General features: G+C 47.5%; 2 protein-coding genes across 23 annotated transcripts; one reads left to right on the top strand and one right to left on the bottom strand.

Moving 5' to 3' along the window:
- The first annotated feature begins 6,734 nt into the window (after positions 1 to 6,734).
- Positions 6,735 to 45,093, top strand: TEDC1 (tubulin epsilon and delta complex 1). Of its 20 annotated transcripts, none has more exons than XM_078595070.1 (12): positions 6,735 to 6,889; positions 12,008 to 12,172; positions 12,466 to 12,598; positions 13,334 to 13,536; positions 14,950 to 15,216; positions 15,662 to 15,748; positions 16,710 to 16,913; positions 18,637 to 23,203; positions 24,038 to 24,096; positions 32,492 to 33,740; positions 35,697 to 35,813; positions 36,241 to 45,093. In XM_078595070.1, exons 2-8 carry the CDS (start codon positions 12,047 to 12,049, stop codon positions 19,033 to 19,035), a joined length of 1,419 nt encoding a protein of 472 aa, XP_078451196.1. In that variant the 5' UTR covers positions 6,735 to 6,889; positions 12,008 to 12,046; the 3' UTR covers positions 19,036 to 23,203; positions 24,038 to 24,096; positions 32,492 to 33,740; positions 35,697 to 35,813; positions 36,241 to 45,093. The 20 variants fall into 20 exon arrangements, with proteins under 20 accessions (XP_078451196.1, XP_078451197.1, XP_078451199.1 ...); XM_078595071.1 differs by having other exon boundaries at positions 33,612 to 33,740; XM_078595073.1 differs by having other exon boundaries at positions 18,637 to 20,151.
- Positions 36,803 to 54,523, bottom strand: LOC144719186 (sorbitol dehydrogenase-like). 3 transcript variants are annotated; one of them, XM_078595083.1, is made up of 10 exons: positions 54,045 to 54,523; positions 50,615 to 50,648; positions 50,071 to 50,235; positions 48,436 to 48,595; positions 44,205 to 44,323; positions 43,813 to 43,878; positions 43,291 to 43,487; positions 41,298 to 41,419; positions 40,491 to 40,662; positions 36,803 to 38,022 (listed from the first exon to the last, which is right to left on the bottom strand). In XM_078595083.1, exons 1-9 carry the CDS (start codon positions 54,264 to 54,266, stop codon positions 40,497 to 40,499), a joined length of 1,251 nt encoding a protein of 416 aa, XP_078451209.1. In that variant the 5' UTR covers positions 54,267 to 54,523; the 3' UTR covers positions 36,803 to 38,022; positions 40,491 to 40,496. The 3 variants fall into 3 exon arrangements, with proteins under 3 accessions (XP_078451209.1, XP_078451208.1, XP_078451211.1); XM_078595082.1 differs by having other exon boundaries at positions 36,803 to 38,959; positions 54,045 to 54,518; XM_078595085.1 differs by lacking the exon at positions 54,045 to 54,523 and adding an exon at positions 53,812 to 54,003 and having other exon boundaries at positions 36,803 to 38,959.
- Between the last annotated feature and the right edge of the window lie 17,566 nt (positions 54,524 to 72,089).

Raw genomic sequence — 72,089 nt, forward strand, 5'->3', positions numbered from 1 at the left:
TCCCATGGGCGTCGAGGATCCATACCCTGGCTTGCCTGGAGAATGTAGTCCAGCAAAATGTTAACCTCGTTTGTTCCCTTTATGGGATAGTGTTGTCCCCTCACGCACGTGAGTTTCTCCAGGTGCTCGGAGAAACAGCGGTGGCGGCGAGCGAGGAGGGCAGCGCCCGCAGTGACCTGGACGCCATCAGACGCGGCATCCAGCTGAAGAAGGGTCAGGACAAGGCCGACCAGGACGCCAAGCGGCAGGCCGCAGGGAACGACGTCGCCGCCATCCTGTCGCGCCACGTCGCCGTCGAGTACAGAGACTCGGACTCGGACACGTCCAAGTTCGGCGACGGAGACTGGTCCTACTGAGACGCGCGGCACACACACGGGGGGGGGGGGCACGCGTGGGGCAGTCGTCGAGGGTGGTCGAGATTGAACCCACGACCTCCTGTACACCAGGCGAGGCAGTTGACATTTCCCCAGCCGCCGTGGCTCCCTGAGTCGGGAGTCGAACCCAGGCCCCCTTGTTGCCGTGGAGGTGCGAGCGTGCTCATTGCGCTCGTATCGTGTTGTACGTGTGTGTGTGTGTCTGGATGTTGAAATTGTTTCGCACGATACATCGCCAGCCGTGTCTAATCGGAGGTATGGTGGGGACGGAAAACAAACTATACACAACTACACTAAACTATATACGCTACACTACACTATATACACTGTACGCTACACTCTACACTACACTATATGCACACTATACGCTACACTATGCTATATACACTATACATTACACTATATACACTATACACTACACTATACATTACACTATACACTACACTATATACACTATACGTTACACTATACACAGCACTATGTATGTTGAACTTATTTTCTTTGGTCTTTCGGTAAAGTCACGTAGATAGGTTCAAAGAAAGTAACAAAAAACTAAGACGTTTCGATCACAACACAAGCGATCGTATTTTTTCAACAGTTTTAATTAACTTGACTCTTGTGTCGTGGTCAAATCTTGTAATCAAAATTGAGTCTACTTCCTGTTGTCCAATCAACCTCGCCTGGAAGCCACCCAACCTTTATTGAGCACATCAAATTTCAATCATTCTGAGGGTTTCAATTAATACATGTTCTCCTTTTTGAGTGCAAATAAAAGTGTGAGCATTGAAAAACTCATTGAAATTCTTAACTGTTTGCCAGTGTTACGATTTGTTGCCCTTGCGCTAAGGGAGAAAAGGGCAGCACAGCGGCCGCTCCGGCGCCATGATGCGCGGCAATTGAAGCGCACCTCTGGGACGTCGTCTCTTCTGGCGACGTGATTCTACCCATACCCCGCATACCTTTCTTAACGGTATATATATATACAGGGACTCATCTACTTACGAAGCTTCTATTTACGAACTTTCAGAGATACGAACAAACCTGTCCGCACGTCATGTAGACCGTTGTGGCGTGGAGGAGGCCGTGATGGCATGGAGGAGGCCCGTGATGGCGTGGAGGAAGCCGTGATGGTGTGGAGGAGGCCGTGATGGTGGGAAGGAGGCCGTGATGGCGTGGAGGAGGCCGTGATGGCGTGGAGGAGGCCGTGATGGCGTGGGGAAGGCCGTGATGGCGGGGAGGAGGCCGTGATGGCGGGGAGGAGGCCGTGAAGGTGTGGAGGAGGCCGTGAAGGTGTGGAGGAGGCCGTGATGGCAAGGAGGAGGCCGTGATGGCGTGGAGAAGGCCGTGAAGGTGTGGAGGAGGCCGTGATGGCGTGGAGGAGGCTGTGATGGCGGGGAGGAGGCTATGATGGCGGGGAGGAGGCCGTGATGGCGTGGAGGAGGCCGTGATGGCGGGGAGGAGGCCGTGATGGTGTGGAGGAGGCCGTGATGGCGTGGAGGAGGCCGTGATGGCATGGCTGAGGCCGTGATACACTCACTCATCTTACACTCACTCACACAACCACTGACCCATTCACTCATCATACACTGATTCACTCATCATACACTAACTCACACTACCACTGACTCACTCACACATCATACACTGGGAGTGTCATGCTGCCAGCTATGGCTGCAAGTTTGGTCGTACGTGCTATGTATATCGTTTATTGTTAAATTTGAATCACGGTTCCTATGATTACTGTTGTTACATTGTTTTTATAGCTTTATTTTGGTGATTTCGAAAACATATGGTTAAGCCATGTTTCTTGCGGAAGTGCGAAGTTGGCCTGATAACTTAAATCTAAATTGTCTTATGGTTATTGTTTGACTTGCATCACACTGGGATTTTTGCACACAGCGTTGTAATACGGTTTCTGGAAGATTTGCTGGTTTATCTAGGATGTTTCTGTTGCGTGTCGCTTTAAGTTGTTTGTGGGGGTCGCTGGCCCCCGAGATCCCTCCCTCACTACCCCTAACGGCCGGGTTAACCTCATTACTCGCCCCCTCGCTGCTAGGCGAACCGCTGCTGGGTTCTTCACCCATGGGGTGAGAGCCGTCGCTCGAGGATTCCCCTCCCCCGCGGGTCCGCGTAGTAGGCATGGTTAATTACGTACGCGCACACCCACACCCAGCTCTGCGCGGCACTCATTCAACACTGACCACTCACGTTAGGATCGCGCACCTGTATTATACACGTCGTGAACGTGCGCGCACACACACATACAGCTCCACACGCGATACCCACTCTTGCGCCGCTCTGCGCCGCGCTGGCCGCTCACGTTATGATCGCGCACCTGGGGTACGCCGATTACGCACGCCGCGAGCTCACGCATACACAGTACCACACGCGTTCGCACTTATAACACGAGATCACACGAGGCCACGATCAGCTATTAATGATTTATTATCCGCTACCTGGAACTAGATGTTAAATCAGTGAGTCGACGAGGCTGGCCTACGCTGATACCTCTGAATCTATTCTCTATTTATTGGCTATGATCCTACTTTTACCTCCTTACTCACCGTTAAGTGTCCACGGCGGTCCGCTGATCCTTGTGCTAACAGCGTACCTCGGCGCGTCGCACGGACGTCCGGGTAGCTGGCTGGAGCTGCGTCTGGTCGCCTGGCGCTGGAGTAAGAGAGCCCGATTTCCCCTTTGCGCCCACTATTTATCCTCTCTACCTCAAAGGGATGCGGCTCTGAACAATGGGCTCGCGCCCCTCTGGCACGCGCACCGCAGTTCCGGGCGCCTGTGATATGCTAATCAGTGTGCGGCGTTGCGCGGCGTAAATTCTAATTAATCCCTTTCCCTCCCTAACAATGGTGCCTGCGCGCTCAAGCGTAATTATCCCAACCACCCGTGACTATGCGCAAGAGCCCCTGCGGTCCCGCTACTCATGCTGTCCCGTCCCTCCCCTGCTTGCCCCGTCGACACGTGGGTGGTGTGTGTGGGGAATGCGCTTCAACCGCGGTGGCCGAATGCCCCTCGCCGCGGCCATACCATCTTAAGGCAGGTCGCAGCGCCGCGGTGCAACGTAGCGTCGGGGGAGGCCGTCCAATTCCCTGATCGCCGGAACCCGTGAGAGTTAATCCCGATAAGGGTTTCTCGGATAAAAACCGGTCGATCAGGTGACCTTCCCTTCCAGCTCTATGGGGGGGGGGAAATGCGTGCGGGTGTGTTCATGTGAGGTGAGGTGAGGGGGACGAGGGGTTGGTTCCGTTGCTTGGTGGTGGCGAGGTCGGGGATGGGGCGCCTGCCGAACGGCTTCGTGGCGGCGGCATCACATGTTCTCTCTTCTTATTGTTTGTTGCGGTTGCACCCGACTCAAGAGCTGCATGGCTCACAGGGCTATACCTAATAAATGAAACTTGAAACATGTAAACACCTCATTATTTGGCCGATAACACCTTGAGTCATGGTGTGTCCAGAAGCTGGATGAATAGCCTGAAGCTGTGTTAAAGATATGGTCATAACTGTGTTAGAGTGCACGCTTTCAAACTTGCAGGCATCATTGCCAAGTGCTAGATATGTGACATTTTGAAGAAAATCCGAGGTCACATCATCTGAGCAAAGATCAAGGAAGAAGAATGTAAACATTTGCCCTCAATTTGTCTCAGTCTTTTCAGCATGAAAAACACAGATCTGTTCAAGAAGTATAAATTACACGGTCTCCCCTTTCTACGTCAACCATGAGAGAAGTTACGATTCCTGGAAAGTCTACCTTTAATGATCTATATAGTTGGGGGGAATGGAAGATTAGATTAACCTATTCTCTTTGGTTCTTTCGGTAAAGTCCCGTAGGTAGAAAAATAAAACCAAAAACAATTCTATTTTTCTACCTACGTGACTTCACCGAAAGAACCAAAGAGTATGGATTCCTGCAGTCACGAAAGCTTCAAATCAAGATAGATTATGTGATGCCGCCGCCACGAAGCTGCTCGACGGGCGCCCCATCCCCGACCTCGCCACCACCAAATGACGGAGCCGACCCCCGCGTCCCCCCACCTCACCTCACATGACCACACCCGCACGCATTTCCCCCCCCCATAGAGCTCCGAGGGGAGGTCACCTCGCCGACCGGTTTTTATCCGAGAAGCCCTTATCGGGATTAACTTTCACGGTTTCCGGCGACCAGGGAATTGGACGACCTCCCCCGACGCTACTTCGCACCGCGGCGCTGCGACCGGCCTTAAGATTGTATGGTCGCGGCGAAGGGCATTCGGCCACCGCGGTTGAAACGCATCTCCCACACACACCCCCACGGGTCGACGAGACAGGCAGAGGAGGGACGGGGCGGCATAGTTTAGCATGCCAAAGCGGGCTCGAGTGCGTAGGTGCCATTGTTGGGGAAATTAAAGGATAAAGCTAGAATTGCAAATAATCAAAGAGGCGACTAGGGCGCATAGTGCGCAATTGATGAGGAAAGTGGTGGAGACATGCGGAGGTTCCGCGCTTAACTTCCACAGCAGGCCGTTGTGATGGACGCCGCTGCATAATGTGCATAACCAAGGCACCATGCATGAGAAAGGGATTAATTCGAATAAATTCCGCAACACGCAGCGCATCTGATTAGCATAGCAAAGGCGCCCGGAACCGCAGCACGCGCCCTGACGGGCGCGCGCGCCCATTGTTAAAGAAAAACTGGGAGGGGGCCACCACCACCACAGGCGGAGCAGCATCCCTTTGACAGAGGTGGGACAAAGTCATTGTTATGCAAGTCCAAGTCGAGTCGCAAGTCATCAAATTCATGACTCGAGTCTGACTCGAGTCCAAGTCACATGACTCGAGTCCACATCTCATAGGTGGGACAAAGTCATTGTTATGCAAGTCCAAGTCGAGTCGCAAGTCATCAAATTCATGACTCGAGTCTGACTCGAGTCCAAGTCACATGACTCGAGTCCACACCTCTGCCCTTTGATGTAGGGACGATAAAAAGAGGGCGAAAAGGAGAGATCTCTCTCTTACTCCAGCATCAGGCCACGAGACGCTCTCCAGCCCAGCGACCCGGACGTCCATGTGACGCATCGAAGTACGCTGCGAGCACGGGATCAACGGACCGCCGTGGGCACCTAACCGTGAGTAAGAAGGTGAATTCGTATTATAAGCAGATAAATCGGGAATAGGCATAAAGGTATCAGCGTAGGCCAGCCTCGTCGATTCATACTGACTCAACAACAAGTCCCAGGTAGCAGACAATAAATCATTAATAGCTGATCGTGGCCTCGTGTGATCTCGCTGAGAAGTGTGAACGCGTGTGGTACTGTGTACACAGTGGTTCGCCACGTGGGAGCGCTGCGCGGAGCTGCACGTGTGGGTGCGCATGTGTTCACTACGTGTATGATGCAGGTGCGCGATCATAACGTGAGTATTCAGTGTTGAGACGAGTCGCGTGTGGGGCTGTGTGTGGGTGGGGGCGTACGTTCGCTACGTGTCGGATACAGGTGCGCATTGGTAACGTGGTTATTCGACATGGAGGCGAGTGCTGCATAGGGTTGTAGACGGGCACACGCTCGCAGCGTGCGAGAGCTGTACGTAGCGGTGTAGAAAGGGGGAGTATGGCGTTTGATTGATGATGCTGTGCGTACGTATCCTCGCAGTATGGGAGCGCTGCGCGAGGCTGTAGGAGTATGGGCGTCGCGTTCGAATGCCGGCAAAACCCTAGCGGGTATTAGGGCGGTGCGGTAACCCAAACGGAATAGGGGATGCAGGCAGGGGTGACCCCGGGGGCCAACGGCCCCCACAATTAACCTTATACTACATTTGAACGTATTGGCGGTACACGGTATACAAAAAGCACTTTATCCGCAATTTTTTTTTATTTTCTTCCTACAATTCACAACCACCGGTCAGAAAAATATTGCGGTGTCAACATGAGTTATCGTGATGTCCAAGCAGTTGAAATGCGAACGTTATTGAGCAGCTGAACACGAAGCTTCACCGCGTGTCGCTGTTTCGCAACCCCCAACCTGATCACGATTGACGCTGTTTTGACTCGCAGCCCGAGACTTGGTCGCACGGTCAGCGTTTAGGTTTAGAGAAATACGAGCAAATGACCTTTCATGAAAAATACTGCCTACATTTGGAAAATAAACACCTTGTCCTTAAATAGCATTTGCTCGTTCCCGAAAGACTTTTATTTTTGACCTAATGTATTGTTGCCATCGCAATAACCCCATCCCTAGCGATGTCAGCGCTCTACCTTGGCCTTAAAAAGACACAATATGTATAGCAGACGATGTTTTGTGCAATAGTAGCGGAGAAGGGCCACTGGCCGAAAGGAGGTCGCCCTACACCGCCCTACGGGATCCGTTCTCTTTAGAGACCGCGGCGTCGTTGGCGACTGAGTTCAGATGGCGGCGAACTGCGCGCGACGGTAATCGGCTGGCGCTGTAAATCGCCGCGGTCCCTGCGCTGCCCCCGGCAAACTCGACTGATTGCGCGGCCTCCACGCGGCCTCGCAGGAGACCTCACAGGTATAGCGTGGCGTTCGTGGGGGGTTTAGCGCGGTGGACAGCTTCTTAGCGATCTCAGAACGTCCTCACGGCGTTCCGCCACTCGACGGTGGCGTCTCTTAAACAGTTCTCCAGCGTTATCGTGTGCGCTACAATCCTTCTAGTGCTGCCGCTGTGCTAGCTCAGCGCTGTAGCTGTGTTCTAGCGCTCACTCTTCAAGCTCCCAGTGCTGTAGCTGTGTTCTAGGGCTCACTGTTCAAGCTCAGTGCTGTAACTGAGTTCTAGCGCTGACTGTTCAAGCGCTCAGCGCTGTAGCTGTGTTCTAGCGCTCAGGTGGCCGACTCAGATGGCTTGGTTTGTCCGGTAAGCACGCGCTGGGCCGGCTTCACTGCCGCAGCTGCGTGGGCCTCACTGACACCGCGGCCTTGCGGCGCTGACGCAGAGAAACCGCCGCGCTGCTGGAGTCTGGTGACAAGTTTTGGGTTTATTTTGTTCAACCCGTTGAAAACTACAACATGGGACCTTTTTTGCCAGTGTTATTGTATTAAAAAATAAGAATAGGTTTCGACCCGTTCTAGAAATAAAACAGGTGTTAAGATGTCCAAACGCCAAATAGAAACATTTTGGAAGGAATCATGGCTACATTAACCACACGTACTTGTGGCGAACAAAAAAAAACGTGCTCTGAAGGCGACCAGTACAAAGACAATGCACTATCAGAGCACTTATAGGGTGAGCAGTGACAAAATATTGTCTTATTAAATAACTAAGAATACCAGTTTTTATTGATTACGAATGCACATTTTTTTAAACATAAGAATAGGTTTTATTCTTTCTGGCAATAAAACAGGTGTTAAGATATTCAAACATATAGCTGCTCACCCCGAGAAATAAATGCTCTGATACGTGCATTGCCTTCGGCAATCGCTGGTTTGACACTGGTGAGACAAGGCCATCAAGAAGGATGTCTGGTGTAGGCCGATCACTTCCAAAGACAATGCATATATCATCAGAGCATGTTTTGTTTGCATGTTCACCACAAGTACGTGGTTAATGCAACATGATTCCTCGCTTAAGGTTTATATTTGGTGTTTGCACATCTTAACGCCTGTTTTATTGCCATAAAGGGTAAAACCCATTATTTTTTCATACCGGTGAATACTCAAGAGACAAGGATGAGTTTAATTTTCAAGGGTGACATGCGTTGACAGAATTACAAAGCTATAGCATAAAAACTAAGACCAACAATGAAGCAAAAATAAATCGACAAAAAAAACAACGAAATACAAATTATAGTAAAAAACGGCGTTACTTGATGAGTCAAAAGTAGTGTTCATACATAATTAATGCTGAAGAATATATATTTCCAGCAACAGAAACTGGATTGTATAACACACTTAAAAACAACATGAATAGTAAAGTTAAGGCTAAAGAAACATCAAAATACATTTTGGCTGATTATTGCACGACTATGGAAACAGACAAAAATATACGATATGTTAATTATGTCAAACATAAGCGACAGTCAAGTGACATCTTCGGGGAACAATCCCAGCGGGGGAAGACATAGAACACTGTGGACGCAAGGGCATCGTTTGGCCGGAATACGTCGGTGAGACAGAATGGCAGTTTCTGTCTTGGCCTGCGGGATACAAACGTGGCACTGTATTTGTCCCCGAGTGCTCAATTGGCTAAAGAACCTGGGATACACGGCACAATTTTAACAACTCAAGAATGGTTAGACTAGAGCACACAACCAATAGACATTGCTGAGGGTGTATGGAATAACGTATTTGAAGACAATGACCGATTAACTAAATATACATGTGAGATTCCTTATCACTACCTGACTACCATGCACACACTTTGGGAAAACAATCTGCAGTGATCCAGATAACCACAACAGCTTCAATTTTGTAACAATACTGCCCATTAATGTCCATGATTTCCATCCTACAGCAACTGAATACACATCTAGGACTACACCATCATCCATAAACCCTCGATGCTGATTTGCATAGCTATCTGCTATATATTGTTTTTTACAAAACTGCTGGAATAATATCTTGGTTGTTTACACACCTTTTCTTTCAGCGTTAAACCCATTCTGACTGGGATATTTTGGACAGATGAAGACTACAATCCCCTCACTGCAGTCGAAATGTCTCATTAAAATATCGGCTGGTGGTGCCCAAATATATTGTCAAAAGTATAACGCACAAATGTAAAAAAAAATATTAATTGCACAAACAAAACAAAGACCCGGTAAAGCCTGTATTCACCTCACTGTAATGATACAATCGTTTTATTGGCTCAGTAGTGATGGATAAAACAAATAATGGCTTGCCTTGTTTTACAAGTTGGAAATTTGGGTTGTGGCTTGCAGCACCCACTCACATGATGATGTGAGTGCTGACCGGGAGAGCCCAGACTCATTCTATAAACTATGTTAAGCTAAACTTTTAAATTTTACCAGGTTAGGCCCACTGAGCTATATCGCTCTTTTTCAGAAGTGACCTGGCCATAAATGATAGCTCAACGAAGTGGCTTATCAAGTGGAAATGTATCAGCCAAATACTCTAGGCACATGTTTCTAAATGTGGAGGGAAAAACCAGAGGACCCGGAGTAAAATCTACACGACCATGGGGAAAACATGCAAACTCAAAATATATAGACATCGATTCCACGACCTCATGTATAGCAGGCGAGGCAGTTATCTCGCCACCGCGGTGCCCATTCACCACATAGTGGGTGAGGAGAGGTAAATAAGGGGTCACCGTGCTATATTTTTCCTGGGCTCAGCCGAGTAAAGTACAATTTATACACTATATTCAGAAACACCACAATGATTAAAAAAAAATCCAAATATTAATTACTCCCAAACACAAATGTCGGTAGTGGCAGAATACGTGTGCCAACAAGGACTCTCAATTTATTTTGATAATGTTGAAGTTTTGTGCAAAACTAGTTACTACTCGGCAAGACTAATTTGATAATCTATTATTAACCTTTCTGAAAGATACAGGCTCAGTGCTGCTTGGAAGAATATTATCAAGTAATACACTGTTTAACTGCATGCCTATGCAGGTCACCATACGCCTAAAAAATTAACCTGTAAAAACAAAGTTTTTCACTATAAATCCTTTATATGCGTGGCATCGGTTTTATTTTATTATTCATTTCTGTTTTTCTTGAGTAAGAGTTTTATTTTTATCACATTGGTATTTTAAATTAAATATGAATTGTTTTTTTTTCTAAAAAGTGGAAAATTATGGGAAAAAAATTTCACGAAAAGAAATTGTCACGCACAACGAGTCTGTGCAAAATGTCAGCTCGATTGGATCACGGGAAGTGGGTTAAACAACGACCGAAAGATTTGCACGGTCGTAAGCGCGCAAGCAAGCAAGTGAACTTAATATAAAAGATTTAAAAAGGAGACTTGGGCTGGTGTACTTCAACTTCTCAATTCCGTTGTCACTGCTCATACACCGCAGCAACGCTCATCGCCAAACCCACCCTGTTCATTCGTTTTCCAGTCCCTTTTAAACCTCTCCGCCCTCCAACAATCAACTTTTTCAAATTTCCCGCTCTTCCACGATTTGCTCTCTGCACCAATCCGATCCGTGTCATCCACTCACCCATCGGATTGCGTGTCTTGCATGTCAGTGCTCACACCCCCAATGTCTATTCCCTGCCCGAGCGTGCTGTGTGTGCATGACGTGAGTGGCCCCTGACCCCTGACCTCCAACCCTTCTCTGGTGCATCCCCCGTGTGCATGATTGATGTGTGTGGCGTGTGTGATATCGAGTGTGGATGGTATACATGTTTGTGTGGTGCGGCTGTGTGAAGATGGGTGGGTTATCCTCGACACGTCCATGGTGATTAACTGTGAGCAGCTAATAACAAGTATTGCGATTTCTTGCACCCACCAAAACGGCTGGATGTGCAAGCATGGTGTACATACATAACGTGCATGCATAATGCACGTTGTTGCATGCACATTTTGTATGTTGATTACCCTATGAATAACCCAACCAGAAATGGATATCCATTGTAAATTATATTCATACATTAACCCTCCTTCCTCTGGCCTTCGCACCTGATTTTCTCACAAGTGACAACATCACATTTATCCCTCTATTTTAAACCAAAACAGGATTTTTCCACAACTGGTTGTCGCCTGATGATGCTGGTTGTAATTACCAGTGAAACGTCAAACTCGAATTGTTGTGGTTTTACTCTCCAACACACCGGGTGTGCCGAACTAGTAACGAATTGGAATGCTTTGTTTACGTGCCAAACCTAATTGGCTGTGTTGGCTGGTGGCGGGTTTAACGACACATTTATATTTATGTAGTGGTAATAACTACTCGCTGTTCAGCGATCTGCGAGAGAGCGGATCGAAAACACAATTGTCCCGCTCGGTAAACGGTCAGGGTCAATTGAGGTAATGTAGGATCCAAACGCCAGATTGGGAAGGACCAATCAGAAGGTTCCACAAAATGGCCTGGGATTGGACGAGCCCAGCCACGAACCAGTATAAAGGCCAGAGCGCTGAGAGCTCTGGGCAGTTCTGCCTACACGAAGACTCAAGCTGGCTGAAGACAGCTAGAACCCTGGACCAAGCCTTCCAGCCCTTGTAAGGGCTGAGGCTCTGTGTAACCAGTGGTCAAGGGAGAATAGGTCTTGGATAGGCAGGACCCTGGCTCCCAGCCTTCCCGCCCTTGTAAGGGCGAAGGTCCTGAGCGACCAGAGGTCGGGGACCCACCGGGCTAGCGGTGGGTCAGTGAGCCTCCCCTAGGTCCCAGTCGGAGGAAGCTAGGTTAGCAGGGAGATTGAGATAGCTCCTGCCAAAGTCCGGAGGCTGTACCTCCTTGGGATAGGAGATAGACTTGAGTGTTAAGCTTTGCTAAGTCCGGAGGCTGTACCTCCTCAGGGTAACGGGTAAGGGATTATGTTAAGGAAACAATAAGCAGTGTGTGCCTTAAGGAAGGAGTTTATTTGTCCATCATTTACAACACTACATTTACGTAATCTAACCCAAAAACTTCAATTATGGTTAATATTTTTGTGTAGAATGAAAAATTCTGATTTGAGAACAGCAGCTAATCTGAATGCGACTGCGTGGTTCTGGGTAGGTGTCACAGGGCTGTGTCTCGCTTCCTGTGGAGGACATTATGAGCCGTGCAGCACCGAGGCCAAAGGATGCAATTCAGGCCCTGTGCCGGCTGCTCTCCAGCCTCGGGCTTGGCACGGTCAGCCCAGAACAATTTCGGCAAGCCAAGTACGACCGACCAGAGAGTGTACGTCCCTCTCCTCACTTTGTTTTTACAATAACCATCACCTATTTTACAATGATAACTTTTTTTGTAATAATCATCTCTTGGACATTAACCACCATTTTCTAGTTTTTGTTGTTGCAAAATAACACTCACCAGTTTTAACAATAATCCTTATTCCCTGTTTTACAACAACAATCTTCGTCTATTTTACAGTAACCATCATGGCCATTTTTACAATAACCATCATAGTCTGTTTTACAATAACTGTGGTGGTGTTCACTATAGTCATGTGTCACTACTCGTGCTGGGAGCAGGTACCTGTATTCTGGTTTCTCCTGTCCCGGGTGCTTGTGTGCACCACGGGAGATGCTGCTGCTGCTGCTGCTCCGGTGGTGGAGGAGAAGGGGAATGTGGAAGTGACAGCTCTGGACCGAAAGACACCTGATGGTACGGGGACACGGGCATGGGGACATAGGAGACTTGAGAGACTTGGGTCATGTGGGGATGCAGGGAGTTTAGATTTGAAGCCAAGTCGAGAGCAGAGGACAGACTGGAATGAGTGAAATTATGTATAAATTTACTTAATGGAACTAAATACAATAAATTCCAGTTTTTTAAAATATAGAAATGCATCACATAGTCATATGACTGGGGTTTCCTGCAAAAGGATGTGAGGCAAACACATTTTTTGTGAAAAAATAGACATGTAATTCCAGATAAATGTGTCCCAATGGCATACATTTAAAAAGGAATCCTTGGTGTGATGCACAATGTCTATAATACAACAAATTAAAATTACTCCCTACAAAAGCACCATGCCGATGGATTCTAGAATCCATTGTACTCACATCTTGCCGCATTGCAGCCCATACGAACTACACTTGGTGTTCCCAGACAGTCTCTCCAATAGGAACCAAGTATTACCCTGATTATATTTTTTAAGTGGATGAGGCCGGGTGCATTCAGGGTGATCCATACCGCGAAAGGGCATTTGGGCAATGAGGCTCAGTAAAGTTAAAACTCAAAGTATTTCTTGTTTAAACCAATCCTACTGGGAAATGTTTGTCAGGAATGATATGTTAATACGATCTGGTCTGTCTGCATAATAGACTGACAGACCAGCCTCTGATGGGGCCTCTAGACAACAGACTGGTGCCTGGCGTGGTTTCCCTCTATGCGTAGATGTCATCTCCACTGTGAAGGCTGGGCTGCTGCATCATGGTTACGTGGCCCCTGAGATCTTCCAGCCGGGGGGAGCCCAGCAGCTGGGTTCTCTGGAGCTGCTCCTCGCATTCTCATGGCTTCTTCACACCACCCACTTCCCGGTTCGCCACCTGACCCAGGGTGCTCTGCAACTTGACGATGGTGCCATGAAATTGTTTCCTGTGAGTGCATAACATACCTTTATTTCTCATCATTAGATACATCCTCTAAGTGTGAAAATGTCACTTAGGCCATACAAATAATTCATAATCATACATTTCCTCATTGTTGTGTTATATTCTAGGTCTAGAGTTGTCAGCAAATATTGCACAGCACCATTGCTTTCTTCTGCTATCTCACTCGGCTATTACAGTAAATACATGACGTCAAAGGTTTATTCGAACCATCTCCATAATAGAGGTTTTTGGGTTAGATCGCGTAAATATATAAATGTGTCATTAAAACCCGTCACCACCCGACACAGCCAACTGGTAAGGTTTGTCACGTAAACAGAACATGCCAACTCGTCACTAGTACAGCACACCTGTGTGTTGGAGAGCCAAGCCACAGCATTTACAATCTGAGTACGACGTTTCATCAGTAATTACAACTAGCTTCACAATGAGACCTTTACCAGTGGCAATATATAGTAATAGGTTTTTACCCTTTTAACTGGTACAAAAACTGACACCTTTATACAAGGCATCATGTTTGCAATTGTACCAGTTGAAAGGCTAAAAACCAATTACTATATTTTGCCACTGGTAAAGGAGGTTTTATAGTGTAAATGCTTACCCCGAGCTCTCAATACTCTGATAGTGCGCTGTCTTTGAGTTGTACGCCTTTTGGCGTCATCTGGTCCAACACCAATGGAGACTAGGCTCTAAGAAAAGCTGTCTTCGGGTGTGGACCAATCAACTTCAAGGACAGTGCATATCATTATCATCTTCAGAGTTGTTTCTTTTTGTTTGCATTTTGACTGCTTGTGTTGTGGTTATTGCAAACATGATGCCTTGTATAAAGGTGTCAGTTTTTGTACCAGTTGAAAGGGTAAAAACCTATTACTACAACTATCTTCATCAGGCGACAGCCAAATTTGTGGAGAAGTCTAACTGTTTATTGGTGTGGTTACATGTCGTTGCATCATTACGTTGCCTCAGTAATCCCTCCCCCCCACATTGTGCAAGAGCGCAGAAGCGTGGTCAATACATCTACGCCTCTATATAAGGAACGCAGTGTGAGGTTGAGCACAGTGTGGATGAGATGAAAGAGTCTAATAGACCGAGTTATTAACTTTGGTGGAGGAATCAAGGATTGACGTCCACAGAAAAACAGTAATCATGATAGTAGTTTGCGCTCCATCAACGTAGGAATAGCAAAATGGACAAACTCTCAAAGTCCCGTCGTGGCTAGCAGACGTCGGCATTTAGCTGCTGAAAATTTTGCCGAATGCAAGAATAAAATCATACTGACTGCTGTCCAGTGAATTTTCGAGCTTTCTTAACGTGTTCTGCTTTAACTACTTTCACGTTAACTAGAGCGGTGCTTTCTTGAGGCTCTGACTGGGGGAATGCTTCTCACTGCCTCTCAAACAGGAGCTCGCAAACAGTGAGCTGCCCGGTGAGGAGCAGTGGCACCTGCGCCCCGTTGATGGCGCCCCCTTGCCCAAGGATGGCGTGCACTACGCACTGTGGCTCATGGGGAAGCTGCGTATGCGAGTGCGGGCACTGCACAGTGCGCGCCAGCAGCTCTGCACCCTGCTGCACCATGTACACTCGACATGCAGGCAGCCACACCAACCTGGCAAACACCTCTCCGGCACCGAGGCATACCTGCTGAGACACCCGAATAGACTGACGCAGGTGAGACCAGTCACGTGGACTCACACAGGTTTACAAGCACACAGATTTACACAGGTATGGCCTGTCTTGCATGGATTCACACAGGCTCATACTGGCTCTCACAGATTTACACAGACTGATACAGGCCCACACAATCTCACACAGGCTGACAGACTTGCATAAGTCTGACATTGACTCATATGGGTACGATCAAGCCTGGAACCAGGGCTTTGCAACCAGGGACCCATAACTAGGAATCTAACACAGGGAAATGAATCGCAGACACAGGACAATAAATATGAGATGTAAAAAACTTACCATTGAACTTTGTTTAAAGAAACAATTGTAACTCATCACCTTATCACCACTAACTCCCTGACCTTGCCTGGTTTCTGCTATGTGCAGGTGTAATCTCTATGGTCATTGACGGAGGGAGTGGTTTATGGGACAGTGTCTCATTTCCCAGGTCCTACAGCAGCTTGGAGAGGAAAATGCCAGACTGGAGGCCTTCATTGAGTGGAGGAATATGGAGCCTGCTTTCTGGCAGTGGATGGTGAGCATGACACCAGCTGTAGTGACACATCAGGGCACAAGATGTTTTCTGAGTGAGCGCCTAGAAACCTTGTGTAGAGTGTCCTGTGTGACCTGAGTTCTATTTCAATTATGGCTACCATCAGTGGTGATATCTGAACTGGTGCTGGTGTTCCCCTTCACCAACCCACACTAACCAGCATCGTGTAGTATGGCTAAACAATCATGACTGAAACGGCATGGGGAGACCTTTATTCAGCAGTGGACTGATAAGAGGCTCTAACATTTTTTAGTAATATGCATTTGTGGACTTTTCGGCTAATGTAACAAACATGACAGACAAAGCAGATTGATAAATGAACATAACAGTTCATTTTAAAGGAACACACATTACAAATTAAACATCATATATAGGTGTTAAAAGACTATAAATGTCATCGTGGCCAAAGCTGTTGATGCCACCAGACCTCACCAAAACTTTCTGCCCTTTGCCAGATCCCGCAGCTGCTGCACAGTAGACACATGACCTCCAAAATCTTCCCTAACAGTCACATATTATAGGGCCTTAGACTTACATAGACTAACAGAGGCCCATAGACTTGCACAAACACTCATAGGTGTGCCCTAATAGTCTATTTCCACCATCTGCTCTTAGGTCTCCCTCTTGGTCGCAGGACTTGTGGAGACAACTCCAATGCCTGTCTCTGCGATCGGCCCACACACTGTGCACACGTCCTACTCAGCACAACCATTTTTTGTCTAATCACATTTAAGAAAGACAAGATGCGAGAATCAAATGTTGACCTTGAATGACATAAGCCACTTCGTTGAGCTATAATTTGTGTCCAGGTAGCTTCTGAAAAAGAGTGAATGGTAAACAAAAATAGTTTTATAAAAGAGTTGTACAGATTCACGGAATTTTGGAGAGAACGAAAATTACCACATACCATCTATAATGGTTGCTGTGCTGTGCTGGTTTCTAGGAGAGTGTTGTGGAAGTGAAGCTGATTCAGCAAGAGCATCGGGGTCGTTGCCCCAGCTCAGCTGTGCCATGTCACCGGGGGACGGAGGGGGTGCAGGACATGTGCCTCGATTCTCGGCTCGGCTCGGTGGGCAAGAGTCTCGCGAGGATTGAAAGGGACGTGCACTGCGCGCTGTGGCGCAGTCACGCTACGTGGCTCAGTGAGGTGCGGCACGACCCCACGGCACTGTCATGGTCTTGCATAACGGAGTTAGGGGTTAGTAGGGTCGCCGGAATGTGACAATACGATACACCATATGATACAAGATCCACTATAATCTGCGTATCGTCCGTTTTACTGAATGTCGCATCGTGACCATCATGGGTCATTTTATTTTTATACAATCTTATTTCTTGACAAAATATTAAATGATAATTAGATCTCTAAATAAATAGTTCCATTTAAACTCGTGCTTTGAAAAATAGTTTTCTTTTTATTACACGCTTTTATTTAACTCGCTCCGTCTGTTGTCGTATCCTTAAAAAATATTGTAACTCAATTTTTACCCACTTCCCAATGTGCTATCGACTGCAAACTTGGTATACTTATGTCATACTGATGAGAAGACTATATTCTATCATAAAAAATAAATATGTTTAAACATTTTACACGCTTTTATTTAACTCTGTTGTCGTATCCTCAAATCTTGTAACTCAATTTGAACCGTCTTCTTAATGCCGTATCGACTGCAAACTTGGTATAGGTATGTCATACTGATGACAATACTATATTCTATCATTACAATTTTTAAATATATATTTTTAAACATTTAACACGCTTTTATTTAACTCACTGTCTGTTGTCATATCCTCAAATCTTGTAACTCTATTTCAACCGTCTTCCCAATGTCGTATCGACTGAAAACTTGGTATAGGTATGTCATACTGATGACAATACTATATTCTATCATTTAAAATAAAAAAAATATTTTTAAACAATCTTTTTTACGGCTCTAATTGTCAACGCTCAACTCACATTGCCTCTAAATCACCACGGTCCCTTACGCTGTGGCAAGCTGCAGGGCCACTTCCTGGAGTCGTGGAGTTCTGCCATTACGAGTACGGTACATTTCATTAAAGCGTGTTTAAAAAAAGTATTTTGGAATATTTTATTTTAAATGCAGTTTCTGAGCACATGGCAAAATAGCCAAATCATTAAGCGGCTAGCAACAAACAGCACTATCAAAGTAGTAATAGATAACAGTTAACACTTGTTTTTATCAGCATGGCAATTATGTAATGTTGTAATTCTTGCATTTTATACAAATAATTAATTCACTATTGTTTAACTTGGAGTATGTGTAGATTGTAAAGTTGCAGTGATTACAATAATTATAATTATGGCAGGCTTGTTGATTGAACAGCATTTAACTATTAGTAATTTTAATTTCTACTGATACTTTTTATTCTCAAGTACTGCAAAACACAAAATTTATAGTACACATGTTAAATACAGTTGCAGAGTTGAGGGAAACTGATATCCCGATTATCGTTTTATCATGAAAATTTATATTGTAACTAGCGTATTGTGAAAAATGACATTACGGGAATCCCAGGGATTAGTAAGGAATGTCCGGGATCTCACACGACCATACATACATTACACCAGCGATGCGTTACCGATTTCATGGATTAATCATGAATATAGGAAAATTTGAGCAACAAATTGTATATGATTTGAGATGCAATTTTCATGAATGGCACTATATATTGTCATAAAAGCACACTTCAGATATAAACACACCTGGTCCTACTCACAAGGAGTGTCATTATATCCATCTGTATATGTTCTTACATGATATTACGGAGTTTCCCATAATATTGTGCTGCCTGTTTACTCGTTCTGTTCCGCTCTGCATCTGTTATTGGCATAACTACTTCACCCGCAGGAGCGGCGACTGCTGCAGTGCGGCTCTGCACCATCAGCTGTGCGAGATCTCGCCGAGTCAGCACAGCAGGAGGCGAGCATGGTGGTGCGATCTCTGCAGGCTCCAGCCCAGCGGCTCGCTGCCACCTTGCTGCTTCTGCACCTGCCCTTCCACCTACATCTGAAGCAGCAGCAGCAGAGACAGCACCGGGGCGGGCACCAGCAGGAGAGAGAAAGCGGCGCGGTGGGGACGCCAGAGTTGGCGCTGTGGGAGGCAACGCGTGAGCTGGGCGGGCATCTCGCCCGCCTGCGTGCCTCGCTGAGGCAGCAGCACGGGCGTTGGCGGGAGAGGCTGGAGGCCATGCTGGACGGCAAGGAGAGCATCGTGTGCCTCCCGCCGCCCCACTCACACCACCGGTAAGGTGGCTGGTACTGCTGTCGACGAGAAGATGGACTCGGACTCATTGTTTCTACAGAGCCACGACGCCGGTGTAGTGGATTTCACTATTACGATTAAAAGGAAGTGAAATTTCACGGTTAAAATCCTACATGAAAAGCTCCATTCGTGCTCTCCTATGCTGCATTGGGGGACAAAGTGATTGCCAGAATAAGTAATATTTTGAATTCTAAGGGTTCAGTATTCCAAACTTTAGATCATTTAGTAAACCACTGTATAATACAGGTTTTTTGGGGTTGGCGTAAATATTTAAATGTGTCGTTAAACCCGCCACCACCCGACACAGCCAACTAGTAAGGTTTGTCACTTAAACAGAACGTGACCAATTCGTTACGAGTACAGCACACCGGTGTGTTGGAGAGCCAAGCCATAACATTTACAATCTGAGTACGACGTTTCACCAGTAATTACAACTAGCTTTATCAGGCGACAGCCACATTTGGCTTGGCTCTCCAACACACCGGTGTGCTGTACGTGTAACGAATTGGCATGTTCTGCTGAGAATAAATAAGGGGGAGATGTATACCTCCATTTCCGCTGCACTGCTGTTTGGACGTAGCATGTAGGCAATGTGAAACTAAATCAGAACCACAGACTAAAGGCCTCCATATTCATGGTTCTTTCAGTGAAGTGTCACGATCTGAGATAACTATTCAATTCAAGTCTTTTGCACCACCACCTTAGTTAAATGCCAAATTTATTTTTCCTTCCCGGTCCTCCTTGACTGCTGTTTAGGGACGTCATCTGCACATCCACTCTATATTCTATCAAATCCTCGCTCGCCCCTTACAACCAAAATAAATGGAAAATAAACCATGTGTATATTTCTGACACGTTTAATTATATGCGAGTTTAAGAAACGTATTTTATTCAGCTTATTAATTTCTGTATGAAAATTCCATGTTGCCAGCATCGATTCGCCGACTTTTGAATGTGGAATCGATCCAATCCGCACGTCGCAATACAGATTCTGGTACAGTATAAGAAACGATCCGATCCGTAGGTTCGCGATTCAGACGAGTAGAATCGATCTACGATCATCAGTCGTGTTGGAATCCGTTCTTGACTGGTGTCTGTGATGTGAGTGTTTTCTTGTCGCGGAACTTTTGCCTCTGCGCCAATTTTTCAATTTATATAACCGCAGAATTTCCCGTATCGCCGCAATGACCGCTTGTCACGACTTGCGCCGGGTTTCCTATCTTCGAGATCGGGGAGACCGAGTGGCTAGGCCCAAGCCTCGGCCTTTCTACAAAAAATCATTCGGCCGCGGAGCCCGAGCCCACAGCCGATCGCGGTTAGACTTCGTGATGTACCGGTTATTTTTTATAATACAGAAAGGTGTATTCATTTTTAATACATAAATAAGTAGTAAATAAGTAGTTATTAGACTTCCGCTTTGATATATATGACATCCGTAGTGCGGATCAGCATAGTTTAGATAGGTACGTAGCGTAGTGTATATATGCGATTAGAATTGCCCAGACAAGTATATACATTTAGGATGTATAGTCTAAATAAGTGTATTTGACTTGAATAGTATACATACAGATACTTAGCACTGCATAGATTACATGGCGAACATCGTAATGGTCTACCCGCTGCCGAGTGTTGTGGCTGGGTGAGAGAGTGGGGTGGTGAGTTGAGTGGATGGAACAATGAGTTGGTGGTTGTCTTTTTTAAATCCTTTATATTAAGTTCGCTTGCTTGCGTGCTTGCTTGCTTACGACCGTGCAAATCGTTCGGTCGTTTTTTAACCCACTTCCCGTGATCCAATCGAGCTGACATTTTGCACACAGACTCGTTGTGCGTGACAATTAATTTTCGTGAAATTTTTTTCTAAAATTTTCCACTTTTTATGAAAAAAAAATGTCATATTTAATTTAAAATACCAATGTGATAAAAATGAAACTCTTACTCAAGAAAAACAGAAATGAATAATACAATAAAACCGATGCCACGCATATAAAGATTTATAGTGAAAAACTTTGTTTTTACGGGTTAATTTTTTAAATCCTTTATATTAAGTTCACTTGCTTGCGCGCTTACGACCGTGCAAATCTTTCGGTCGTTTTTTAACCCACTTCCCGTGATCCAATCGAGCTGACATTTTGCACACATACTCGTTGTGCGTGACAAATAATTTTCGTGAATTTTTTTTTCCAAATTTGTACACTTTTTAGGGGAAAAAAAATATTTAATTACCAATTGCTTAATGGTGGCAGGCAATGATCTGACCCATAGGTGGCAGCCATCTCAAGCCAGAGCACGAGAGGACTCTAGCCGCCACGCATATATAGGATTTATAGTGAAAAACTTTGTTTTTACGGGTTAATTTTTAAATCCTTTATATTAAGTTCACTTGCTTGCACGCTTACGACCGTGCACATCTTTCGGTCGTTTTTTAACCCACTTCCCGTGATCCAATCGAGCTGACATTTTGCACACAGACTCGTTGTGCGTGACAATTTATTTTCGTGAAAATTTTTCCAAAATTTTCCACTTTTTAGGAAAAAGAAAATTTCATATTTAATTGAAAATACCAATGTGATCAAAATGAAACTCTTACTCAAGAAAAACAGAAATGAATAATAAAATAAAACCGATGCCACGCATATAAAGGATTTATAGTGAAAAACTTTTGTTTTTATGGGTTAATTTTTCTGTGTAAGTTTGCACGTATAGGTTTCCATAGGTGTGCGTTTAATTGTTACACGGATTATCCCATTCAGCACAGCGACGTCTAAACAATACAAACAAGTAAACCCGTAAAAACAAAGTTTTTCACTATAAATCCTTTATATGCGTGGCATCGGGGCGGCTAGAGTCCTCTCGTCCTCTGGCTTGAGATGGCTGCCGCCTATGGGTCAGATGATTGTCTGGCAGCATTAAACAAGCGGTAATTAAATATTTATTTATTTTTCCCTAAACAGTGTAAAATTTAGGAAAAATTTTTCACGAAAATGCATTGTCACGCACAACGAGTCTGTGTGCAAAATGTCAGCTCAATTAGATCACGGGAAGTGGGTTAAAAAACGACCGAAAGATTTGCACGGTCCTAAGCAAGCAAGCGAACTTAATATAAAGGATTTAATAAGTATAACCAGTAAAAACAAAGTTTTTCACTATAAATCCTTTATATGCGTGGCGGCTTGAGTCCTCTCGTCCTCTGGCTTGAGATGGCTGCCACCTATGGGTCAGATGATTGCATTGCACCATTAAGCAATTGGTAATTAAATATAATATTTACGTCCTAAAAAGTGTAACATTTTGGAAAACATTTTCACGAACATTAATTGTCTCGCACAACGAGTCTGTGCAAAATGTCAGCTCGATTGGATCACGGGAAGTTGGTTAAAAAACGACCGAAAAATTTGCACGGTCGTAAGCAAGCAAGCAAGCGAACTTAATATAAAGGATTTAAAAAAACATCAATATTGCAGAGAACAAGTACAGGGTCCGAGGGATGTTGCACAACTATCACACGAGGTATTTAACGGTCGTAAACGATACACGCAAATAAAACTGCAACTATATTAGAGGAAGGGAAACTACAATAAGTAATATAAAAAAACACTTTTTAAAAACACGCTTTTATGAAATGTACGAGTAATGGAAGAACTCGACTCCAGGAAGTGGCCCCGAGGCTTGCCACAGCGTAAGGGACCGTGGTGATTTACATCCAACGTGAGTTGAGCGTGGACAATGAGAGCCAAGCCGAACATCTCTTTATCTCCATATATATAAAAGGCAAAGTTGTGATTATGTGTGTCTGTTCAAAATATTTAGCGTACTTCCCGACAGGCTTTTGTATTTTTTTTGGGGGGGGGGGGGGCTCAATAATGAAAATTCTTTTGCACAAGTGAGCTGTGACGTCACATCTGTCATGTGACCCGCGCGTGTGGAAGCGTAACGCATTGTAGTGTTGTGGTTAGCGCTACGCTGCGTTACGAACCTGGCGACCCGAGTTCGATTCCCGCTCACGGCCACCACCGGTGACGATTATTTGAACCGGTCCTGGGCCTCCCCTAGGTCGACTCAGCCTCAAACAAGTAACTGGTGTGGTGTGTGAACATCGCCACTGGGGAGACAAAGGCGGCCGGGCGTGGTGAATCCAAGTCCCGGGCGAAGCCAGGTAGTAAAGCTAGTAACATGTAAAAAATAATGTTTTAAAATATATTTTTATGATAGAATATAGTATTGGCATCAGTCTGACATAAGTATACCAAGTTTGCAGTCGATACCACATTGGGAAGTGGGTTATAAGATTTGAGGATACAACAACGACAACAACAACAGACAGTTAAATGAAAGTGTGTAAAAAGGGACATAAAGAGGGAGTGTGAAAGGAGGGAACCAAGCTATGGATGAGCAGCAAGGGTATTCCAGGAATGAGGAGCAACAACGCCAAAACATTTTTTTATTACTAAAGTTTTAGCATGTGCAATTTTTAGTCGATAGAAGGCATTTCTGAATATCGGGGATATATTCTAGATTTGAAGCTTTCGTTACTGCAAGGATTCATACTCTTAGGTTTTTTCGGTAAAGCCACCGAAAAAAGCTAAGAGTACCGAAAAAACCTAAGAGTATCGGGGATAGAGTTAGAGGAACTATTAATTTAGGTTATTGGAAGATTAGTCATGGTGTCTCTGGATGTCCAGGGTGGACAGATTTGAGTTAATGTACATGTTGCAATGATGAGTTCTAGATTCACACGCTAGGTGGTAGATGGTATCACAATAATAAAATATGGGCAGAATAAATTGTGTGAGTGCAGTGTGTGTATCGTGTCTGTTAGTATACTGTGTGGGAATAAACTGTGTTGTGTGTGATTGCATAGTTGGTGAGAGTGTAAATTCTTTGTTGTGTATGAATGTGCTGTGTACAGAAATACCTCGGTTTACTTCTGGGATGCATTCCGGAAATGTGCGACGAATATCGAAAAAACGTAAATCAAAGTAATTTACAGGATAGGTGGAGGCGAAGGCTGAGGGACGAAGATGAGAAAGGACAGATGCTGTCAGCAACGTAAGTGTTGGTTGAGGCAATGCAAATGAGGTAGTGGTATTAATACATTGACGACGTATTTTGCGAAATGATGTAAAAGATAGAAAATAATAATCGGGGTATTCCTGTATTTGCAAAGTGCAGAACACACTGCCATTATATGTTGTGCCGATTCCCATTAGTGCGAAATAATTGCAGCACTTGGCCTAAAAGCCGATGTAACTTATTAGGGGATATTTTGTGTTTTTGTGTGAATGTTTACGTGCGTATGTTTACGTGCGTCTGTATGAGTATACTTTGGAGAGCAGTCGTGTATGTTGAACTTCTTTCACACCGTATGTAGCCAACCGTGTTAATCGGAGGTGCGGTGGAAGGACAACAAAAAGTGTAATGGATTGCGCGCTGCTCTATAATCCTGGCCACCCATGTTCGGTTCCTGCTCATGACCAACTCTGACGAATATCTGAACTGATCCAGAGCCTCCCCTAGGTCGACTCACCCTTAAATGTGTAGCTGGTGCAGTGTGTAAACATCAGCACTGGGAGACAAAGGTAGCCGGGCATGGTGCTGACCACCCACTCCCTTGTGCGCCATTCCGGCCTTCATAGGTGCTTGCTAAAAAACTTGCCATAACAGTATCTTACAGGCTATTTGTAGAATCTTTGTTCATATATGTGTGCATACCCGTGCATGTCTGTGCCTTATGTTGATGGCGGTTGAGTGGATATTGCTGTTTTCAAGTGCACCAAGTGTGGGAAGGCATTTACAAGGTCATCACATGTTCGCAATCACCTTAGAACACACACAGGTGAAAAGCCCTTTAAGTGCACTGTGTGTGGGAAAGCATTTGCATGGTCATCGGTCCGAAACAAGCATCAGAAGATCCACAAAGAGAGGAAGGTGAAATCGAAATGTAAAAGTCAAGGTTGTGCAATGACCTCATCTTTTGTAAAACAACTAGAAGAAATTACCAGCTTCATAACCTGGCCAGGCGTGGAGGTGAAATGTGAAGATGATTAGACTGTTGTGAAAAAAGAGCCAGAAGAACATTCCAGCTTCTCAACCTAGCCAGGAGTGGAGGTAAAATGTGAAGATGATTCAACTCGTGTGAAAAAAGAAACCGAAAATAATTCAAGCCTCACAAACTGGCAAGGAGTGGAGGTGAAATATGAAGAAGTTTAGACTCCCAAAAGAAAACGTTGGGAAGGCGTCACTGCAGATTTTGACAATTCAATCCAGCCGTATAGCCTGGCAGCTCCGTTGGAACCTAGGTACCTCAAAACGAACAGCACAGATCGCAAAAGATCAGCGAATGCTGCCTTCCGAGATGCTGTCCTGCTCAAAAGCATCGATGGACAAGCTCGCCAAACAAGCTGTATGGAAACACCTCACCCATCACCTTCAGCCAACCGCAAGCAACAAATCCAGCCAACTATCACAATGAGTGGAAGCAGGCCTCAGGGCCATAACATCCAACAAGGCTCTGGGATATGATGGTTTGGGTCCTGAATTCCAAAAGAACCTGGGACTTGGGATAGCAATGGTTTGCAAACCTCTTCACCATCATACACAGGACAGGCAAAGTTCCAAAAGCATGGAAGCCAAAGTCATGGCCATCCTAAAACCTGGAAAGCCGCAATAATTGCCCTCCAGCTACAGGCCAGTATTCCTCTTGTCCACCTCTAAGCTGAGAGTGCTTGCCAAACTTTCCTCCATTATCGGTGAATGTGTGTTTTTTGTCGACTATGCACGAGCATTAACATCAAGTGATTCGTTACATGACGAGGTGTCGCCCTCTGGCGGACATGCGGTACCAGCACCGCCGTATGTTAAGAGGTCTGGTTAACTTGTGAATGCCATTTTACTGCCCTACATTCCTGACAAAAGTCTGAAAAATAAAATATTCAATATTGCTATGAAACTACATTAAATGAAACTAGAAGAATATGGTTTGTCTGAATAGTCATAAAGGTATGTTTTCAGTGACATTGAGCCTGTCCTGCCGGCTGAACTATCGGTTAAAATGTGGGGCAAGTGGCCTGTCTTTTTTTTCTCGTCATCACAGATCAAGACATGGCCACGGACCGACATGTAACGGGAGCTCTTGAGTTTATGGGTTTGGGTGCTAGTCTGTGGTTCTCTCTTGAGTATCTGAGTTTCTAAGTTTATGGGTTTCTGTGAGAGTATGGCCTCTGAGTATATTGGATCTGTTTCAGTCTGGGTCTCCATTAATCTGTGGGTCTGTGTCTGGATCTGTATGGGTTAGGGTGAGCTGTTCTGTGGTTACAAGTCACCCTCTGGTGGACATGTGTACTGGACATCTCTGAAAAAGCTTTATAGCTCATTGGATTCCTCCGTATAAATATTCTGATTCTACTACACAATAAACGGGGCTAGTTGCGCTTTTATGTAAATGCACATCTACAACTACTAAAATAACTGTACATATGAGGATAAATCCTATTCCAATGGTGACTTTGTGTAAAGGCTCTCATAGGCATAAATTCGCAGTGCACACCGGGAGCTGAACACAAACGCCTCAAGGTAGGCATGGGGGAGTCAGAATTAGTTTAGTTCCCCAGCAAAGCCTATTCAGCTAAGACGTTTTTTTTCAATAGAGACTTAGCCAGGATAATTCACGTTTATATTGAGGTTTGAGTTGGGGGTTAGGTTTAGAGGGTTGGGTTTAAGGTTAGGGGGTTCGGTTGTGTTGGGGAAGACAAGTGTGGATTATGGGTTAGGTTTAAGAGTAGTACTGGCCACCAAGCGGAGTCACAAAACCATCATGCAATCTTCGGTCATCGCACCAACTTTTGCAAGCCATTGAACAAAGATGGTCACCGCATCGCACGCTTTCAGATGCGCTTCTGCGGCCGTAAGGAATGCTCTTCCAATATTAGGAAGCCACTGGAGCTATGCACTTTTAAATCTAAACTGAAAACTCATTGCTTTAAAACCGTTTTTTTGTGTAAGTTGTCCTTCCCCCGCCTCTCCCAATTAGCTCGGCTGTCTATGGTGCGAAAGAAGTTCAACATACAATGTAATGTATAACTTGTAATACTGCATATGGCCACCATTGGGCAGTACGTAGCCATGTACAGGGTGCTTCAAATTTTTTGTTAACACTTATATGGGATTTGAGGTTTTCGTGACTGCAGGGATCCATACTCTTTAGTTCAGGGGTCCTCAAACTTTTTAAACAGGGGGCCAGTTCACTGTCCCTCAGACCGTTGGAGGGCCGGACTATAGTTAAAAAAAACTATGAACAAATTCCTATGTACACTGCATATATCTTATTTTGAAGTGAAACAAAACGGGAACAAATACAATATTTAAAATGAAGAACAAGTAAAGTTAAATCAACAAACTTGCCAGTATTTCAATGGGAATTATGGGCCTGCTTTTGGCTAATGAGATGGTCAATGTCCGGTTCCATATTTGTCACTGCTAGTCGTAACAAGTGATGCAAGTGTGCATCCGTTAGTCTAAATCTGGTTGGAGATTTCAAATGTTTCATTCTGGAAAAAGTCTTCACAGACATAAGTGCTGCCAAAGATGGTTGCCATTTTGAGTGCATGGTTCCTGAGATCAGGATATGTCTCAGAGGGGAGAGATGCATAGAAATTATGAAGGCTGCTTGACTTGAATGCGTCTTTCAGAGTCACAATTCTGCAGTTCAGCCAGTTCCATTTGGTAAATTGTATCCACATTTTCAATGTCAATAGAAAATGGGTTACGGAAAAGCTGTATGTCCTGCTCATGGAGATGAAGCTCTTTAAATCTAAATTGGAACTCCTTTTGCAATTTTTCCAGTGAATCCACACATGTTTTGTTTGGGAATTGCAACCAATGGTTTTTCCGCTAACAGATTTTGAGTTATGGGGAGATGGCAGAAGTTTTCCTCCTTAACTTGTTTGATGAGGAGGCCTAATTTTACTTCAAATGCTTTGACATGTGATTGCATATCACAGATGAGCTTCCCCTTTTCTTGAAGTTGCACATTGAAACTGTTGAGTAGCTCTGTTACATCTGTCAGAAAGGCAAGGTGCCATTTCCATTCTGCATCATTGAGCTCTGGTACTTCTTTGTTTTTTGAAAGCAGAAAAGCTGTAATCTGTGGAAGTAAGTCAGAAACGTTTCAAAACTCTCCCTCGACTCAGCCAACGGACTTCTGTGTGGTACAGAACATCTTCATAGTCAACATTTAGTTCAGACAGAAATTCCTGAAATTGTCTGTGGTTTAGTGCATGAGCTCTAATGAAGTTAACACAAGATTCCACAATTTTCATAACAGAGTCCCACTTCAGTGATTTACTACACAGCGCTTGTTGGTGGATGAGGCAGTGTATGGCTATTGGATGAGAATGGTTATGTTTGTCCATCTCTTGGTTAATGCGAGCAATTACTCCTTTCTTAGACCCCACCATGCTAGGAGCACCATCAGTTGTCACTGGCTAGTTTAGCCCAGTTCAGCTCCAAACCATTCACAGTTTGGCAAACTTTTTCATAGATATCCTCTCCTGTAGTTGTTCCTTTGATGCTTTGCAGTGCAGCAAGCTCTTCTGTGACTTCAAAATAGTCATTCGTCCCACGAATAAAAATTAGAAGTTGTGCAGAATCACGAACATCATTGCTTTCGTCGAGTGCCAAGGAAAAATAGGAAAGTTTTTTTGTGGAGTTTTGCAAATGCTGATGCAAATTGCCTCCCATTTCTTCAATCCTCCGTATAATTGTAGGTCCTGAAAGACTCACTGTACTAAATAAATCGGCCTTCTCTGGACATCTCTTTGGCAACAGAAAGAAGGCATTCTTTAACAAATTCTCCCTCCACGAATGGTCTGCCAGTGCACGCTATTAGATTGGCAACTTGAACTTGCTCGCAGTGATGAAATATTTAGCTGCTTCTGCTTCACAAAAGTATTTTGCTGAGTTAATGTATTTTTCAGTTTAAATATTTTATCTTTTCTCACTTCTCCGACCAAACAATCATATTTATCTTTATGTTGAGTTTCATAGTGTCGACGTAAATTGTATTCTTTGAACACAGACACTATATTCTGGCATATCAGACACACAGCTCTTTCCTTGTACTGCATGAAAAAGTAATCATAAGTCCACTTTTCTTTGAATACCCTACACTCCGAGTCAATTTTTCTCTTTCTTGACATCATTGTTTCCTAAGGAGTCAAAATTGCTATTAGTAAAATACCAATATATATACAGCGCTACAAAAACAATATACCAGCAATAACTTTGCCCACACAGAGACATACAGACTGCACTGCCCATCAATGCAGTCTGATTGGGGGAACTCCGCTTTTACCCCAGGCTCACACTGGTGCGGGTGCCATTAAAAAGTTAATAACACCTGCAGTTTTGTTCACAGATCGCAGTACATCCCCAGCACACAGGAATATCACTGGGAGTGGAGCCGAGGGGCAAGTGAGGGAGCTGAGGGAGGGAGAGCCAGTCAAGCGCAGCCAGGGGAGGGCTGACAGCCTTAGGCCTGGGGGGCAAGTCCAGTCAATTGGCCCATTGAACCATTCACCAGCGCAGCCCAATGAGTGCCCACCGCCGCAGCTCAATCAGTGCCCACCGCCGCAGCTCAATCAGTGCTCACCAGCACAGCCCAATGAGTGCTCGCCACCGCAGCCCAATGAGTGCTCACCAGCGCAGCCCAATGAGTGCTCACCAGCGCAGCCCAATGAGTGCTCACCAGCGCAGCCCAATTAGTGCTCACCAGCACAGCCCAATTAGTGCTCACAAGCGCAGCCCAATTAGTGACCATGGGCCGTAGTTTGAGGACCCCTGATGTAGGCTCTTAAGTACCAGTTAAGGGAGGAGGGGGGGAGGGGCTTATCAGAATGTGGTAGCCAATGAATGGAACGTATCGGGGGGGGCGGGGCTAACAGAGGGACGGGGTACTCGTGGTCGAGGTCAACGACGTGTTTATGCGCAAGTCACTGTGGATGTACATAATAGGAAAGGAAAGAAAATGCCCATGTTTATACCAATGTTGGCTGACAATAAAGAGAGTACTGTTAAACGTTAGGGATGTTAACACTCGGTAAAGTAAAAAATAGTGCCTGTCAGATAAGATGGTCCAACAATGTGTAATTAAATCTTTTTTGCATTGTTGATAACATCTTTCCAATGATTACTAAGTTTGTACCCATGATCACGGTTGAAATTATGACTGTGTTTGTATATCTGAATGGCTTCGTGTACAAACCTTTGATGGTAGCCAGTGGGTTTGCAGAGCACTTTAGTCTCGGAGAAAACAATCTCATGAGAGCCCACCGCATTGTAGCAATGATCGGCAACGGCAGAAGACTCAATTTTGCCGTGTTTCAAATCTGACTTGTGCTCGCGGACACGATCAGAGACATGACGTTTCGTTTCCCAAATGTAACAGTCACCACAGCTGCAACTCAGTTTATAGACTCCAGGGTATTGCAAGTCAGGGATGACATTCTTCACAGATGGAATTAGATCACGGATTTTTTTATGTACTGTACTGAATCGGACTTGGATCTTATGTTTCTTTAGAATTTTGGAGATCTTTTTGGTCACGCCTGCTATGTATGGTAACGTGATAGTTTTGATCAGAGTTTCAAGTGGCTGTTTCTGTATGGTGGGAGAAACAACTTGGCGGATGGTGCGTTCAGAGTATCTGTTCATCCTGAGGGCCCAATGTACATGTCTCAATTCACTAGCCAGGTGGTGTTGGTCAGAAATGCCATGAGCTCTGTGGTATAGCGTTTTGATGAGAGAATTATTTTGAGATGGGTGGTGGTGGGAATCCGGTTTCAAGTAGGAATATGTGTGGGTGGCTTTCCTGTAGACAGAATGTCCCAATGATCCGTCAGGTCTCCTCTCAAACAGAATATCTAAGAATGGTAGTTTGCCATCTTTCTCCACTTCCATGGTGAATCTGATGGATGGATGTCTGTAATTGATGTGGTCCAAGAAGTGGTTCAATGCTGGGAGGCCATGTGGCCAAATGACGAAAATGTCACCCACATACCTCTTCCACAGGGAAGGACGCAGGGTGGATGTCTGGATGGCGTCTGATTCAAACTTTTCCATGAACATGTTGGCTATCACTGGTGACAAAGGGGAGCCCATAGGGGTACCCTCATTCTGTTTGTAGAAGGTGCCATTCCAGGTAAAATAAGTGTTGGTGAGGCAATGCCTAACCAGCGCAGGCACATCCGAATTCAATCCATGTTGTTAGGGTGTCAGGCACTGGAACTTTGGTAAACAGAGATACTACATCAAAACTGACGAGGATATCATCAGGAGATAGTACCATGTCATTGACCAAAGAGAATAGTTGGGTTGAGTTGAGTACTGCCGAAGAGGTCTTGCCTGTGAAGGGAAATAGAGTATCTGATAGAAAACGTGCTAGTTTGTAGGTAGGGGAGTTAATTGTTGACACGATGGGTCGTAGCGGGGTGTCTTCTTTATGGATCTTGGGAAGACCATAGAGTCTGGGAGGTCTAGCAGCCGAGGGTTTTAGAGAGTGACGTTTAGTTGGTTTGATTAGGGAAGTCGAACTAGTGATGATCCTGTTGGTTTTTGTCGTTAGGCTGTTAGTAGGATCGCTTTTCATTTTGGAGTAACTACCATAATTAAGTAGGTCCAGGATTTTGTTGTTGTATGATTCTTTATCCATGATGACCATGGCATTGCCCTTGTCTGCCGAGAGGATGACTATATCATCTCTCTTTTTTAAGTTCGCGAGTTCAGAGCGTTCGTTTTTGCTAATGTTACTAGTGGGTTTCTTAGCCTTCTTAAGAATCGTGGCTATTTCAGCTTTTGCTACATCCGCATGGATGTGTCCTATGCCTCTGAGGGCAACATCAACCTGAGACATGACATCCTCTACTGGTATATATTTAGGGGTGACAGCGAAATTTAGTCCTTTGGCCAGTACCGTTTTCAGATTGTCAGAAATTGGTATGTTACTCTGATTAATAACAGTCTTATTGACATCCAGCTTTGTGATTTGTGGCTCCGATATCTTCTTAGATAGGAGGTTGAATTTAGAAATCAGGTTGGCTTTGCATTTGGTTGACAGTGAGTCCGCAGAAGCAGAAGTCATGTTGTCAACGTGGTTCCAATCAGAAGGGGACTTTTTGTGTTAACATTAAATGTGTTTGTAAGAGAGTCTTGTCTAAATTATCGAGTTCAACTCGGAGTAACCTTATTCTCTCCGAGATTAGTGATAGGCTAGCTTTAAGTAAAATCTGTTCAGAGTTCAGTGAGGACACAGCAGCAGATGTGAGTGTGAAAGCGATGGGTATTACCTTGTTATCGCGGCATCTCTTGAGGAAGGCCAGTGTCTCGAAGCTCTGACTTCTTGTCTCGTCTGTTAAAAATTCTAACAGATAGGTGAAATTCCTCCCTGTAGAGGGTATTAATTCTAGATTTGAAGCTTTCGTGACTGCAAGGATTCATATGTGATGCCGCCGCCACGAAGCCGTTCAGCGGGCGCCCCACCCCCGACCTCGCCACCACCAAGTGACGGAGCCGACCCCCGCGTCCCCCTCACCTCACCTCACATGAACACACCCGCACGCATTTCCCCCCCCCCCCCATAGAGCTCTGAGGGGAAGTCACCTGGCTGACCGGTTTTAATCCGAGAAGCCCTTATTGGGATTAACCTTCACGGTTTCCGGCGACCAGGGAATTGGACGACCTCCCCCGATGCTACTTCGCACCGCGGCGCTGTGACCGGCATTAAGATTGCATGGTCGCGGCGAGGGGCATTCGGCCACCACGGTTGAAACGCATCCCCCACACACACACACACGTATCGACGAGACAGGCAGAGGAGGGACGGGACGGCATAATTTAGTATGACAAAATGGGCTCGAGCGCGCAGGCGCCATTATTAGGGAAATTGGGGAAGTTAAAAGATAAAGCTGGAATTACAAATAATCAGAGGTACGCGGAGGTCCGTGCATAAATTCCCACGGCAAGCTTTTGTGATGGGTGCCGCCGCATAATTGGCATGATAATCAGAGGTACGCGGAGGTCCGTGCATAAATTCCCACGGCAAGCTTTTGTGATGGATGCCGCCGCATAATTGACATAACAAAAGCATGCATGAGAATGGGATGAATTAGAATAAGCACCGGAGGGGCGAGTAAGGGCTCGGGAGGCGGGGCCTAGGTCGGGGAGATAGGATAAAAGCGATCGTAGCAAGGTAGAGGGATCGGACTCCAAGAAGCCAGCGGCCAAGACAGCTCCCAGCTCTGCCCTCCGGATGTCCGTGCGACGTGTTGAGACGAGCAGCGAGGAAAACCCACGGGACGCCGAATACTTAGAACCGTGAGTAAGAAGGTGAAATAGTATCGCAAGCCGATAAATAGGGAATAGGTCCAGAGGTAGCAGCATAAGCCAGCCTCGTCGATTCATACTGATTTAGTGATAATTCCCAGGTAGCCGAGAATAAATCATTAATATCTGATCGTGGCCTCGTGTGATCTCGCTGAGAAGTGTGAACGTGTGTGGTGCTGTGTACACAGCGGCTCGCCTCGTGGGAGCACTGCGGAGAGCGACGCGAGGGAAGAGGTTGCGTTTGGAGTGCGTGGTAGTTGTCGCTGCTTGCCAAGGTAGAGAGGGCAGAGGGCCGTGTCCGATAGCTAGAATAAGAGGTAAGTCCGTCCACCTCGACCGCCTCCTCACTCGCTTCTGTCCTGCCCCTCGACCCCGCTGTGTTTGTTCAGCACCACATCAAAACCAGTTTGGCGCATGCTCCAATTCAGTGGCTCCCCAACACTACACCATTTCCAGCGAACAACCACTTACAATTGAGACTTTGCTGGTCTCTGGAGTTCGCACCTGATTAAACTAAATAAACCGTTGTCTGCTCATATACAGGGTGTTTAAAAAGATGGACCCAATTTCAAAGCAGTATATTTCACAATGGCAACATGTTACAAATACACAAAAAGTTACAAACGGTTTAATGAGCTATCAAGTTTTACTAACCATTTTATAAATGCTCTGTGCCCTCCACCTGCTGTACGAACAACATCGAGATAGTTAAATTCGTCTCAAACGCCTCTCCGTGTCTTCTTCCACTGAAGTCACCACTGCCGTGATTCTGTTTTTGAGGTCATCCAGATTAGTCGCTAATGGTGGCACAAAAACACAGTCTTTGACGTATCCCCACAAGAAAAAGTCGCAGGGTGTGATGTCTGGGGATCTTGGGGGCCAAGAGTGTAGTGCCAAGTCTTGGGGTCCAGTGCGACCTATCCAACGTTGAGGCAGTGTGTCATTTAGAAAACGTCAAACGTGCAGGTGCCAATGTGGCAGTGATCCATCTTGCTGAAAGATGAAGTCATTGGAATCTTCATCAAGTTGTGGAAAGAGCCATTTCTACAGCATTTCGAGATATGCTTGTCCCGTAATTGTGTTTCCCTCGAAAAAAAGGGCCATAAACCTTTCTTTGAGAAACAGCACAAAACACGTTCACTTTCGGGGAATTACGCTCATGCTCTACAGTTTCGTGTGGATTCTCTAATCCCCATATGCGCACATTGTGACGGTTAACTTTACCGCTTAGATGAAACGTTGCTTCAGCACTAAAAATCAAACGCGATAAGAAGCTGTCGCCCCTCCATGTTCTGTAACACCGCATAACAAAATTCTACACGCTTTCCTTTGTCACCCGCACGAAGAGCCTGTACCATTTGCAACCGGTATGGCCTCATGATTTAACGTCGCATTAACACATGCCAGACAGTCGTATGAGGAATCGCAAGTTCTCGGCTGGCACGACGAGTGAACTTCTGCGAACTACGCAGAAAACTCACTTGAATTCTGCTCACGTTTTCCTGAGGTGCGTGGTTGCCCTGTGCTCTTCCCCTTACATAAAACAGCCTGTTTCCTCAAATTGTCGGTACCAACGACGAATGCTCTTTGACATTGGCGGATCAATGCCAAAACACCGTTGAAACGCATGCTGCACCACAATTATGGATTCAATCTTGCTGAACTGCAGAATGCAAAACGCCTTGTGTTGCGGGGTCGCCATCTTGCGAATGACTGAGGCTAGGGGCTGTTTGTGCGCTGGTAGAGACATCTAGCGGTAATCATTTGGAACTCTATGCCCCACCCTTTCAAGTGGTAAGAGTTTCATTCATTGGCGGTTCGTGGTTGCAGTCATAACGATTTCAAATCGGGACCATCTTTTTAAAACACCCTGTATTGTCTGCCTAATTAGGTCTCCGATGCACCTCTGGAAAGAGTGTTTATTATTAGTATAAATACGCGTATCAAGACTTTTTCAGGAGGGTCCTACGTTGTTGCAGTAGGGGGCGATGTTGCTCTATGTAAATTCCAATTGAGTAATGTTTAGGTGGTTTTTCAATATTGGGATGCTTGGAAAATACCAGTGTACATTGTGTGGGTTTTTGGGTCTTTATTTGCTATGGGCAAAAAAGCTTGAGAACCCGATGGAAACCCATGCAGAACAGGGGGAGAACTTTCAAACGCGAGTGTCGCGTGAGTCTGCAACCTGCGTTGTCGAGGCTGTGCCTCTCCTATGCGGCACCTTCACCTGGACCGCACCGCCCTGGTTGTGTCCTCCCATGCGGCACGTGTAGCTAAAGGTGAAAGCCAAGAAGCGGGGGCGTGAGCGGCAGGACGATGTGATGCGTTTGACAGAACGCTTGCACGGCTTCACGAGGACGTCCACCGACATCCTGCATGGCTTTCCCGTCGTGAGTGCGCTCCCTCCCCCACCCCTGCCTCCGGCCCCCCACCCTCCACTTCTCAATGCCGAATCGACGCAAAAACGTGAGAAATCCAGTAATGGCAGGTCAAAATATTCCCCTCCAGTGCCCGATTAGTGCGGCGAAGATGCTCGCAAGAGACGGATAAGTATCATTTGCGGGCTGTTTTAAGCCGGTCGGCCTTGTATGGCTGCAGACCATAGGAAATCGAGTTACGGGCCGCATTCTGCCCAACGGCTGTAGGTTTTCCAATCTTATCTTGAATGTAACATTTGCACATGAGCATGTCGTTTTTCATACATGGTAAATAATCGATTCTTAAATGCACAATTCTGGTCCTGTATTGTGAGCGCACGCGTCATCTTCTTGTTGGACACGTGATGGGCGTTGACACGGCTCGTGTCTCCCGGCACAGGCGGGATCTTTGCTGTGGCAGATGGGCCGGCGTTACAGACAGCTGGAGCCACTGGTGTGATGCTGGCGAGATGCTGATGAGACGCCTATGTGGCGTTGGTATGACACCAGTGAGACGTCAGTGTGATGCAGTGATGCCATTGAGACACAGGTGAGGCGCTGGTATCACGCTGGTCTGACGTTGTATAGACGCTGGTGCGACGACTGTGATGCTGGCAAGACGCTAGTGTAATGCTGAGTGACGCGGCACCGCGATCGAAAGACCCCGTCGCGACACATCAGTAACGGGGGAGGGGGGGGGCGAATTTCACACCTGTCCAGAACTTTCGTTATTGCTGGTGTTTTTGCGCTATTCACGTGCATTGTAATTATCATTTATAGCCCTCGTAAACCCACTGCTGGACGAAGGCCTCCACATGCCATGTCGGTCATGAGGGCCATTTGCTCATTTCACCAGGCTGGTCATTCAGGGTGAATGAGGGCCCTAACCAGTTCAGATTTCACGCACCACTGATGTTAACCATGGCTAGGACTCAAACTCAGGTGCCTCTTGAATATAAATATTTCACGGCAAGATAGATAGATCGTTTATTGTCATTGTCACCAGTACAACGAAATTTAAAATGCTCACCAGTCAGGGCATCATTTATAAATTTAAATTAAATAAAACAAGAAAATAAAAAATTAAATGAAAGATAATCAATTTATACTATATATAAAAACAGCCCAAGTATACCCACATAAGGTTACATTTTGTCATTGCACATCTCTATTTCACATTCAATTGTAAACACTATTACTTAATACTTAATTAGCATTATTGAGTGTGGTGATCGCTGTAGGATAAAAGCTCTGTTTGAATCTGTTTGTCCTTGTTTTGACTGATCTGAATCGTCTGCCTGATGGCAACAGCTCAAACAGTGAGTGTCCAGGGTGTGAAGAGTCCTTTAAAATGATCTGTGCTTTTTTGATGCAACGTGAACTGTGTAGTTCTTCCAGTGTGGGGAGATGGCAGCCGGCGATCTTTTGGGCTGTGTTGATGACCCTCTGGAGCGCTTTCCTCTGAGCCACTGTGCAGCTGGTGTACCATACACAGATGCAGTATGTAAGAATGCTCTCGATGGAGGCTCGGTAGAAGGACACCAGCAGTTTCTGTGTGATGTTATTATTTCTGAGGATTCTCAGGAAGTAAAGTCTCTGCTGGGCCTTTTTCAGAAGCTCAGTGCTGTTGGCGCTCCAGGTCAGGCCCTCCCCAATGTGGACTCCCAGGAAGCAGAAGTCTGCCACCCTCTCCACACAGTCCCCGCTGATGATTAGTGGTGGAGTGTCCGTTTTCTTTCTCCTGTAGTCTATTATGAGCTCCTTGGTCTTTGCGGTGTTAAGGAGCAGGTTGTTGCCCCTGCAGTATACTGTCAGCCGCTCCACCTCGTCCCTGTAGGCAGACTCATCCCCCCCAGAGATGAGCCCCACCACTGTGGTGTCATCAGCAAACTTCACATTGGTGTTGCTATGGTGGACGGCGGCACAGTCATGTGTGTAGAGGGAGTAGAGCAGGGGGCTCAGTACACAGCCCTGGGGGGAGCCGGTACTGAGGCTCAGGGCTGTGGATGTATGACGGCCCACTCTGACCCTCTGTCTGCGGCCCGAGAGGAAACTATGTATCCACATGCAGGTGGAATGTGGAATCCCCAGGTCGCCCAGTTTTTCCACCAGTTTGTGTGGGAGGATGGTGTTGGAACGCAGAACTGTAATCCACGAAGAGCATCCGCACATAGCTCCCCTGCTGCTCCAGGTGTGACAGTGCAGCATGTAGATGGAGGCCACATGTGCCAAGTTAAACATTGTATTTATTATCGCATGGTTTTTCTCGCAATCGTATGGTTTGTTTGAGTGCCATGCACAGGTATCTACAATAATGGCTGTTTTTTTTAAACATCATCACTTGATCACTAATGCTCTGCTGTGACTGAATTTTTGGTTTGTAAAATGGAACAGATGAACAGATTATTTGGCAGTTTATTACAATGTTATTTGATCGATATGAAAATAATCATTGCACATATTTGTTTTGGGTTGTTGTGTGTGGCTCATTTGGAAAATACAATTTTATAATGCAATGCTTTGCGATTGCTTTTTATTAAATAGAAATGTCACGAATATTTTTTTTTACATTTGACGCTTGACATGATTTTGTAATCGATCTTCAGGAGACTGTACATACAACTGTATTTAAGGATATAAAATAAATGAGGACTTTTTTCTTCACAATTAGACATTTTCACAAACGCGATAGCCAGTTTGGTATTTTAGAGTAATAATTACATTTCCTGTGTTAATTACCTCAGTTGAATTAGTCTGTGCACTTTGCTTAAGTTGCATTAACACGGAGGTTAATTACACTCATCTGTCAATCACAGCAACTCCAACGCTTTGGTCTGTTATGGACACAACTTAAATAAAACGAGCGGCTCTTGGGCAATAGGCTGCACATCCTTGGCTTTGAGACACGACTTTGAAACTTAATGGCACTGTGATATCACGAGCATAACACGCACTATGACGGCATGCCTTACTAATTTTAAAACTTGTGTCAAACAGCATCTATGACATACAAGCCCTGGTGTATGTATCTGTGCAAGAGGAGCTTTTGAATGTTGTGGCTTGTGTCTTCCTATAACATCTGCGGGTCCACTCTTGAGGAGACGGGGAATCTTGACGTTCTGTTGAACCAATGAGAAGGAACAGGAACGCCAACACGGAGGAGGATCCCGCCATGTGTAGAGGCTCGAGCAGCAGCAGAAGAGGCACTCAGCCAATGCTGTTACCTCAATCGCGTCGATTTTTCCCTCCACATTTAGAAGCACACGTTTCAATTATTTTGCTGCTGTGAACTTCCACGTGATAAGCCACTTCATTGAGCTATAAATTGTGGCCAGGTCGCTTCTGAAAAATAAGCTAATGGCTCCGTGAGATTAAAATAAGTTTAGTTTTTTTGTATATATTTTTAAGTGATTTGTTTACTTTGCCTATAATTTGCACTACTATCGTGTTTTTGTATTATGTTGTTGTAACATTCTGACCTGCCCCCACTGGACATCTGTGGAAAAGAGCTTTATAGCTCATCGGATTGCTCGAGTATAAAACAAATAGCTTCTGATTCTGATTAGCACCGATGCTCTCCTGACAAAACAACTTCTCCTTTGTGATACACATTTGGTAGTGATGCCCGTGTTACTTCTGGCAGTGCAGTGGTACCACTAGTGCCACGCAGCCAGAGGTGCCTGCGTTCCATTCCCAAGTCAGGTGCCTTTCCTCTTGTAGCGTTTGCATTCTCTCCCTCCTGTTCTGCATGGGGTTTCCCCAGTTTCTCTGGTTTCCTCCCACAGCAAAAAATTCGTAGGGCGTGTGAGAAAATGCACCACATATCATGGGTAAAAGACAACTGAAGGGACCTCAGAAGTAGCTCTGCGGGTATCATCTTTCAGATATTGTTCTTCAAAGTGGGGTGATGTTACAGCAGTGTTCTGTGAGCATTCCAATTTGAGGGTTGTCTCGAAAACACTCGATAACCCACATGCAGTAAGTCCTTGTTTAATGCGGTAGATGCGTTCCCCTTGAAGTTCCGTATTCAACAAAAACGCCTTAAGTGAAAACAAGTTCCCCATACATAATGTCATGATACATTGTGGCGAGATACGATGTATGCACACAGTGAGATGGCGGGACAAATAACGAAGGGTGCACGGCCGCATTACTGTATCACACTGCTCAGCTGCACAGATCAAGAGAGAAGCTTGTTGTTGACCAATCAGAAACTTCGTTATAACGGCACGCATTCCCTGTCAGAATGGGCTCACTTCCACATTGTGCAAAAACTGTTCCTCAATGGTAGAACCGTGCTCTTCTAATGCATTAGTGTGAACACGCAATAAGCGATGACTTGCGAGTTTCATCGGAACACTTTACAGTCCAACTTTGATAATTATTTGTTCTATCATCTTCGCACAGATGGCCACACGTTAATTGTGCTAACTCACTCCATCGTCCATTTAATCTGCCTCTGGACAAAAGTACACTTTCTGAACAATGAGTTTGTGTTTTTTTGACAATCCACAACATTCATGCCACATCTAGAAGACAAACACATACAACAACAGGAGGTGATATGACAATGAGGGGATATGAAAGGTAATGTGACGATGTGGCTTGACAACGGGGTGGCATGAGTGACGATGAGGTGCATGGGGAGACCTGCGATTAGGGCTGCTCGTCGTCGGGGTCGCACTTGATCATGACTTTGATGCCCTCCCCTCGCCGTGTTACCTCGAACGCCTCGAGCGCCGAGGAGAGCGGGAAGCGGTGCGTGACGAGCGGCTGCACATCCACGTGCCGCGACGCCAACATGGCGATCGCCGTCGGCCACCTGCAACGCCGCACCAGAGACGAAGTCGTTTCAGGGGTCTCACCTGTGCCCATCCTGCTCGATTTTCACCCGAGCTGCGTTTACTGGGTTCGCACCCGTGTTGTGTTTACTGGTCTAACCTGTGCTGTGGTTATAAGTCTCACACCAATTTTTTTTTTATTTTACCAGGTAAGGCCCATTGAGCTATAAAGCTATTTTTCATAAGCGACCTGGCTATCACAAATGATAGCTCAACGAAGTGGCTAATCATGTGGATATTTATTGCAGCCAAATACTTTAAATACTCTAAACACCCTATGATCACAGCACACATGTGCTGTGGTTATAGGTCTCACACCTATTCTGTAGTTCTTGCAATCATACATGTAGCTATCAGAATTGCAGCTGTTCTATGGCTATCGTTCTCACACCTGCGCTGGGATGACTTCCCCAAACTCCACTAAATTATCATCATTTTACTGCCACCCCCTGGAACGAAATTCTATCATTTGACACTGTTGGTGTTGCTCCCACTTGTTAACTAGCGGACGAGTCAGCAGAGGAATGACGCTGCCAACGAGAACGAATCAGGGTTCAGGGCTCTGGTGAGCAGCCGCACACCGGCACCGCCGTCTCCGCCACCGCTGCGGGCTCACGTGTTGCAGTAGCGGAAGACGCCACGGATGTCGACCTCCCGCACGGCGGCGTTGAGGATGGGCAGGGTGATGGACGTGGGGCCCATACCCACCAGCACCAGGACTCCCCCGGAGCGCGTTGCCTGGCGTGGCACGCGCACACACATACATACGCGTACATGCACACACACATACGCGTACATGCACACACAAAACAAAGATACCTCAACAGCCTTAACAAGTACTGTTAGGGAGCACCTATGAAGGCTGGCATGGTACACAAGGAGATGGGTGGCCAGCACCATGCCCGGCCGCCTTTGTCTCCCCAGTTGCGATGTTTACACACTGCACCAGGTACTCATTTGAGCCTGAGTCGGCCTAGGGGAGGCTCAGAAACGGCTCAGATTATCATCACTTGTTGGGCTTGAGCAGGAATCGAACTCATGTCAATAGGTTCGTAACACAGCATGCCAAGCACTGCATTACTGCTCCCCACACTTGCATACATGCACACAAACGTACAATAACTGTCGTTAACCACTAAGTGGTGGTGATATCACTACGGGACTTGTGCCATGCTAGGTACACACATACACATGTATTGGAAAAGCATTCTTTGAAACAAATGTGTTGAGAATGGGAAAGGATGCCGCTGGGTTGTATGTTCACGTGCCAGCATGCCGGAGGGGAGAGGACGCTGGATCATGGGTTGTGGAGTGACTTTCCCAGAAATTCCGGTTAATATATTGTCATGACCACATTTTACTCCACCGTTTCATTACTCATTAAATTAGATACCAATCAAACATCTAATAGTTGATGCATTCAACTACCGTATTCATGAAGCACTTTTTAAAAGAATTGGCAAAAAAGTTTTGCATCAAAGCTTTTGTTCATGTATGTACAGTATACAATATAATTAGATCATATATGCTTTGTAGATTTCACGTCAATTGGTCAACCATATATGCAAAATCATTCTGTCAATGGAAAGAAATCGGTATTATAATTGTCTACTATAATAATGGCAAGCCTAAGACCAAATCTCCCAGAATGCACACAATCTTATCAGATCTTGGGAGCTAAGCAGGGTTGAGCCTAGATAGTTTGGATGGGCGACCACCATGCAAGCCGGGATGTTATGTAGGCGGCTGCGGGGCTACGTGGTTGTCAGCCAAGTGCCGAGAAGAGACGTCCAGACACGAGTAAGACAGGGAAGTTGTGAATTCGGTTGTGCCTATCAGTCGGTCACATTCACTCATTGCTTTTGATGGTGACCATAGACCAGGCTTTTTAATTGAAGTGGCTGAAAACATCTTAGTCCTTTCCCGTTCCGAGACATCTGAAAGTTGCAGGGTGGGTATCCCGCTCACCACTGCATCTCGGAACACGCAAGCGGTTAGCATTAATTTTACTTAGAGAGGCGTAGTGCAGCTCTTTTTAAATGCATTGTACTCTATTCAATGCAGACAACTGCAGAGACAACAACGGCGCCAAACTGTGTCACACGCCCTCACGCATGGCCTTTTACTTCCTATTCTGTTCCGAATCCATTCCGTTTCGAATCCATTCCGTTCCGATGACGTAAACGTACGTAACCGGAACGGAAATTGGAAGAAAAAAATTGATGATATACACATACATTCGTCATCAGAATAGGAAAGGGTTAATATATATGCACCTCCATGTTCGCGGGTTGCACAGCATTGTTAGATGCAGTTACAAGTTTAAGTTTGTGTTGTTTAACCAAGGGTGAGGACTCAGGAGGCCAGGATAGTCTTATTTGAAAAAGTTACTTGGGTGACCAAAATTACAAGCGAATCAAATCATTAAATTACAGCAACAAAATATAAATCGGAAGAAAAATACAATACTACTACAACAATAGCAATCAAAAATATTCTGAATATAACTCGTCGTTAATTAAAATTTATATATTAAATTCCCTGCAGTGTTAATCGGCTCGTACAGGTTACCTCCCGGTTGATCACAGCGGACGTGCGGGCGAACTCACGTAGATGCTGGCCTGCACGCACGCCTCAGCGCCCGTGCACTCGATGGAGATCTCAGGTGGCGCACCGCCTAGGCACTCGGCGATGCGACGCGCCATGTCCTGCGGGCCGCCCAAGGAGGCCTCGCTGCCCGCCCCCGAATGGAGGACGAAGTCGGCTCCCAGCTCCCGCGCCTTCGCCAGACGCTCGCTCGATAGGTCTGCAAAAACGAAGTGCGGTTACCCACATACGTGCCGAAGAATTTCAACATACGTACGCACGAACTTCTCAACGCAGCGGATCGCAAACTGCGGTAAAGCCCTTTAGGGGAGGCCACGGGCTGCCGTGTGGGTCGTTACATAATACCTGTGGTGGTGACGACAGTAGTCGTAGTGATAATTGATGACTTAATGATGGTGATTGCTATGATGGTAAGAAGTGATGACAATGATAGTGATGAAGATGACAATTATGACAGTGGAAAGTATGATGATGGTCAAAGTGATGATGGTGGCTATTACGATTATGATGATGAAGCCATGTACCTGTGATGACCACCTTTGCCGCCCCCATCGCTTTGGCCACGAGGAGGCACACGAGCCCGATGGGACCTGAGAAATGTGGATCAAAGAGGTGACATCACTCCCGACGTCTCCACAATGTTTCGAATAAATAATACTGATTCCACAGTACCCTCATTCAGACTGCGTGAGGTGAGTTCGTGCAAGGTCAGGTGAGGTGTGATAAGGTTAGGTCAGTAACCAGATGAGGTGTGGTCAGATAAGGTGATAAACCAGGTGAGTAGTAACCAGATGAGACCAGGGGGAGTTATTGTCCAGATGAGGCATGGTCAGATGAGCAACCAGTCACCAGATGAGTAGTAAGCAGGTGAGGTGATACCAGGTGAAGTGCGGTCAGGTGGTAAGGGGTAGCCCACCTGCCCCACAGATGAAGACGTAGCTGCCCAGTGAGACGCCGGCGCGGCGGCACGCGTGGATGCCCACGGAGAGCGGCTCAATGAGGGCCCCCTCCTCATAGCTCACGTTGTCAGGAAGCCTGCACCGGACCAGCACCGCCGTCGCCATGGTTACTGGTGAACGCCCCGACACCCCTCCGCCAACCACCCTCCTCCGTAATCTAGTCCAGGCACAGGACTTCTCTCTCCTTCTGTCTCCGTCTCTCTACGAGGTGCATTCATTCTCAAGCCTCCTCATGCATTGTCACAATTAGACGCTCTGCAGTGTCGCAATGTGCTGTGATATAAGCTCAAAGAAACAGTGACACATAACAGTTCCAACCAGCACTTCTTCTTTAGTGCTGCCTAATGGCGTGTGCGACTTCACGATGATATTGGTCCCGGTCTAGCACGGCGTGTAGAGTTTGTGCTGTTGTTAATTGTAGCCATGTTTTGATGTTACTGAGCCATGTCGTTTTTGGCTGTCCTGGTCGTTTTTTCCCTTCGATTTTTCCTTCCAGGATTTGCTTTAATAGCTGGTATTTGTGGTCGTTTCGGGCAATGTGGCCTAGGTAGTAACACTTCCTGCTAATGATGGTCTTCAGCAGTTGCCTGTCAGTGCCCATATCTTGCAGAACTTGTGTATTGGTGGTTTTGGCTGTCCATGGGATTTTCAGCATTCTTCGATACAGCCACATCTCGAAAGCTTCGAGCCTTTTTGTTGCTGTTGTTGTCAATGTCCACGTCTCTACTCCGTACAGCAAAATTGACCAGATGTAGCATTTCAGTGTGCGCCGTTTCAGTGATGTACTCAAGTTGCGGTCTGCAAGGAGTGTTTTCCATTTAATAAATGCTTGCCTTGCTTGTTCAATTCTGCTCTTGATTTCGACTTCATGGTTCAACTGATCGTCAATGATTACACCAAGGTATTTAAATCGGTGTACTTGTTCCAATTTTTCGCTGCCAAGCTTGATTGTTATTTCGCTTGTAGTTCGGCTGACCTTCATAACCTTTGTTTTCTTTTTATTAATTCGTAAGCCCCATATTTGACTCTCTGTTATTCTTTGGTTCTTTCGGTTAAGTCACGTCTAAAGATAAAATAATAAATTAAAATAATAGCGACGTTTCGATTGCAACACAAGCAATCATCAGGCATAAAAGAAATAGCAACAAAAATCTAACTAGAAAACTATAGACAGACATACAAGCAGACAGACATCACAAGGACACAGAGAGAGGACACATATCGGCACAGAGAGAGGGGTCGTTTCTGTGACGGTCCCTTAAATATAGAGAGGGGGGGGCGGGGACGGAGAGAGGGAGGGGGCAGAGAAAATTAGCATATCAATGAGTGGACGGAAACGTGTTGCTGCTGCGCAAGTAAGATGACGACGTGGCACGGCACGCAAGCTTGAAAATTAGGAGAAAGGCACACTAAAATTAAATAACCTCGCAAAATATCGAAATGTGATGTAATGCAACACAGAGTCGGTCAACACACAATTAACGCATAGCCTGGTTGATTACGTATTTCAAAGATTGCTAAGTTAGAATTTAAGTGTGAAAAATCCCAAAGAGAGGACACAGGCAGAGAGAACAAATAGCCAGAGAGAGAAAAAAGATAAGCTTAAAACTTCCCCGTAGAAGTGGTTCAATCTTAATTTTGGAGCTTTCGTGACTGCAGGAATGATTCTTTGGTTCTTTCTGTTAAGTCACGTCTAAAGATAAAATAATAAATTAAAATAATAGCGACGTTTCGATTGCAACACAAGCAATCATCAGGCATAAAAGAAATAGCAACAAAAATCTAACTAGAAAACTATAGACAGACATACAAGCAGACAGACATCACAAGGACACAGAGAGAGGACACAGAGAGAGGACACATATCGGCACAGAGAGAGGGGTCGTTTCTGTGACGGTCCCTTAAATATAGAGAGGGGGGGGCGGGGACGGAGAGAGGGAGGGGGCAGAGAAAATTAGCATATCAATGAGTGGACGGCAACGTGTTTCTGCTGCGCAAGTAAGATGACGACGTGGCACGGCACGCAAGCTTGAAAATTAGGAGAAAGGCACACTAAAATTAAATAACCTCGTAAAATATCGAAATGTGATGTAATGCAACACAGAGAGTCGGTCAACACACAATTAACGCATAGCCTGGTTGATTACGTATTTCAAAGATTGCTAAGTTAGAATTTAAGTGTGAAAAATCCCAAAGAGAGGACACAGGCAGAGAGAACAAATAGCCAGAGAGAGAAAAAAGATAAGCTTAAAACTTCCCCGTAGAAGTGGTTCAATCTTAATTTTGGAGCTTTCGTGACTGCAGGAATGATTCTTTGGTTCTTTCGGTTAAGTCACGTCTAAAGATAAAATAATAAATTAAAATAATAGCGACGTTTCGATTGCAACACAAGCAATCATCATCAGGCATAAAAGAAATAGCAACAAAAATCTAACTAGAAAACTATAGACAGACATACAAGCAGAAAGACATCACAAGGACACAGAGAGAGGACACATATCGGCACAGAGAGAGGGGTCGTTTCTGTGACGGTCCCTTAAATATAGAGAGGGGGGGCGGGGACGGAGAGAGGGAGGGGGCAGAGAAAATTAGCATATCAATGAGTGGACGGCAACGTGTTGCTGCTGCGCAAGTAAGATGACGACGTGGCACGGCACGCAAGCTTGAAAATTAGGAGAAAGGCACACTAAAATTAAATAACCTCGCAAAATATCGAAATGTGATGTAATGCAACACAGAGAGTCGGTCAACACACAATTAACGCATAGCCTGGTTGATTACGTATTTCAAAGATTGCTAAGTTAGAATTTAAGTGTGAAAAATCCCAAAGAGAGGACACAGGCAGAGAGAACAAATAGCCAGAGAGAGAAAAAAGATAAGCTTCAAACTTCCCCGTAGAAGTGGTTCAATCTTAATTTTGGAGCTTTCGTGACTGCAGGAATGATTCTTTGGTTCTTTCGGTTAAGTCACGTCTAAAGATAAAATAATGAATTAAAATAATAGCGACGTTTCGATTGCAACACAAGCAATCATCATCAGGCATAAAAGAAATAGCAACAAAAATCTAACTAGAAAACTATAGACAGACATACAAGCAGAAAGACATCACAAGGACACAGAGAGAGGACACATATCGGCACAGAGAGAGGGGTCGTTTCTGTGACGGTCCCTTAAATATAGAGAGGGGGGGGCGGGGACGGAGAGAGGGAGGGGGCAGAGAAAATTAGCATATCAATGAGTGGACGGCAACGTGTTGCTGCTGCGCAAGTAAGATGACGACGTGGCACGGCACGCAAGCTTGAAAATTAGGAGAAAGGCACACTAAAATTAAATAACCTCGCAAAATATCGAAATGTGATGTAATGCAACACAGAGAGTCGGTCAACACACAATTAACGCATAGCCTGGTTGATTACGTATTTCAAAGATTGCTAAGTTAGAATTTAAGTGTGAAAAATCCCTAAGAGAGGACACAGGCAGAGAGAACAAATAGCCAGAGAGAGAAAAACGATAAGCTTAAAACGTCCCCGTAGAAGTGGTTCAATCTTAATTTTGGAGCTTTCGTGACTGCAGGAATTATTCTTTGGTTCTTTCGGTTAAGTCACGTCTAAAGATAAAATAATAAATTAAAATAATAGCGACGTTTCGATTGCAACACAAGCAATCATCATCAGGCATAAAAGAAATAGCAACAAAAATCTAACTAGAAAACTATAGACAGACATACAAGCAGACAGACATCACAAGGACACAGAGAGAGGACACATATCGGCACAGAGAGAGGGGTCGTTTCTGTGACGGTCCCTTAAATATAGAGAGGGGGGGGCGGGGACGGAGAGAGGGAGGGGGCAGAGAAAATTAGCATATCAATGAGTGGACGGCAACGTGTTGCTGCTGCGCAAGTAAGATGACGACGTGGCACGGCACGCAAGCTTGAAAATTAGGAGAAAGGCACACTAAAATTAAATAACCTTGCAAAATATCGAAATGTGATGTAATGCAACACAGAGAGTCGGTCAACACACAATTAACGCATAGCCTGGTTGATTACGTATTTCAAAAAAGGCTGTACATCTCAGATCCAACCACTGGCCCAAATTATAACAATCATTGGAGCCACTGGGAAGGCGGGGGGGGGGGGCGTGGGGGTGAACGACTCCGACTCTGCTGAACGCTGGGAGCGCTCACTTGTAGCAGAAGCTGGCACTGTGCGTGTAGTAGCGACACAGGCTGCCGTGGTCGGGAGGCGTCGCGCAGAAGAAGATGCTCGGGGAGAGGTTGTAGCGGCCGTTTTTGCAGAATTCATCGTTCTCGCGCGGCACGCCAGGCTCAATGGCCACCCGGTCCCCTGGGCACAAGCGTGACAAAGGCAACAATCCCCTGTATAGCCTTAACAGACTTTTTGGGGCAAGTGCTATGAGCGAGCACCTATGAAGGCCAGCACGGCACTCGAGGGGGTGGGTGGCCAGCACCACGCCTGTCCGCCTTTGTCTCCCGAGTGACGATGTTTACACATCGCACCAGGTACTCAATTGAAGCCGAGTCAACTTAGGGGAGGCCCAGGACCAGTTCAAATAATCCTCACTGATGTTTGCCATGAAGGAGAATCGAACTCGGGTTGCCGGGTTCGTAGCATGCTAACAACTACACTACCGCTCCCATGAAGGGGTGGCCAGTACCACGCACAGCCGTTTTTGCCTCCCGAGTGTTGATGTTTACATACCACACCAGGCACCCATTTAAAGCTCCGTTGACTTCGGGGAAGCTCAAGACTAGTGCAGATATTCAACACCGATGTTGGCCATAAGCGGTAATCAAACTCAGGTGGCCAGGTTTGTAGCGCCGTACGCTAACGACCGCAATCCTGCTCTCCATGGACACACGCACACGTGCACATAGACATGCGCACACGGATGGACACGTGGACAAATGACGTTCAGAGCAGGCGATGGATGATGCAGGGTCAAGTCACACAGCAACTCCTAGCCTAACTATGATTCCCGACAATGATTCATTACAATTGTGTGGCAACCTTGTTACGAATGCATCTTGTGTCACGTGCGCTGGGCCCATTGTGAGCATTTTGTAAGAATATCTCTGAACCGTTGGCGTGTTTTGTGCGTGTTTTGCGTGTATTTTTGCGTGTTGTGCATTCGAGCTCCATAAATGTCACGAGCTGTGAGCACGTTGTGTGCGGCGAGTGCGTCGCCCGTTTTTTTCACCCACACCGCGAGTCTTGTGGGCATCTTGAGCATGTCTTGAGCATTTAATTTACTCTCTGTATGACTCCTGCATGTTATGTATATTGTAAACATGACGAATGCATGTAGAACTTCTTTTGTACTGTATGTGGCCAACCATGCTTATGCCCAAGGTGCATGGGAAGGACAACAACTAATGCACAAAAAGTAGTTCAAAGATTTAAAAGGTCATAGCTCCAGTGGCTTCCTAATATCGGAAGCGTTCAAGATGGCCGCAGAATCGGATATGAAAACGTGCGATGCAGTGACCGTCTTCGTTCAATGGTTAGCCAAAAGCCGCTGCAGGAATAATATAAGCATAACGTAAGCGTATCCATATGTTGGGCGCGCATCGCGTGTTTTCCTCAAGGTGTGCCGCGAATCTCGTGCTTGTCACGTCGTCACACATTTGCCGCTATACTTTTGCATCTCGCGCAAGTTGCGTGGGCCAGGCAAATGTTCCCATCATGTGTCGCGTTCACATAACACGCTCCGCATACGTTCTATCACAAGGAGTCTCGCGCGCGTCACGATCGTGCTGATAGTGCGCTGTGCGCGGTGTGGGCGCGTCCGTGCCGCAGACCAGGAACGAGGTGGGTGACGCTGGCCCCCACGGCGCACACGGTGCCAGCCGCCTCGTGGCCCAGCACCATTGGCTCTCGAAGCACAAAGTCTCCAATGCGGCCGTGCTGCCAGTAGTGCACGTCCGAGCCGCAGATGCCCACCGAGTGCATCTTGAGCAGCACCTCTGTTGGGGGGTCACATGGCACAAAGGTGCAGACACACCCACACCTTCACTTTTACTATCACCACCACCACAAAGACAAAGATCCCCCTGTAATTCTAGATTTCAAGCTTTCGTGACTGCAAGGATTCATATTCTTAGGTTTTTTCGGTAAAATCACGTAGGTAAAAAATGTAAATGAAAAATTAATAAAAATAAAATTTTAATTAAATAAAAATCACGTTTCGGAGGCAACACAAGATGGCGCTACCATTCAGATGTATGCCTTTGACATATCAAGGAATCACCGAGATGGCGGGGAAAGGATCATTCCCTAGATACCTCTCTACTTTTTCCACTGCTGGACGAATGGGTGGTTTCATGGTTGCGGTTCGGCTCTTACCGTTGGGGCCCGGCACAGGCATTTCCCGGTTCACCTGCGTACGCAGAGTCAAGGAAGGGAGAGTGTAACTGCAGCGGTGATGAACGCAGCCAGATTGTAAAATGCTCACAAGCCTGTGGCTATGCTCTAACCACTATTCAATTCTGTACCCGATGAGAAAACCCCATCATAAATAGAAAACAACAGTGCAGGCAGGAAAAAAAACGTGTTAAATCATGCATGCCGACTCTTGCACTGATTAGTCCTGTTAAGGATGAAACCAGCCGACAGTTGTCTCTGTCTCAATGCTTGCCTATTAGTTGGGTCACATTTTCTCGAATTGAATTCATGGTGATCTAAGACAAGAGGGCCACAATTCCGTTCTTCAGTAACTGTTAATGATGTTTGCACCACGCATAAAATACTGGGTGCTGTGTGAAGCTTAAATGGTTGTAATAAGTCATTAATCTAGCCCACTCGGTTGACTGGAACAATCCATCAACGCAAACATAAACACATTCCTGCTGAGGGAGCTGGTAGGAACGTTGGGTTGCTCGGTCAATGGCCAGGGTTAACGGCGGCGTGGTGTATTCCGCAAATATGGCCGACTGTGAGGGCAGGCACAAGCTGGCGTGAGTAGGTTAAACGTTGAGTTTTATAAGGGCACCACGGGGTGACCAGCCCCTCCCCACCCAGCCCCACCCTCCCACCCCCCACCCAGCCCCACCCTCCTCACCCAGCCCTCCCCACCCTCCCCACCCAGCCCCTCCCCACCCTCTCCACCCAGCCCCTCCCCACCCTCCCCTCCCCACCCAGCCCCACCCTCCCCACCCAGCCCCTCCCACCCCCTCCCTGCACGACGGACGGACACGATAATCCCCTGTGGGGGATTCTACCAGTATGACTACTCCTGGTCTGTGCCAACTCAAACTCGGCTACATTCACCCCGGTTCTGTCTATTGAGTACTTTGTTGAGCAATGATGATTATTATATCACTATGTAACACCATTTTTTGTTCCTGGGTACTAAGTGTTATTTTTATTTATTGCTTATGCCTAAAAAGTATAGAAAGTGGCTATTATTCCCCACACACTTTGCTTTTGGAAATAACCCTACCACTAACATTTTTTTTGTGTTACACAGTGTTATGTGTACTTGAATGTGCATACTCATTCACCAGTGGTCATTCACCTCCTTAACACTCTTCTTCCTCTTCTATCATTGTTACGGTTTCTCATGAAAGTCACTCCTTGATTCCTCCACCCCGCATGTTGAGGACACAGTCTACACCGTGCTGACACAGTGGCTGACACAGGTCATGGAGTTCAACCCCGACCCGAACGCCTGCTGTATATTTGGAGTTTGCGTGTCTCTCTCCCCATGGTTGCGTGGATATTTATCCGGGTCCTCTGGTTTTTCCATCCACATTTAGAATCAACATCACGCGTTTGGAGTATTCGGCTGCTCGAAATTTACACGTGATAAGCCATCTTCGTTGAGCTATCACTTTGGCCTTACCTGGTAACAAATAAAGTTTAGTTTAGACTGATTGGACTTATCCATGCCATGTTCAACCACCAGACCCATCATTCATTATTTTTCCTCTTCATCTTCTCATATGGCTTTTACTCATTCCCCATTCATTCAATTCATTCATCATCAAACTTAATTTGGAGCTTTCGTGACTGCAGGAATTATTATTTGGTTATTTCGGTAAAGTCACGTATAATGATAAAATAATACATTAAATTAAATACTAGCATACGACGTTTCGATTGCAACACAAGCAGTCATCATCAGGTATAAATTAAATAGGAACACAAATCTAGTATACTTAGAAATGCAATGTAATACAACAGAGAGTCGGATAACAACAGTCAACACCCTATCTGGTTGATTATGTTCTTCCTGAGAATGCTAAATTTGAGAGAGAGATAAAACACAGAACCAGAAACATAGACAGACATATAAGCAGACAGATATCACAGAGATATGTCTGTCTATGTTTCTGGTTCTGTGTTTAATCTCTCTCTCAAATTTAGCATTCTCAGGAAGAACGTAATCAACCAGATAGGGTGTTGACTGTTATGTTATCCGACTCTCTGTTGTATTACATTACATTTCTAAGTATACTAGATTTGTGTTCCTATTTAATTTATACCTGATGATGATTGCTTGTGTTGCAATCGAAACGTCGTATGCTAGTATTTAATGTATTACTTTATCTTTATACGTGACTTTACCGAAAGAACCAAATAATCATTCATCATCATTTACTGCCATCAATTTAACTTTTACCGAATTCACGCATCACAGATTTGCCCCCATTGCTTCCTCGCATCTCTTTCATTCACCTCATCTCGACCATTATATTCATATGTACAATTATTAATTCCTTGGTTAAAGCGCTATACAAATCTCTTTAAGATTCACTCACCCACTCAACCATTCACCGACTCACTCACCCACTAATCACACTGCAGGTCACAAACACGTTTCTCTCTCTCTGCTTGTTCCCTCACACTGCTCCACTCTGGAATTCCCCCCCATCATTTATTTCTCCCAAGCTTTGCTCACAGAGACGTGTCAACGCTTGCACATTATTACTCGTGCTGTTTGTTGCTGGCCGCTTGACATTTTTGGCCCGTGCTCCGAAACTGTGACAACAAATACTGCCGCCCTGCATACTCAGTACATAATAGTCAGTAGGGCGTCCCGAGAGACAGTCGCGGAAGACGCGAGGAGAAACAAGAGACTGTGGAGCGGGAGACACTGAGACGATGCGAGTGAAACACAGATACGTGTAGACAAGACGGATATATGGGGAGAGAGAGTGAGACGCAGATAGACGGGAGGCATGGAGAGAGAAACGAGATTACTCTATATGAAGAGAGACACGGAGACAGATACGAGTAAGAGAGACACGGAGACAGATACGAGTAAGAGAGACATACACAGAAAATATATATACAGTATACAGTACATAGATAAACACACGGTGACCAAGACAGACAAGCAATGGGAGCGACTCGCACAAAGAGAATCAGTCCAGTTGACATTTACATAAACTGTTGGGGTATCCCTGTGCACGCATCTTTCGTGGGATTAGAATGCACTGAGAGTGACAGTACTTACAGTCTACAGCCGCATCGTTTACATCAGCTGATCGCATGAACGTGCAACGCGGCAATACACAGAGCTCAAAAACACAACTCACCCCGCACGGCCCAGCCTACGCAGCCGTGGTTCAGCATCAACCAAACTTACACCACCGCTGCCCATCAACTTCAAACCCCCCGGAACCTCCCTCCCCGGGCCGGCCTGGCTCACTCTACCGGTGCAGGCGGCGCGAAACCGGCAGGGCGAGCAGCCTCAGCAAGCCGGCGGGGGATCTGAGAGTCTCCCCGTGCTCGAGTTTCTTACCAACCCTCGCTACGGCCGGTTACTCACCAGCCGGAGGTCTTTGGCCGCGTACACGACGACCGAGGTGTTGTTGAGAGCAGCCATCTCGTGGATGGTTGGAAATGGAGACGGTGTTGTTGGCAAGGGGAGCGTGAGTGTCCGTGGTGTTGATGCTACTGCTATCCTGCAGGGGACACGAGTTTGGGAAATGCAGTTTTGTGGGTTCCCTATAGGGAGTGCTTGAAAGATCCTCCCTTCCTCTTTCCCCATCCCCCGTGGCAAAGGTCGTTTTGTCAACAAGCCCCTTAGTTTTAACTTGTGTCAGCGTTTATGAGTTTTTCATTAAACCGTGTTTACTTACACCGTGCCAGCCTCCCGTTACACAACATCCTACTGTACATCTGTGAAAAAGAGCTTCAATATACATAAGTTCACTGGATGATGCGTTCACCAATTACAACTGGGATATTCCACGTTTGAAGCTCGATTTTCGTTCGACATTTGCAATATCATCCAAAAGACTTAAGGGGCCGTCCATAAATGACACACGGCGTCACAAAAAGTCAGACCCCCCCCTCAAATATGACGTTACAAAGCTGTGCCCCCCCACCCCCAAAAAGAAAACATGCTTCGAATCGCTTTAAACTATTGTCATTGTCGTGCGTATTTAATGTGGCGCTGCACTCTGATGTTGTAGGAGAAAACATTTATTAAAACGTATATTTAATTAAGTAGAATGTGTTGTTTATATTTATTTAAAGTTGCGCATTTTGATGTGACGTCAATTCTTTCACGCTACAATTACTTTTACTGTAAATCACATTATAAAAAAAAATGTGGGGGCCGACGCCCGCCTCCCCGCTCCCTGTGAGCGGGCGGGGCGCGACGTCCACCCCCTCCACTCCTCCCCATTCCTCCTCGTCGGCCGCCTCTCGCCGGGCTCCCGCCAATCGAGTGATCGCCCCCCCCCCGCGCCAACGCCCTCTCAGAGGGACAGAGCTTATTGGCTGGCTCACCACCACCCAGGGTTATCTCGCACACGTCCACGTACACCACCACAAAAGCGAACGCAGTGGCGTGCACGCGCGCGCCTCTGCAGGCACGTATTTCCCACGCACGCGCGAAATCACGCGCGCCGCTACAGGCGCTCGTTTTACACAAAGGCTAGCGCTAATGAAAACGGCGGTATGAATATGCGCGCAAACCTCTGGGTGGTTAAGCCCTAAACCGCTTGCACACAAAGGCTAGCGCTAAAGGACTGCGCGAATTTGCGCACGCGCCTCGCCGTTACAGCTATTGCTGCTGCGTAAACGCGCGAGCGTTGGCGAACGAGTTTAACACACCCCGCCCCCGCCCTAATACTCGCGCAGCACGGCTGCTCGGACGCGGGCGCGTCAGCGGCCATCTATGTTTTAATACGCGCGCGCGCCTCGCAAACACACTCAAATTACCAACACCACGCTGAGGTTCCACCCACACACACAAATCACACTGCACCGATACTCTATTCTAAAGTTTATTAACGGCGCGTTTAAAGAAAAACCCTATATGGCCCGGAGCAAATATTGTACGAGCAGTGCCTAACCTATTACTACCCAATCCCTTATGTGTACCCCCACTCCATTACTCACCTCACAGACGCACTCACGGTGTCGCACGGACGCGGTGGGAGTCGGATAGACGGCGATCAGAGAGGGCTCTGCATTAGGGTCAACTCGTAGCGGCACTTGTTAGCGTCTCACGGATGTTGCGAGCAGCTGGGAGTCGGTCCAGATGGCTGAATGGCTGTAGAAGAAGTTCCTTTATCCTTCGGTATAGTCACGTAGGTAAATAAAATAATAAATAAAATAAAAGATACATATGAATACAATGTTATTCATCTTTTATATTATGTATCATTTATTATTTATTATTTTATTGACCTACATGACTTTACCGAAAGAACCAAGAGTATGGATCCTTGCAGTCACGAAAACTTCAAATCTAGAAAGTTCCTTTATAATTTTTCGCTCCCCCCTTTTTTGCCCTGGGATTCCGAAAATTCAGGGTTATGTAACATCATCCTGCACAGCCAATCGGGCGCCTACCTTTCGATTTTCGAACGTTTCACGGCCGTTACCTAGGGCATTACGTCAGCCCCCCCCCCGCCCCGTCCATTGTCTCCGTGCCCGCATTCTTCACCCCTGACTCAGCCGGTAAACCCTGAGCGGCCGCATGGTCAGTGCGGACCACGAAATCCCTGCCATAAAGGTAGGGCCTGTAATACTGCACAAAGCAGACAATTGCCACCAGCTCCTGCCAAGTAACACAATACCGCTGCTCAGCCGGCGACAGGATGCAACTAGCATAGGCAATGACCATCTCGACTCCATTCTTCACCTGAGACAGGACAGCCCCTATACCCAGGTCACTAGCGTCTATGTTTGGGATGAAGGGCAGGGAGAAGTGAGGATAAGCCAAAGGGGGCACGTTGGAGAGGCGGTCACCTACTGTGACGAAAGCGACCTCCTCTTCCTCTCCCCTTTTGAACTTCTGGTTCTTAGCGGTCAATCCATGTGTAATATGAGGATATATCCGGCTCATTTACGTATCACAACTCGTCATGGTGATTGGCTCTGCCGGTCCTGGTTTACAGCCAATGGGGGGAAGCCTGGGGGCATGGCCCTGCCGTGATGGAAAGGTGACAGCTATAAGGATTGGTTCTGCTGGCTTTGGCCACAGCCAATGGGGAGATGAGTCAGGGGCGTGGTCCCGGGAGATGACGAGGGAGCCTGGAAGATTCCATGCAGGCTAACAAGGATTGGCGGAAACGTACCACGTGACCCGGGTATTAAAAAGGGGTGGAGACGAACGACACGTGGTCAGAACGGGAACAAACAGAGGGGGGAGGCCACGCGGGAGCGGGGCTCCGAGTTGCCACGTGGCAGTGCGTCTCTCTCTCTATATCTGTCCCTTCACACTGCCTATCAGTAGCGTGGAGTAACTGTAAGATAAGTGGAATAAAAGACGAATTCCAGAAGTCGCCTCAACGAGCTTTATTACATTGGTGTCAGAAGTATCTTCTGAGACCGTTTGGACGATCCTTCAAGATGTCCAAGCACCTCAGGAAGAAGAACCCACCGGACCCTCCGTCGGAGGAAGAAGTTGAGGCGGACGAGGACGAACTGCTGGGAGCTGGAGAAGCGACGGCCTCGACGGCGGACGAGGGATGGCGGCTAATGGTGGAGCAGATCGAGTCGCTCTGCGCGATTTTGCTGAATCTGGTGACGGTGGTCGCATCTTCAGCGGCCCTTGGTCGGCCACGTGGGTTTCAGCCGAGTGCCGATGACCAGGAATTTCAGCGGGAATCGACATCCACCATTGCTCCTGCCGTGCGGAGAGAGGCCTCCATCTTGGGCAGGGCGGCTGCGATGGAGCCGCCGGACGCCATCTTGGGAGGGGCTGCTGCAAGGCGGCCACCGGACGCCATCCTGGGCGGGGCTGTCGCCACGCGGCCACCGGACGCCATTTTGATGGAGCCACGAAGAACGCGGGAAGCGGGAATGGAGACGCTCGGGGCGTCGGACATTCACCGCGGACATCGCCTTCCTCGAATCATGGAATTTATCACCGGGGGCGATTGGAGTGCCTTCACGTGGCGCTTCGAGTCGGCCTTTAGATCCGTTCGATGGACGGAGGCGGAGGCACTGGAGGCGCTGCCCACGCTGCTGGATGACGTCTCCCTGGCGGTCTTCCGATCCATCCCGGCGACCAAGAAGAAGACGCTCCGTGATGCTTTCGCAGAAATGGCGGAGTTTTACGACCCGCCGATGGCGTCTACGAAAAAATGTATGTCACATCGTCGAGGACCAGAGGAATCGCCCTTGGCCTACCGGGGGGCGGTGTTAGCTTTAGCCATGGCCGCCTACCACGACTCATCGGCTGATCTCCTGGATCCTCTCATCCTTTCCCGAATGCTGGAGCTATCCCATCTCATTGCCGGTATGTGGCCACGAACCGCTCACGTCGCGTTGGGTGGCGCGCTGCTTGGACGCTAAGTTCAATTTGAAGCGATGGGATCAGATGGCGGCGTGGACGGGGAATCCCCAAATAGACGGTCCACAATTGGGGTGGTCTCCACGGCGAGTCGTCTACTGCTCCGATGACTCCGGCGACGACGACGAGGTGATGGCTGCTGTTCCTCGCTGGGTCCCGAAACGCCGGCAGCGCGACCAGCGTGATGATACGGGTCGACCACGTGCAGGGCCCGGAACGAGCGACCGCCGGGCGACGACGGCCACGTGCTTCAAGTGTGGCCGACGGGGCCATTTCGCCCGGGATTGCCGCTGCCGACCTCTGCCTTCTCAGCTCCCGTTGGGTCGGCATCCATCTCCTCCACCGGACGCGGATCCACGACACCCTCGGGCGAGTCGGCACAAATCGGACACCCGGCAGGTCTTGTCACATCACCCATCTACTCGTACACGTTTTTGCGCTCCGGACGGAAATTCTTGTACACCTGTGTCGATGCCACACTCTACGACGCAATGGAAAAAATTGGCCCGTAGGGTGGTAGCTGCCGCGTCGGGCTCATCGACGGTACGGGGTACCATCGATGGGATCGATGTCCGTATTTTGGTGGACACAGGCACGTCTGCCACCATCATTTCTGATGTCATTTTTCATCTTCTGTCTATTCCCACGTCACGGATCCGACCGGTTAATGACGCGTGTGTTGCTGCTAATGGGGGTAGCATGGGTATTTTCGGACAAGTTGATGTGCACATTGCTATCGGGAATATTACCGCGGAGGGACCAGTGTTGATTTCTCACTCACTGGCCGTCCCATGCCTATTAGGCACCGATTTCTTGCGCCGCATGCCTATTAAGATACTTGTCGATCAAGGTTGCTTAGAAATGACAGGGGGTCGTAGGATGTCGTTCCTGCCTTCCCTGCTGGGCCGTCCGCCCACTGGTAATGCAATTAACGCGATTGTTGCAGCCACGGTAGAGGTGTCGTCGGGCTCACAAATGCTTATTTCGCTGCGTTACCGAAAGCCTTTGAATGCTGCGGATGGTGCGACGGGTGTGCTATTATCCCCATCGAATTCGGTGGCTAAATCTTTTTCCCTGGTAGTGGCTCAAACTATCATTCGGCCGAGTCAGGCCCCGTTCATACAAGTGTAATAATCCTTCTTGAGACGGCTTCGGAACCAGTCCTCTTTATTTCCACTCCACAATACACTTTACTCACTCACTCTCCGTTGCTGGCAGACAACGGAGAGAGGACAGACTTCGCACTAAGTCCCCACCGCGCACGTGGCACCCAGAGCCCCCGTCCGCGCGTGACCCTGCTCTTGTCAGTTTCCAGTCTGCTCTCGATCGTTCTCTCTCACTCTCTCTTAATCCCTTCGTCACGTGGTCCCCCCAGCCAATCGTTCATGGACAGCTTCGACCATTCTCGATGGTTCCCTGTCAATCCCGGGACCACGCCTCTCATCCTGCTCCCCATTAGCTGGGGCCCCGAATGGCTAGGCCAATCACTCCTGATGACATGCCGTGATTACGCCTGGGCCATGGTCCCTATCTCAACCCTTATTGGCTACAAGCAGGGCCGGCAAGCCAATCCCCACGTGAACCCTCTATGGCTGTTATTACATCACCCCCCCCCCCCCGGTGAAAAAATTTAGCCGTCTCGGCTGGGAAAAGGGTGAAGAACCAATTCCGCAACATCTTATTAGGGCACCAAGGTGCGTTTAACAATTCGAGGGTGAACCGGCGTTCCCGCGCCTAACAACATTTAAAACAGTCACCCATAATTAAAAAAATCACGACATACATTAGGGCGCCCCTGCAGCGCAGTAACGACAGGGAAATCAGCGAAACGATCAAACGTTAACGAAACGGAAGAGATTTCGACCGCGTACGCGACGCGGGACCCTCTCCGCTCCCAGCGCAAGGTCGCTTTGCTTTCGGATGGACAGGAGGTGGCAGGCTCGAAGAAGAAGTAGGTTGTTGGTGCTTGGTCACGTCCAGGGCGGGCCCCGTTGGAGGGGGGGCAGCGGGGGCTTCCTCAGCCCTCAGAACCTGTTCATCTGCAGGAGGCACAACACAGTCCCCTCTGGGATCAACGGGCGTGTCAAGCGGCGTAGTCGGCCCGGCAGAACCCGGCAGGTCAGCTAGTGGGGATGAAGGACCGACACGCGCGTCAACATAGGGTTTAAATCGCGAGGAATGAACATACCACCGACGTTTTCCATATTGGACGCGGATACTTTGCGAGTTCCGAACATCTACCAGCGTCACAGGCCTCCGCCACGGCCTGTGCAGTTTAGGGGATGTGCCCGCCGGTACCTGGGGGCAGTGGAGCCACGCCAGGTCTCCCACTGACCAAGGCATGCGAGTATGCGATCGACACGCATACCGTTCGTTCCTTGCCTGAGCACGGGCCGTCGCACACCGGGCAGCCTCTCGCGCCTCCGTTACTCATTCAAGCGAGTCACGCACGTGGTCAGGCAGGGAGCGGGACGGTTGTTTACTCGGCGTCCCCAGTTGCACATCGATGGGTGGAACATTTTCACGGCCATACATAAAAAAAAATGGTGAGTCGCCCGTGGACATGTGCGGAACCATGTGGTATGCCGCTAAGACGCCTGGTATGTGCAGGTCCCAATCGGTTTGCTTGTCACTGACCGTGTGACAAAGCATAGCCGAAAGGGTACGGTTGAATCGTTCCACCATACCATCTGCTTGTGGATGGTATGGGGAGGTGCGAACTTTCTTTGTACCTAGCGCGTCACAAACTTCCCTAAGCAATTTAGAGGAGAAATTCCGCCCTTGATCTGTGAGCAGCCTCTCAGGTGCCCCCTTGTCCATGACATACCCGTTCAAGAAAGCGTCGGTGATGGACGCTGCCGTTTGGTCGGGCAGAGGCCAGGCCATCGGCCATCGAGAAAAATATTCCACCCCGACCAGAAGGTATTTATTGCCCCTAGCCGACGGGGGAAACGGCCCCAGAATGTCGAGAGCCACTAATTCGTTGATACGGGACACTTCAATGGAACGCAACGGTGGTACATAGTGGTTCCGAGGCGGCTTCCTCTTCGCACAATCATGGCACGAGCGGACAAAATCATTGATGTCTGCCATCATACCGGCCCAGAAAAAATCCTTTTGCATCGCGGCCACAGTCTTTTGGACGCCGAGGTGCATCAACTTATCAGCGTGCAGAGCACGGAGCAGGTCGTAGCGAAGCGAAGTAGGCACTACCAAGTGTGGTCGGTCAGACAACCCGTCGGTACACATTAACAATACCGACTTACCCCGGAACATCTGCCACTTCCAGCCCGCCAATTGCGATTTCTGTTTCCCAACCAATTTACGTAGCGGAGACAGCGAGGCATCGGCCTCCTGCTCGCGCAACCAGACCGCGTGCGGCAGCCGTAAGGTATCATCGGTGTCCACCGACACCTGCTGCTCCTCCTCCTTCGCTTTCGCCCCTGCGTCGTCCTCATTCGCTATCGCCCCCATAACCGGGCAGGGCGACGTGGGCAGTGCCGCGCAGCGGTGCGTGCCCGTCAGGCAAGTGCACGGAGGAACGGGCGGCAGCCTTGAGAGCGCATCAGCGTTCGCGTGATGGGCCCCCTTTCGGTATGTTATATCGAAGGAAAATTCCTGTAACGATTCCAACCACCGGGCCAATTGGCCTGACAGCTGATCCAATTTGAGGGAATATTGCAAAGCCGCATGATCAGTGCGGACCAGGAATTTCCGTCCATACAGGTACGGCCGGTACAATCGAACAAAATGGACAATTGCCAAAAGTTCCCGCCTTGTCACGCAATATCGCGTTTCCGCAGGGGATAGAACCCTGCTGCCGTACGCCACCACCCTCTCAACCCCGTCCTTGCGTTGCGACAAAACGGCCCCAATGCCGATATCACTAGCATCCGTATCAAAGATGAACGGCTGCGAAAAATCTGGGTAATCTAACGTAGGCGCCGTGGCGAGGTGGTCCCGAAGTGCCATATAGGAACTTTCTTCTTCCGCACCCCATTTAAACCTTTGATTTTTGCCAGTTAGAACGTGTAATGGTTTTGCCAACGTCGCAAAGTTCTTAACGAAGCGGCGATAATAGGAAGCGAATCCAATATACCGCCGAACATCACCTACCGAGGTTGGTGTGGGCCACTCACGTACACACTTCGTTTTCAGAGGGTCAGTGGATACACCGTCCGAACTGACAATATGACCCAGGTAACGGACGGAGTGTTGCAGAAGGTGGCATTTCCTCGGTTTAAACTTAAGGTCAGCCGCACGCATTCTTTGAAAAACTGTCTCAAGGCGTTGGAGATGTTCCTCGAACGTGCGGCTAAAGATAATTATATCGTCTAGATATATGAGGCACGTTTCCCACTGCAGTCCCGCCAACACCAATTCCATGAGCCGCTGAAACGTGGCCGGAGCCGCGTTCAGGCCCATCGGCAACCGATTAAATTCAAAGAGACCTTGCGGCGTGCGGAATGCCGTTTTGGCTTTTGACTCGTCATCGAGGGAAAGCTGCCAGAAGCCCGAGGACAGGTCAAGGGTGGAAAAGAATTTAGCACCCGATAAAGCATCCAATGAGTCATCCATCCTCGGTAAGGGGTACGCGTCCGCTACCGAAATTTTGTTCAACCGGCGGAAATCAACGCAAAACCTCGTACCACCATCTTTCTTCTTAACCAGAACGACGGGCGCGCCCCAAGGGCTGTTGGATGGCGAAATAATATCCGCCGCCAGCAATTCATCTACTGCCCCACGCACGTGTTCCCTTTCCGCCGGGCTCATGCGGTGAGGGTGCATACAGACGGGAGGCGCCGCACCGGTTTCAATATGGTGCGACAAAAGCGACGTGCGGCCGAGGTCCAAATCATTTCTGCTGAAAACATCAGCGTACCGCAGCAATAGCGAACGCAAGGCGTTCCTATGTTCATTTGACAAGGAAGAATTCTCTCCGCATAAATCTGCGATCCAGCGTTCTTGTGAACGATCATGCGGAGGCCCATCCGCGGGCATCCGAGCGCGCGGCGGTTTGTCACAAGAGGCGAAATCGGTAGTGGCGTGAGCCAGCACCGATCCCTCCGGAACAACAATGCGGTCAGGTCCCCCATTCAAGACCTGTATGAAAGGTGCCTGATCTGGGCGCACGATCGTTTGTGCCGCCGCCAAAGAAAAAGATTTCGATACCGAATTCGATGGGGATAATAGCACGCCCTTCGCATCCCTTCCCATTTGAAGTGGTTTTCGGTAACGCAGCGGGATACGCATTTGCGCTCCCGATGGAACCTCCACCGTAGCCGCAACGACAGCAGTAACTGCGTTACCTGTAGGCTCATTGGCCAGCAGGGAAGGCAGGAACGCCATCCTACGACCCCCCGGCATTTCCAAACAGTCCTGGTCGACCCGTATTCTCAGCGGCATCCGGCGCAGGAAATCCGTACCCAACAAGCATGGAACAGCTAGCGAGCGAGAAATTAACACAGGTCCTGCGGCGGTAATATTTCCGATAGCGATGCTCACATCCACCTGTCCGCAGATACCCATGCTCCCCCCATTGGCGGCAACACACGCATCATTAACCTTGCGTATCCGCGACGCAGGAATGGACAACAAATGAAAAATAACATCAGAAATGATGGTAGCCGATGCGTCAGTGTCCACCAAGATATGGACGTCAACGCCGTCGATGGTACCTCGTACCGTCGACGAGCCCGACGCCTCAGCCACAATCCTGCGAGCCAATTTCTTCCACTGTGTAGCAGAGCGTGTCAATGGAGCAGGAGAAGTAAAATTATCCTTAGGAGTGTAAGAATGAGTGCGAGTGGATGAGTGATATGACACGACCTGCCGGGTGTCCGATTTGTGCCGACTCGCCCGAGGTTGTTGCAGCTCCGCAGCAGGTAGAGGAGATGGAGGTCCCCTTGGCGGAAGAGGCGACAGCAGAGGTCGGCAGCGGCAGTCACGGACGAAGTGGCCCCGTCTGCCGCACTTGAAACACGCGGCCGACGTCGGCCGGTGGTCGGACGACCCGGCCCTCGCATGCGGCCGGCCCGTGTAGTCGCCCTGCTGGTCGCGCAGCCGCCGTCCCGGAATCCTATGCGGGACAGCAGCAGCCAGCATGTCGTCGTCGCCCGAGTCGTCGGAGCAGTGGACAACCAGTCGCGGAGACCACCCCAGAGGTGGCCCGTCGATCTCGGGTTTCCCCGTCCACGCCGCCATCTGGTCCCAACGCTTGATATTAAACTTAGCGTCCAGGCAACGCGCCACCTACCGCGATGAAAGCGGTTCATTTGCCGCACACTGGTAGAGAGATGTTGAGCTCCTGAGACAACTCCAGCATGCGGGAAAGGATGAGCGGATCCAAATGCTCGGCCGTTGCGTCGGGGTAGGCGCCCATGGCCATCGCCATCAACGCCCCCCGATAGGCCAACGGCGATTCCTCCGGTGCTCGGCGACGCGACATAAATTTTCTGGTGGCCGATGTCGGCGGGTCATAAAATTCCGCCATCTCTGTGAACGCATCCCGCAGTGTCTTCTTCTTGGATGCCAGGATGGAGCGGAAGACTCCCAGAGACACATCATCGAGCAGCGTAGGTAGCGCTCCCAGCGCTTCTTCCTCCGTCCAGTTCACAGATCTAAAAGCTGACTCGAAGCGCCACGTAAAAGCACTCCAATCGCCCCCGACGATAAATTCTTTTATTTGTGGAAGGCGATGTCCGCGGTGGCAGGCGCGTGCCGTGGGCATCTCCGACTGCCGTTCCCGCTCTCCACTCAGTGCAGGCAAAATGGCGTCCGGCGGCCGCATGGTGGTAGGCGCGCCCAAAATGGCGGCCGACGACTCCGGCGCAGCCGCCCCACCCAAGACGACGGCGTCCTCCCGCGTGGCAGGAGCAATGGCGGGTCCCGATTCCATAGCAGGACCTCTTCCCGTGGCGTCCAGCTGATCAGTGATCTGGCGACCCACGGCTGGTGAGGACGCCACCGCGGTCACCAGGCTTAGCAGAATGGCGTGCAACGACTCAATCTGCTCCGCCATCAGCCGCCATTCGTCTCTTGGTCCTGCGGTGGTCGCATCCTCCCCCGGTCGACGCTGAGAGGCGTCGAGGCGAGTGTCATCAGCAGGCGGCACAAGAGCTGTAGCTCCCAACAGCTCATCTTCATCCGTCTCGACCTCTTCCTCCGATAGAGGCACGGGCAGGTTCTTTTTTCTGGGGTGCTTAGACATCTTGACGATCGTCCAAACAGTCGCAGAATTACTTCTGACACCAGTGTAATAATCCTTCTTGAGACGGCTTCGGAATCAGTCCTCTTTATTTCCACTCCACAATACACTTTACTCACTCACTCTCCGTTGCTGGCAGACAACGGAGAGAGGACAGACTTCGCACTAAGTCCCCACCGCGCACGTGGCACCCAGAGCCCCCGTCCGCGCATGACCCTGCTCTTGTCAGTTTCCAGTCTGCTCTCGATCGTTCTCTCTCACTCTCTCTTAATCCCTTCGTCACGTGGTCCCCCCAGCCAATCGTTCATGGACAGTGTTGTATATGTTGGTTATCAACATTTTGATATGTTGTATGCGTGCGTGGGTGAAATTATTATGTTGTATATGTGGGTTATGAATATTCAGTGAAAATAATAATAATCAAATGAAATTTGGCCAAATGTGTAATTATCCGGAAATATGTTAATTTACGTAATTATGCACATTTAATTATGCCAATTCGAGAGGTAATCGTAGTAATTATGCGAGTGGGTGTAATTATGATAATGCAAGTCGTTATGATAACCAGACCCCGCCTCGGTGACGAGGGTGGGTTATCGATCGGAATAAGGCAATTAATCGTATGCAGTTATGCAGGTGTGGTGTAAGTATACAAGATTAACTTAGATTAACTCGGCATCGTTGTCTAGGTTCGTCTCATTCTCGCTTATATTTTAGGTCCCCGGTTCACCCCGTTATCGCTTTAACATTTACTGAGTATGTATTAGTGTGTTTATTAAGGTCACCAAGTTCAGATCTCAACGCAGAAGCAGATCTTATGCATAGATTTCAGGAAAGAATCACACAACCACTTCTGTATTAATCAATTTATTACTAATTCAACCTCAACTATGATATAGTATGCGAACTCTCAATCCCGGAACGTCAACACGGCATCAATACAGTATCATCAATGATTGTCTGATTTAACTTTGACAACGGCACATGTATCCCGCATAACGCGATGGTTGTTAGTGAGAGAGAGTCGTTAAAACATGCAAATACTATGCTAAGAAAAACCTTAACGTTAATGAATGATTACTCAATATTGTTCACGCAGTACCGTACTCCTTATTGATAGGATGCGAGTACGCGCGGCGATTATGACTGAAAGATACTTGAAAGATTATACGGCGATAAAAAAAGACACAATCAAAAACAGTTATTATTCTTAAAGGCACCAATCTCAACAGATACATCGGCAGGTTATCTGACAACAGAATGGCTCGGAGTAAGGGCCTGCGACGGTGCTCCTTTTCCGAAGATCGTTATCTTATCAAGTTTACTAATTGGGGACCAGATCACCTGATAAGGATCTGGTGGGCCACCACTCCCCACGTGAGCGTGGCTTGGCGGAAGGAGGTGCCAAGAATCAATTCGTATTGATGGATCTGTTGGGAATTTATGCGATTAAGAGTACAGCCCACTAAATATTAAAGATAAAAATTACGAATACTCTTATAAACGACGGATGGCCATCACTCGGTCTCGAGTGTTTTTGAGTGGTAAGAGTTGTCTTGAATAGTCAGTGTTCGGAGTCGGTTCTTTATGTCAAAGACGCCTGGTGGTCGTGTGGTGAGGGGGCGGTGCGCGTCATACGTATCAGTCGCTCCCCTGTTGCCGTGGTGAATTGGTTGGATGCCTGTTGATACGCTGTCGTAGTTCGGAACCCGGTCGGTAGGTGGCGCCCACAGCTCGCTCGCAGCGTGCAGTGTTGGGTCGTCGCCTCGTCGCCAAACCGCGATGCTGGCGGCAGCAGAGACCTCCGACTCGGCAGAGGTTGACCCACGCAGGCCGAGTTGAGCTGTCAAGCGGGTCTTGCCCGCCTGCAGAGGAGATGGGGAGCCGCTCGAGTCGAGCCCCGAGAGCCGGCTGAACTCGGCTGAGTCCCAGACGAGCTGAAGAGTCGAGCCGACCCGTTGGTCGCAGCTCGCTCCTGAGTCGACCCTCCCGGTCGAACTGAAGATGAGTCGAGCCGACCCGCTGGTCGCAGCTCGCTCCTGAGTCGACCCTCCCGGTCGAACTCCTGAGCCGACCCTCCTGGTCGAGCTCCTGAGCCGACCCACTGGTCGAACTCGGCTGATGAGTTGACCCTCCTGGTCGAACTGGTTTCCAATGCTCAGGGTCCTTTCTTTTATGCCGAAAAATCCCTTTAGACCCTGCCCACAAGGCGGGGTTTCTTTTGATTTACTGTGTCAGGATCCGTCCGTGTGTAGGTGTGTCCATGTGTGTGTTCGTACGTCCGTGTGTCCTTGTGTGCATCACCCACGGTATATTCCGTTGTCATATTCCCTCCATAAAATCCACGAGCAAACAGTCAAGTGTTACAAATTGCCTCGAGGTCGTCTCTCTGTCTGGGTGCGATTTATCTCTTGTTTGGCCTTCTTCATGAACCAAAACACAGACGTTACAAATCGTCCGTGTTGCACCACCTGGAGGGAGGGGCACACTCCCTCCGACCCTCGCTGACGCACAAAGAAATGATTAAAAGTTTTAACATTTGTCCCTTACCATTTCACAGTTATGATTCTGTATGTAACCTAAGGTCTGTCATTTCCCATAGTGGTGCTTGACTCAAGTGGAGGTGTTTCCCCGAGCGTATACACTCCTATCCCGCGCTGCGGGAATACAAAGACGGCCGGGATCTCCCTTTCTCTCCGACCCTGGGTTTAACATCGCTCTTTTATTATGTATTTTATATTTGACCTGGTGGTGATTCATCCCGTTATGCTTCGGGTCGAGTTGTATATAAAGTATTAAAGTGTGGAAATGACATTTCATATCAACAACTTTAGCCTACCCTGTTGTTAAATTCCGACTTTAACGTGACTTTAATAGCAATACAGAATAATTGAGCTTTTTGACTTAACTAGGCGAACACGAACTTCTGGTGACCCCCGCAGCCTCGCTGTTCAGCTGAGCCTGCAGCCTTGAGAGAGGCACAACACCCTTATTCTCGTCTCACTGTGGTCATCCAACCTTCTGCTCTGGGAGTATGATTAATTTCAGGACACAGGCCCCCTCCCCTGTGTACACAGCCTTGAGCTGGGTTTATCTTGGCTCCCTCAGCTGCAGGAGAACAAGGCGTATTTCTCCTCCCTGTGTGCACGTGTTCCAATTAGCTCAAAATCCCTAAACACACAATCAGTGATGACCCCCGGCCTTCTGTGGCCGTGATCCAGACAAAGGCGCCTCTGCTTCCTTCCATTGCCTTCGAGTCGACACTGCCCCATTATTCGCCCATGTGCTGAGGTCATAGATGATTGGCTTTTTGCCTTAACTCTGTCTGGCTGACTCTCCCACTGTCTCTGCCCTTGCACGGGTGACAGGTGCCCGTTCATCAGGCCTTATCTTTCCTTGAAGCAAGGTTGCAAATTCTGCCATCCTAGCCCTCCTTCAGTTCATTACTCAACAACACCTGGTGTTTTGCAGCCTGCTGCTTCTTGGTGTGTTCTCATTCATTATATCTCAATGATGGAAGAAGGCTAGGACACAACATTCCGCCCTTTTAAAAATGACCAGTGGTCAAATGGCCACGGGTTATTTTTAAAAAAATATGTATTCCCTTCTTCCATCATGAACCATCGATTGTCCTCAAGTTTTGCTGCTATTTCCTTACAACGCGCGCGTACGTGTCACAACTTAACATGGTTATATGTGACAAGAGAGAAGAAAAAAAAAATATTCTAAAGGAAGGGAAAACGATAAGGGAGGGAGAAATTATTCTATTGACTACGTGTTATAGGAAATATCGTTAAAAAGATAGTTTCTACGGTTATTCTTGGGTGGCATCATCAGGCCTTGTTATTGCTCAATCTCGTGTTCCTGAGCTTGAATGGTAGGTGGCTTGTGCCTGCGATTAGTCTTTTAAGTTCGGTCTTCATTTTGGCCACATGGTATGTTAAGGTTAGAATAGCCAGGACTAGTATGATTATCCCTGTTGCCCCTGTGATTCCCATCCCCATCTGTTGATTTCGCTGATATCCAGCCTCTTTGGTCGCCCAAGTAAGATCTGTTATGTTAATCTCTGATTCGCTGAGGGATAATTTCACCATGTGGAATTCTTTACTGTTCAACAAGTTGGACAGAGTGCTGCTTATCTCAAACTTGTGGCCTCGGAATGTGTCTACTATTTCTACCTCCGCTTGGTGTAGGCTTTTGTCTAGGTTATATAATACCTTGTCCCCTATGCGTACGAATGTTCCTCTTGGTATTGTGACCAGTGCGACATGGCTTGGAATCGGAACTTCCATGGTTATGGAGTGTTGATCGGTGGAAACAATTGCCGTATCTAGAGGGGTGCTAATCAACCACTGGGCATTAGCTATCATGGCCACTGTTCCGGTTCTTTCTTTGGGTTTACTTAGCTTCAACTTGCAAGTTTCCTTAGAGCTTAGGTTTGACAGACCACACATTATTTCTGCTGTATTGGTCAGAAATGGTTCCCCTGGGCAGAGCCAATGAACCTCTTTCATTATTTGACACAGGTTTAGGTCAGGCACCAGGTACTTAAGGGGGCCTTCTTCCTGGTAGGCCACCACTAAGGGAGTTTCCATCTTGGAGTAAATGTCGTTATTCCATGTACCCACGTTCAATACTGTCCGCAATCGAAATACATTTCCGGGTTTGACCAGGGGTAAATTTAGCAAAAATGCCAGCTGTCTAGTTTGGGGGTCCACATGTATGGGTGTGGCTGTACCCATGTTGAAGGCAATTTGTACTTGAGTTGGACTGATTGTTTCCGGGGATGCTGCTTGTAGCACATCTTTTATCAGTGTTGGAGTTACCAGATATGACGGAATTTGTCCTTGTATAAGATCACTGATGCTGCCGCTGGTGCTACGCAACAAGTCTTGGATCACCCACTGAATTGGCTCTCGAATACTCTCTTCTTCGTATAGATCTCGGATTGCAGAACTCAATTCTTGGAATGTTAAGTTAATCATGATAGAATGTAGGTTTACGAGAACCACGGTGTCTCGGAGGGTGGATCCCATTTCGACCAGATTCTTTTGTTGGTGTTGTATTTGCTGCTGGATCTGATGCATATCGAGCTGCAAATTCTCGATACCTTGCGAGAGGTGTCCAATCTTTACGGCGTTGGATATGGATACTCCTAGTGTGATTAAGGAGCTAAAACCGGATAGTATTCCAAAGACCCCTCCCAGGCCGATAGACCTCTTGGAACGTGTTAGGTTGACAGTGGTGGGGGGAAGTATCATGGTTCTTTGTAATTGCTTCAGGATCGTTCCGACATTCTGTTCACTGTATCTTAGGAAGTCATAATACCATATTCGGGTTGCTTGGGTAGCTTGGGGTGGTAACTTCCCGAAGTGCTTCTTTACCACCAAGGCAGGTTCCAAGGAGACATAGACTTGTTGGGTTACTATTTTCGTTTCGGTTACTAGGAAGCTGGAGGAGTCTCTCAGCATCACCCCGGATTCTGGTCCTGGCTTGATCAGCTCTTGGCTCCCTTCTAGCTTGGCAAGGTACGTTAGCAGGAGCGTGAGCAGGAGGGCTGCCATTTCCTGGAAAACATGTTACACATTATTGTAGTGTGATATGCCCATTAGTTTAGTTCCCCCCCCCCTTTTTCCACCTTTATTCCTCATCTTGCTCCACCAGCACAGGGTACGGTTTGATTTGGTTGATGTGCACCCACTTGTATTGCTGCTCTCTTCCTGTCTTTGTGATTTTTAGCTGATATACTACTGGGGACATTTTGTCAACAACCTCGTGTGGTCCTGTCCAGGAAGGTAGGAATTTCCTGCACTTCTGTTTTCTTTTCTCGTAATTGAGGTACCACACCTGGTCTCCTAGCTGGTATTCTGCGTGGCTGGCTTTTTGGTCATAGTATGCTTTGCTCCCCTGAGCCTCTACTTGCAACTGGTCCCTGACCATAGCGAATGTGCTCTGTAGGTGACTATTGAGTCCCGTCAGGTATTCAGTTGGCGTCATTGCCGTCGGGGTCTCGTCCTCCGCTGGGACATATAACAGGTGTACTGGGAGGGTCATTAGCCTCCCTGTCATGATCTAGAAGGGTGTCCTGCCTGTAGCTCGGTTGGGTGTGGCTCGCATGGCTATCAAGACTAGGGGTAGTTTCGTATCCCAGTCGCGGCCCGTGGTAGACACATATTTCTTTAGGAGGCTCACGATGGTCCTGTTGGCTCTTTCCACCTGTCCTGAGGATTGTGGATGGTATGCGACATGTAATTGTCTTTTTACTCCCAACATCTTCCACACTTCTGTGATGACCTCGGCTGTGAAGTGGCTTCCTTTGTCTGAATCGATCGTTGACGGTAGACCCCATCTACTGAATATTTGGTTGATCAGTAGGATAGCGGTCGTTTCCGCGGTGTTGTTGGGTGCTGGTAAACACTCTGTCCATTTAGAGAATGCACAGGTCACAGTTAGCATGTACTTGTTCCCTTTGGTTGATCGGTTGACAGGTCCTATCCAGTCGATTTGTAGGTTGGACCAAGGATAATCTGTTCCCCTCCTCTGTAGGGGTGCCCTATGCTGTGAGGTCGTTGGCTGGTACTTACAACACACGAGACAGTTGGACACATGTTTGTGTATGTCTTCCCCCATTTTTGGCCAGTAGGCCACCTGTCGCAGCATCTGTCCCGTATTCACCTCGCATCGGTGGCCGCTGCACGGTTCATTGTGGGCGTGTTGTAACATTATTTCCCGATATTGAGAGGGGACTACCCATCTAGGTCGACCGTCTCTTTCGTTTGTGTATACCAGTAGCCCTTTCCGCATTGAGAACCTTTTGATTTGGCTATGCATGATCTCGAGCTCTTTGTTGT

This window comes from Lampetra planeri, chromosome 5 (assembly GCF_965212315.1).
Source record: "Lampetra planeri chromosome 5, kcLamPlan1.2.h2, whole genome shotgun sequence".
In the NCBI taxonomy this organism is placed as follows: domain Eukaryota; kingdom Metazoa; phylum Chordata; class Hyperoartia; order Petromyzontiformes; family Petromyzontidae; genus Lampetra; species Lampetra planeri.

Coding starts and splice junctions, on each gene's coding strand:
- TEDC1 (XM_078595062.1), top strand. CDS start 12,047: ATGAGCCGTGCAGCACCGAGGCCAAAGGATGCAATTCAGGCCCTGTGC. Junction 12,173..12,465: donor AGTACGACCGACCAGAGAGT/GTACGTCCCTCT, acceptor TGCTGGGAGCAG/GTACCTGTATTCTGGTTTCT. Junction 16,914..18,636: donor ACGCTACGTGGCTCAGTGAG/GTGCGGCACGAC, acceptor CTTCACCCGCAG/GAGCGGCGACTGCTGCAGTG.
- LOC144719186 (XM_078595083.1), bottom strand. CDS start 54,266: ATGGGGAAAGAGGAAGGGAGGATCTTTCAAGCACTCCCTATAGGGAAC. Junction 48,596..50,070: donor CGTCACCCACCTCGTTCCTG/GTCTGCGGCACG, acceptor GCTTGTGCCCAG/GGGACCGGGTGGCCATTGAG. Junction 43,488..43,812: donor GGCAAAGGTGGTCATCACAG/GTACATGGCTTC, acceptor TCGTTTTTGCAG/ACCTATCGAGCGAGCGTCTG.